General features: G+C 45.2%; 2 protein-coding genes across 8 annotated transcripts in view; one reads left to right on the top strand and one right to left on the bottom strand.

Annotated features, from left to right (window-relative positions):
• Window positions 1–3307: 3307 nt before the first annotated feature.
• SPOP (speckle type BTB/POZ protein) lies at window positions 3308–33051 on the top strand. 7 transcript variants are annotated; one of them, XM_051640416.1, is made up of 11 exons: window positions 3308–3350; window positions 6728–6797; window positions 18564–18706; window positions 19542–19663; window positions 21311–21462; window positions 21563–21690; window positions 25660–25837; window positions 26376–26431; window positions 26857–26979; window positions 30571–30713; window positions 31683–33051. In XM_051640416.1, the coding sequence occupies exons 3-11, from the start codon at window positions 18629–18631 to the stop codon at window positions 31825–31827; spliced, it is 1125 nt and encodes a 374-aa protein (XP_051496376.1). In that variant the 5' UTR covers window positions 3308–3350; window positions 6728–6797; window positions 18564–18628; the 3' UTR covers window positions 31828–33051. The 7 variants fall into 7 exon arrangements, with proteins under 7 accessions (XP_051496376.1, XP_051496373.1, XP_051496375.1 ...); XM_051640413.1 differs by having other exon boundaries at window positions 18560–18706; XM_051640415.1 differs by lacking the exon at window positions 3308–3350 and adding an exon at window positions 3428–3446 and having other exon boundaries at window positions 18560–18706.
• Window positions 33052–48666: 15615 nt separating this feature from the next.
• Window positions 48667–50922, bottom strand: part of NXPH3 (neurexophilin 3) — a 2879-nt gene continuing 623 nt past the window's right edge. The window contains exon 2 of the mRNA XM_051640457.1: window positions 48667–50022. Within this exon, the coding sequence (XP_051496417.1) occupies window positions 49291–50022 (732 nt within the window). The 3' untranslated portion in view covers window positions 48667–49290. The remainder of the gene's footprint in view (window positions 50023–50922) is intronic.

The raw sequence follows: 50922 nt of genomic DNA, 5'->3' as shown, positions 1-50922 counted from the left end.
CTGTTTGTTTTTGTAACAGAGATAGCAAATATGGGAAATAATTTAATAACTGTGCTTTCATACTCTCCCAATCATCAGGAGCCTATATGAGATTTTAATTAGTGCTGCATTTTCAATAACTCTGTATCTGTACGTGTTGCAGATTCTTTCCTGGATAACAGGGAGATAATGATGAGAAGCCTGTTTTTCAGTCTCTCACTAAAGGGATGGCTGATATATTTAATCATGATGTAGAAATGCTGGCAGCTTTCTTGGGCTCAGCCTCTCTCTAATTACATTTCTAGGTTTTTAGAAAATTGAAAGGGAAAAACGTAGGAACAAAATAATTAAAACCAAAGAGGAATATTAAAAAGCAGGAGCTATTTAAAATTCTTGCACGCAGGCCTTTCGTGGAGACCAGTTTAATCAGCTTCACAGAAAAAAAAAAAAAATCAAACTAACTTGAATACAAAAAGTACCAGCTCCAAACCTGTGTGTACATGAGCATTTACTGGTTCTTCTCATCTGTCTGGGGTCATTCAGCTGATACTGAGAATTAAACCCACAAGTGAATGCACTTCAGACTCTGGTGCTCTCCCATGCACACTCCTGTCAAAACACACACACATCAGCTCATCCCAATTTCCAAGGTTCAAGCAGCACCTCAGAATTACCCAGCCCTTTTATTGCAGAATAATTATATCCAAGGCAGAAGGGTGAGGGCTGTGAAGAGAGACACTATTTCACTCCTCTCAACCAGCAGGGAAGGCAGAATTGACCCTAAATAACTTTTCGTAGGAAGGAGAGGTGAAATTCCATCTCTGTTTTCGCAGACACCAGATTTAATTTCCCCCTTCCTGGGAACAGGAGAATTTTTATCAGGAGGATGTAATCAACTGCAGAAGAGGTTGACCTCCCTCCTGCTAAGGGACACGTGGCCAGTGTTGAGTTAGAGAAATTTCTCTTTGTTCAACCTGGAAACCTCTTGGATCATCAAGACTCCACCACCTAAGAGCTCTGATGCAGGAGGAGAGAGGGGCGGGGGGGGGGGGGAAATCTCTTTGTTTCCTCTCAAATTGGTGCTGTAATTTCCTTATTTTACTTCAACTATAAGAGAACAAACAACATCAATAAAAATCCACTGTTTATGTTGGGAAAATAAAATCCAGGATAATGGAGAGGGTATGAAAATACATTTCTAGCCAGAATAGGAATGCTAACACCAGCTCTGTGCTTCCCACGAGGCAGTTTTATGGCATTTCTTCATTACAGTGCAGCATTACCTGCTGTTTTGTCACCATGGGCAGCAGTTTGTGAAATGAAGGGATGGAGCAGGCTCCAAGAATTGGTCATGACTTGGATGAGATCCGTGCCAGGAAAACCCAGGACACTGCAGGAAATGTCAGCAATAAACCCAGGCAATGTTCTCAGAGCCAGTGGTGGACAAATGTGGCAGCCTGGTAGGAGAAGCAGTATTTTTCATCTGAGAAAGGGAGATATGAGATTAAAAGACTTCACTTCTTTCATTTAAATAAGTGTGGCTGTGGTACATATTATGTAACCTGGCTAATTTGGTTTTTGGGGTGCTTTGCATGTAATTGTATTAATTGACTCAACTTCAGACTGAAGCTGGCAAGAAGGAAAGGTTACCTCTGGGTAAGCTTCTCTAGAAACATGTAGGTAATTAAGGACTAATAACAATGAAAATTTTGCTTCCTCTGATTGCAAACCATTACAATGAGAAGACTCAGACAAGATCTTAGGATCACAGGATAATTTGGGTTGAGAGACTTCAGGCCATTACCTGGTCCAACCCACTGCAAGCCAGGGTCACCCATGAGATCTGACAAGGTTGCTCAGGGTTTTATTGAATCAAACCTTGGAAGCCTCCAATACCTGCACAGTCTCTGAGCAACCTGTCCAAATGGTCATCTGTGGTCATGATGAAAATATTCCATATATGCAGTCCCTCTTGGCTTTACTTTTGTCTCTCATCCTCCTGCCACGTGCCACCATGAAGTGCCTGGCTCCATTTGCTTGATAACCCCCTAGCAGATACTAAAAGGTTTATCAGGTCTCCCTTAAACTTTCGATCTTTTTTTTTCTTAAAAGGTTAAAAAGTGCTTTGAGGAAGAACTCGTGCTCAAACTTGACAAGAAATCCTCCTTGTGCACAGTGTGGGGAGATGTTCTTCACAAGGGCTGGTGACCCGTGCAGGGAAGGAGCCCATGACCAAATCTTCTTGATTGTGGTTCTTTATCACCTCCTGCCTTCCTTAGGTCTAATTAACTGTACAGACCTCAAGTCTTCTCTGCCAAGTTGGTGATTTACATAAGACACCCCTTAAAACTCTTGATTAATTGCTTTCCTCAAGGCCTAGTTATCCCAGGATGTCCTTGCTCAGTGGCACTAATTGTGAGCCTCTCTTACTACAATTTTAACTTGTATATATAGAGAGAGCACGTCTTAGACAATCACAGAATCACCAAGGATCACAATGGTTGGAAAAGACCTTCAAGATCACTGAATCCAACCATCAGCCTGCCACTGACAAGTCCTTAACTAAACCGTGTCCCTCAGTGCTGTGTAGGCTCTTCAGTCCCTCCAGGGATGGTGACTCCAGCAGTGCTCTGAGCAGCCTGTTCCGCTGCCTGACAAGCCTTTCAGTGCAGAACTTCTTCCTGACATCCAATCTGAACCTCCCCTGGTGGGACTTGAGGCCGTTCCCTCTTGTCCTGTCGTGTAACTTCCTTGAACAGCCCGATCCCCACCTCTTTACAACCTCCTTGGAGGTAGTTGTGGGGAAGATCCCTTGGTGGGTAGTTGGGGAAGACCCCTTGGGGGGTAGTTGTGGGGAAGATGCCTTGGGGGGGGTAGTTGTGGGGAAGACCCCATGGGGGGTAACTGGGGAAGACCCCATGGTCTTCCCAGTGCACTGGGGGGGACCAGGACAGGCATGAAGCCTCGGTCTTCAGGAGGAGCAGGGGAGCAGGAGAGCCCGTGGTTCGGGATGGACCCTCCCCTCAGCCTCCTCTCCTCCGGGCCGAGCTCCCTCAGCTGCTCCTCAGAAGACAGAACGCTCTAAACTCCGGAGTTATTTTCTCACAACACCAGCACCGAGCAGAGCCCTTCTCCCCCTCACAACGGCAGGAGAAGGAGCCTCAGGCGGTTCCTCACGGCGCTGTGAGGGGAATGGCGGGGGGGGGGGGGGGGCAGCGCCGTCTCCCTCGAAGCCTTTCCCGCCTTTTCTTTCCCCCCTCCCGCGCATGCGCAGCGCGCAGGCCCCGCCCCCTCCCCGGCGTTGCCAGGAGCCCGGATGTATCAGTTCAGGGCAGGGAGGCGAGCGGCAGGGACAGCGGTGTCCTCCTCAGGTGAGGTGGGAGGGGGCTGCGGGGGAGCAGAAGCAGGAAAAAAAAAAAAAAAAGAAGACCAAACACCCCAGAAAACAGGAAAAGAACAAGAGTCGGGTGAGGACTGGAAACCTCCGCAGGGAACGGGGAGGGGGGGGAAAGGTAGCGTCGTTACACCCCCCCCACCCCCCCCCGCCCCGCTTGCCGTGTGTAGGACAGCTCTCCCCTGTTCCTGCGCACGAGGGGGAAGTGAGAGATCCGCAGGGGCCTCCCCCCGCCCCGCTCCCCACTTGTTTCTCTGTTTAAATGGCACTGCGACAGGAGCAGCTTCTTGCCAAATAGTGAGCCCCCAACGTTGGAGCGGTGTGTCCCCCCCACCCGAGGCGCACTGCGCATGCGCCGCCGCGCTGCCAGAAAGTGAGCTGCGCGGGGGGGGGGGGTGTGTGTTTGGAGACGCCGAAGGGTTGTGCGCATGCGCCGTGGCGCTGCGAGGGGAGGGGTCGGGAGCGGTTTTCGTCGGCGCACTGCGCATGCGTGGCCGGGAAGCGTGTGTGACGGGGTGTGGGGGGGGTGGTGGCGGTGCTGGGAACAGCCGTATCCTGGTCGCTCGTCAGCTCGGCGCATGCGCAGAGCGCTGCTGCGGGGACCTGCGGGATAGTGATCCATCGCGGGACGGGCGGGGCGGGCGGACATGCTGCCAAATAGTGATCCCCGGCGGCTGGGGGTGTAGGGGGGGGCTGGCTGCGGAGTTGGGGGGGGGGCAGGGTCCGGGGGCGCCATCCCCTCCCGCCGCACCTGCTCGGGACGGGGCTCCTCGGGTTTGCACAGACCGGCCTGGGAGCAGCGCGGTGCCCAGAGTCACCCCTAGGGCCGGGAGGTAAGAGGTGCGGGGTGGGGAAAAGGGGGGGCAGGAGTTGAGATGTTGTGGGGGGGGGGGAGGTCTGTGGCTGGGCTGGGGGAGGAAGGTGTGAGGGGGGCAGCCTGAGGAGGGGGAGAGGGAGAAGTTGGAGTCAGGCCTGCTGGAGGGTTTCCTACAGCTCCCCAGGCAGGGCTGGAGAGGTTCAGTGGGGTGCCAGGAACTGAGTCAGGAAACACGAGTGGGGGAAAGGGAATCAGGGGTTGGGGTGGAAAAATAAAACAACGGAGGTGACTGTGACTCACGTCGTAACCAAGTAAGGGCTTGACAGGTCGTGGCTTTGCCACTGAGGGCTGTGAGGCGCGTTTCTAAATCGGGAGGGAACTTGGGTCTTCTTGTGAATGAGACCCCGGGGTGTCTGGGATCAGCGCTGGTGTTTCCCAGCGGTGTCTGGGGCCTGTGGTGGTGTTTCAAGGAAATGGTGCATCATCATGCAGTGTGGAAAGGCAAATGAACCCCCTCTCACAGTTAAACGTGTCACTAATTCGACGTGATGGCAGGGTGCTGGTGCTTGCAGCAGCACTGTCTTGATTAGTGATGGTGTTAGAAAGGTAAAATATTCCCATAGTGTTGGGCAGAGCAGCCTGGGAAATGGAACTGGCTTTTTTTAGAGGGGAGAAAAACACGGATGGTAATGTTGTTTGTTGTCTTTTTGTTGTAACTCGGCGTTTTTAAATGGGTTTGTATCTGTGATTGTAGAGCATTATCCTGACATAATGAAAAGGAATACTTTTGTGATTTCCCTTTTTTGTTCGGTTTTTTTTTTTTGCCTTTGGAGTTGTGAGTGGTTATATCTGGCGTGGCTTGGTGTGAAGGCCTGTGAAAGTCTGAAGAATTTCACTGTTAATTGTGCTTTATAAAGCAGAACTCTTCACTTATAAAAAAAAACAAAACTAAATTAAAGTGAAACATCTAACTGGCTTGCTTCGTTTTCAGTGACATTTTCTAGCCAGGTGATTTGGTTTCGTTATGTCACTTGTGTCATTGTGACTGGAAGAAAAAACAGATACTTTTTTATTTTTTTTTCCTTAATGCTACTTTGTTAAGAGATCAAGATAAGGGGATGGCAGAAGTTCATCCAAGTTGTCATCCTGTCACAGGATCAGCAGAGGACAGTAAAACAAAACTGCACCAACCAGAAGAAACTGGTGTCAACTCTGATATTTACTTATAGTAAAGTATAGTTATCACTTTTACAAAACTTACTGTGTTCCCTCTCCCAAACCTCCAGGATATGTGTGTAGATCCAGGATATGTGTATAGATACACATCAGGGAGGGATTTAAAATGGAAGGAGTTTTGGTTTGACACCTGGTCTCAGTGAACAGGACCATCACTGGCTGCACAGGTCACAGTTGGTGCTTAAAAAATACTATTTCTCATGTAATTTGATCTTACAGTTTGCTGCTGTTTTAACATGGAGATGGTACCAGTGCTGATTAGGCCTGATAAATGTTAAAACCAGTTTCCACTGAGCCAGCTTGACCAGTGTGGGGGGAGGTTTAGGGTTAATCTCTGAACTGCAGCTGAGCCTCTCGACAGACCTAGTGTTAGGTATGTACTGTGAACTGAGTGTGTTGCCCTGTGTGATTTTTCTGGATGCCAATCCAGTTTACAATACAAGGGACTTACCAGCTTTATTCTTGGCACACCCTTCTGCCCAGGGTTTTACTCGTGGGACTTGCCATGCCACTGCCTGGCTCACTCTGGACTTGTCAACTTGAAATCATCTGCTTTCATTTCTTCCGGGACATTATTTCTGGAAAACTGAGCGTAGAAAGCTGGGAAAGAAACCCATTTCTTGTAGGATCAGGAGCACTCTCTGTTATTGATTGCATTCATAGTTCCATGCTTGGAAATATCTGCTGTAATGTTGTAAAATTCCTTCTCTCCTCCCAGCTTTGGCTCAGTTTTCTTCCCAATTGGAGCATTATGTAAGATCTTGCTGTGTTTCTCCAAGCTCTGACTGCTGGTGTTTGCTACTCAGCACAGAGAGGAAATACAGCAAATACGTTTAAAAACCCCAAACCAAGCAAAAACCTTTATTGGGAGTGTTGCTTCTTGATTCTCAGATGATAAGCTGCTGCATTCTGTCTTGTGCTTTGCACTTGAGACGCCTCTTAAATAAAGCATGTGTCCCAAGTTCTAGAAACACATGATGGTACAGGAAACTAGTGGGAGAGTAAAGTGTTTGTACCCTTGAGAAGGCAAAGAAGCTGCTGCTTTTCAGAAGATATATCTGAAAATATATTAGGACTTCTTTTCTTGGTGCCATGTGGTAAAGTGTCCCTTTACTGAGCAGTGTTTTGGAAGGAAGGAGTTGAGGGATTCTGGAAGACTCTTCTTTGCTGATCATAGAACCCCAGACTGGTTTGGGTTGGAGAGGACCTTCAAGATCAACAAGTTCCAATCCCCTGCATGGGCATGTGAAATTTAATTTCTGATTTAGTGTTTGTTTGGTTTTTTTTCTCCACGTTTTTAGGACAGAGAAGATGCAGGACCAGTGACTGTAGCAAATGCCCGGAAGAGACTTGGGGATTCATATTTATACTGTGAGTAAATTCTTGGGCTACAGGCAGGAGTCGTTCTGTGAGGTGTAGCTGGTCCCTGGATTTGTAGACATCTGTGGAGTTGATAAAGTCAGGAACATGGGAGGGATTAGACATTCTCAACACTAAATCCATAACTGGAAGGATCTGGTTTGGCCGTTGATATGATAGTGGGACAGTGGTGAGTTTAGATGCACTGATTATAGAAATAGTGTCAACATTTTCATCCTGAGATCCTGGTTCAGCTTTTCTTAGCCTGTATTGTAGGTCTTATTCAATAGGTTGTATTATGTGACTTTAAAAATGGGTTTCATCAGAAATCTAGTCTGTGTGTTGTGCATTTTAAATTGTGTCTAATGTAATGTCTGAACCACTACTTTTTCTCTGGAGTTAACATGCCAACCTTTGACTTAACAGGGGTACAGTTGTACAGAATTACATGCTTTTAACTATGAATATGCAGGAATGGTACTTGTAGAGGTTTTCAGTGTTATTTGTGGGACTTAAACAATGATGTGTAGTTGTTTGGAGGTTTTTTTCTCCTTTCTGTGAAGGCTAGGTCCTCATTTTCCAATAAATAGCTATCTCCAAAATGAATATAGCCTGTGAATATCTCTGCTGGAGCTGTGAGAAGAGCTGATAGTTAAGCAAAATTGCAGGAGCAGAGAAATCTTGTCTAGGAAAACTTACTCATCTTAGAGCCAAACAAGAAGTAGAAGTTTGCTGAAGTCCTGATTGGATGAAGTAGTAATTTAATTTAAAAATATGTGTATTTTTTTTCAAAGTGTGGCTTTAGTTAATGTTCTGCTCATGTTCTTTGGTAATTGCTGCAGAAATTTGTTTCAACCAATCATCAATCATAATTATATGTAGCAGCTTTCCTGGAGCAGCTATGGTTTAGTAGTGGAAAACTTCCCAAGATTATAACATTTTATTTCTTCAGCTTAGATTTTAAAGCTAGCAAGGCCTCACTTCACTTAAAAAAGAAGTCCTTTTCTATTTTTATTTTTCATTTCAAATGGTGGCTTTGCCTTTGTGTCTGAAAGAAAAGCTCAGGTGACAGCTCTGCTTTTAGAGACATGCTTAGAGCAGTGAGACTGGGGAGCAGGTGGAGACAAGTCCACCAAGTCGTCTGGAGCTGCTGTAGAGCAATGCAGAGAAGCTGCCTGGCTGCCTCCCAAGAGCTGCTGCATAAAGAGGCTGCAACAGTTGCTGACTGCATCGAGGGAAAAGTTTTCAGTTCACATGGCTAGAATCGTGCCTACAGATAACCTGTGGTGACAATGTTTTCCTGTCCCACCCTTTCCCCCTCCCTCAGAATCTGTTATCTTAGGGTGAAGACATCCTGCAGTAGCTTCCTCAGGTGCCTGGAAGGTGTAGGCTGGGTATCCTGACCTTACATATGGGCCTTTGACATTTCAAACTCACATTAAATGACACTTCTATCAGGGCCTTCATTTCCTGAGCTGCTTTTTTTTTTGGTACAAGTGTGCAAGCACAACAAGTTATGCTTAAAAACCACACATATCAGTTTGATTAATTTCTTAGAAGCACTTGGGGGCAGTCAGTGAAATTCTGCACTTGAGAGATGGAGGATTTTCTGAAGGTTTCCTGTTGGCTGGTGATGTTGTTCATACTTGTTCTCAGAGAGAGCAGTGTGTCTGTGTAGGTGTTTTGTGTCCAGAAGTTCTGAAAATTGTCCTCACGTGTTATGTTCTGCCTTACAGGCTGCTTTCTAACATGTGAGATGACAGGGAAATGATTGTTGTTTGGATTTGATAGAATTTTCATCAGCAGTAGATTATATTGAGCCAGATCCTGGCAGTGTTCTGCAACATCCTCAGCTCAGGTTGTGCCAACCTCACCAAACCTACCAGTGTGATAGAAGCCCTAATATTACCCTGCAGTAAAGATTTATAACTTGTGTTTTAGACCTGTTTCTTGGCTAGCAGATAATTGATGTTTCTTTTTAGATAATCCTGCCCCATACCATATTGAGTTTTGCTATTGATGGGGAAAATAGCAGGAAGACTTTAAAACTGTTTTTACAAGGACAGGAGGGACTAACAGAAGTAAATGAAAAGCAGCAGAAACGGGTTTCTTCTTTGAGGCTGAGTTCATGGAGATGACTTGTTGGTGTGAAAATGAAAGTAAATGGAGGTATCTTCTGGGAATTTATTTTCATGGACCTCTCCCTCTGTGTTTTGAAGGTTCAATAAATGGCTTATGCCAACACCAGCTTAGAATGTATAATTTAAAGTCAGCAGATCTGCTCCCTGTGTCCAAAATTCCACCTTTGAGATTTTTTTTTTCACTTCTAATACAAGTTACAACATTAATGCTGAAAGCAGTGAAAAGAATGCACCTTGATACCCTGCTTCTGAAGTGTCACTAATACAACCAGACATATAAGGCCTCTGACCCAGCTTATTTTCCTATTGACTAAAAACCTATTAAATGTAGAATATCTAAGCTACCAAAATTTTGATTTTCTTTTTGTCATATTAATTCAATAATCTTGGTCTTGAATGGTTATAACATTCAAATATGTGTGTAGGTGAGAGCCACCATTGTTATTTTTAGAGTCTAATTTATGGTAAGATGTGACTTTTTCATGTTAATGTGAGTAAGATTATTAAAATTATGCTAGGAAAACCACCACACCTCATTGAAGTGGGTGTGACATGTTTTATAGAAAACATGATTTTTGAGGAAAACATGGATGGGCTGGAAATGGAAGTTGGTTGGATTTGATTCCCATCTCCTCCTTATTTCTTCTTATGTTGGTGTCTGATAAGGTCAGAGAAAAGACTGAACAAAGTCACTTTTAAAATTAAGAACTCTTCCTTGGTGGGGAGGCACTTTTTTTTTACCAGGGTGTGGAGTGACAGGATGAGGGAGAATGATTTTAAGCTGGAAGAGGGGAGATTAAGATGAGACATGAGGACAAATTCTTTGCTGTGAGGGTGGTGAGAGCCTGGCCCAGGTTGCCCAGGGAAGCTGTGGCTGCCCCATCCCTGGCAGTGTTGAAGGGCAGGTTGGATGGGGCTTGGAGCAGCCTGGGCTGCTGGGAGGTGTCCCTGCCCATGCAGGGGTTTGGGGCTGATGATCTTGAAGGTCCCTTCCAACCCAAACCATTCCATGATTCCTCTCTATAAAAAAAAAAAGTGCCAGAGAAGCAGTATCTAGTGGGATGGGCTGCAAGCAGGAGTCTTTGTGAGTGCTTGTAATTGCTAGTTATTATATGCTAGAAATAAATCCCTGTGTGAGCTTTCCTTTGGAAGGAAGCAAGCAGTCGATTCCTCTTCATGCTTTTCCAAAAACCTGGCTTTGCACACTGAGTCTAAGAGTGCTTTGATTTGGCAATCATATGATCTTTACATTTAGCAGCTTAAAATAATTATCCTAACCATTTTGAAGTCACACTGCAATTGCGAGTAGGTGAAAGAGTCCAGTAGTTTGAGATTTGTCTAATTTGGGCCTCAAATAATCTCTAAATTGATTATTTGAGAGCTTAAGTTCCAGAATAATAATGGTAGAAGCTGGATTTCAGCTCAGGTTGGTGGTGTTTTATTTTAATAAGCTCTTAGAAATATTAGTGCAAGATGGCAACTGGAAAATGTTGTGTGAAGACTACCAGATGTTTGTATTACTGGAAAGTTGATATAAATAAAAGGCTCCAGAGGGGATTACAGTCTTGGTGGTTTGCTAGAGGTCAGCTCTGCAATCTCATTTGAGTGCTTTAGCCCTCTTTGGTTCCAGGTCTCAGCACAGCAGATAGAAAAATTCAGCCCTGCTTAATTGTCAGTTTTTGCTGGTTCTCTCGTTAGGCATCATAGCACTTAGGCATTTTCTTCCAGTTATTTTCAACTCCCCAGGAATCTGTTGGGATTTTAGAGGTGTGAGGTATTTCTAACGGTGTGTTGCTCTTCCAAGAGATCAACAATCTACAGAGGGGAGAAAAAAAATCCCCTGCTGCAGCTGCCAGCCTGTTTCAGAGAGAGGCTTCCCTGGGATGCTAGGAAGTTTTCTGGGAAGGAGTAGTTTTCATGGCTTTCTTTTCTTCATTTGGAAGATGAATTACCTACTATGAAAGTGCAAATGTTTTACTTAAAAACAAATCATAAATTGCTAAAATGGCAACTGAGTTACTTGCCAGGTGACAGGTGATAATTTACCCTACAAATAAAAACTGAAGCTATAAAATACTTTTTACAGCGTGCCTGTGAGGGAGAAGCTAAAGTAAGAGTTCATGAGCAATACCAAAATCCTTCTTTTGAAAAATAAGATCAGGTTTCTTACTGAAGACAGAAATCTGCTCAGGCTGGTTGTTTCTGTAAGACCTGAGCTGGTGTGTTAAAAGTAACATTTTTCCCTCTGTGAGGAGTGAAACGAGGAGGAAAGAACGGGCAAGAGGGAGAAGAAAAGAGATGAAAAGGGGAGTTGGAAAAAAATTAAGATATTTATTTTTTACATGCTTATGATCTCAATTAAAAATTGACCTTTAACTTCTGAGAAAAAGCAGTTAACAGTAACTCTAAAATAGTTTTGTTTGCTTTAGGAATGTGATTTTTTTAATATTTATTGGTGTGCTCCTAATATACTTCGGGTAATTTATGGTTGGAGTTGGTTGTGATTAAAAGGGATTCAGTTTATGCATCTGTTCAAACACTGGTGTGAAGCAGCCTTAGAAGGATGTCAAAAATACCACTTGATTTAATGACTGAAGAGCAGGAGTTGTCAGTGGAGGATTTGTTTATGAAAGCAGAAGGTTATTTAGAGAGCAGAGAACTTTTACCACTGACTTCCTCTCTCTTTCCTTGGGTTAGTTTTTAGCTGTTTACTATTTTATCTGGTGATGTTTGGGAAGGAGGGGGAAGGGAGGGTGAATTATTTAAAGCTAATGAGTTACAGTGTTTCTAGTCTTACAAAATAGCTGTAAAACTTGTAATTCTCCTCACAGTGCTGACGTTTCACTGCCAATTGTTTTACCCTTTAATAGTTTCATATAAGTTAGGATTTTTGTAGGTGATCATGCCTTTCTTTTTTTCTTGTTTTTTTTCCTCCTGTTTATAATGGACAATTGATCTAAGGGGGGAAAAAAATTAAAAACATTCCAAGAATGGAAAAGAAACACTTCGTTTTGGAGCATTTCTCCAAGTGGAATTTTGGTTGCTGGATTCTAGTGGGCTGCCAATATTCAGTGCATTTTGAGATGACTCCACCACTCTATCTTATTAACTGTGTTGAGCTTTATTTTTATAGGCAACTCCTCTAGTTTTCCATGATCTGTCATCTCAAAAAAAAACCCCAACAAACCAAACCAAAAAACCCCACAGTAGTTCTGGGTGTTCCAACTTGATAATGAGTTTTCTGAACTAAACTGAATTAAGGTGTATGTGTCTGCCTTAATTAACATAATCTCTTTATGCAGTGTCCAGAGGGCCCTGTTGTGATCTCAGGAATTTGGCCTTCTCTAATGTACTTGGCAACTTTGGGGTGTAATAACAAAGGTTTTCCTTCCAAGTTCCTGCATGCTCCTGATGGTATAATGGAGACAACTTAGAAACTGAATTAGGAGTGAGATATATTGCCTTGAAATGGAGCAGAAAGCAGGGGCACTCTCAGCTGTTGGGAGAGATCATTAGTATTTTAAAGAAGCCAGGTTCTCTCTGTGGTTTCTGTCTCCCAGAGGAGAAGCTGTAGGTCCTTTAGCCTGGTGTACATCTTCCACTGGATGCCAGTTAATTCCTTTTATCTCACTGCCATGATTGTGTTGCTTTTCCAGTCTGTTCTCTTATGACTGAAGATTGTAAATGAAGCTCCATGTGTCATTTTGAGCTCAGCAGTTTTTGTGGTGCTCGACAGGGTACAGGTTAAGTAGGATCTGGTTTGAGATTTAAGAGCATAGAAGACAGAGGAAGGTATAATGCTCATGCTCCCAGTTTTTAGAAAATGTTCAAGCTAAATCCACCAGCCTGTTTTTTTGGCTTAGATTATTCTTCCCTCTGATTCAGGTACAGTTAAGTCTGGATATATCCTACTCGTGTTACTCCTTTACAGTTTGCTGTATTTCCAGGCAATGATTTGCTTCTTGTTGTAGAACTGTTCTCATTTCCTTGTTCCAGAAAGATAAGCCTGTTGCTTATGTCAACCAGGCTTCCTTTCAAGACCTGGCTTTTTTGGTATGGGTCACTTTTATCTTTCGTAAGTGTTGGTTTCTGCTCTCAGTCTGTTTTGATTGCTACAATCTGTTTGCTACCTTGGTGCATTCTCTTCCACACTACCATGTTAATAATTAGGCAGCTTGGTGTAACCCCTGGAATTCACTGTGCCTGGATTGCAACCTGCATTTGCAGCTAGACGAGATTTCCTGCCCCACAGGATCACTTGGCAGTGTCAGCACAGGCCATGGGAGTGCTTGGCCCATCATTCCTTCCTTCTTTCCAAGTAGGAAGAGTGCTGTGACACCCTGCTTAATCTATACATTAAAATCTGAAAGCTTACTCATTTTATTAATCCATTAGTGAGCTCCCTTGCATCCCACTTTGCTCTTTCAGTTAACTTTCCTTTTTTTTCCCCCATTTATTTTTCTTTCTTGACTGCAGCAAATTCAGACCTTCCATTGTCCTTTCCAAGGCTTTGAAGAATACAGGAAGATACTGGTCTTTTCCTGTGCTTCCATATCTCATCCCCTTGTTTTATTGCTCCAGTTATCTTTGTCCTGCTCCTTTCTCTGTGCTTTGTGCTGTTCTTGGATAATCTTTGATATGTTGCTGGTCCAAGAAACAATCACCCCAGTTTTGGAAACCCTTAATTAAAAATATACTTCTTTTACAGACTTCTGTAAGTTATCTTTTGCTACATAAAGCTTACTGAAAAGAACTATACTTGGAAATTTCTGGTCTAAACTACTTGTTTCTTTAAAGAGAGCTGGTTTATCTTGAAGAAGCATAAATTGACAGGTTGTTTAGCAGAGATCTTGTAATTTTGAGGCCTCTTTTAGAATTGTTTGTTGAGCTGAGATTCTCTCTCTCTTAGGTCAAGTCTTGGCTGCTCACAGAATAGTTCTGACTTGAATTCCTACGGTAGATGAAGTTTTGAGCTGAGATGTCTTGGTACAGCTGCTAAGTCAGGAGATAATTAGGAGGACAAGGTGGCAAGGGAACATTTCCTGTGCTTTGAAAAGGTCTGATCTGGCTCTGGTTCTTAAGATAAAATGTCTCTTCATCTGGAAGTGGTTGTGAACAAGGTGAAAATTGTTGTTTTTCTTAACTACATCCAGAGACGAGTGCTGGTTGTTACTTATATCCAAGAAGGTGAGAGACTCCCAGGGGGGAGGGCTCATAGGGGTCCATAAGGTAATATTTTATTTCCTGTGACTTGATATTTATCCCTGTCTCTCCTGGCCAGAAAGAATTTTGATTTCCAGACAAAATGTTTGTCAAATATACAAAATGTTTTCCTAAAACTTCTGCTTGCAGGGATTTTAGTTCACTGCTGGTTCAGAAGTGCCAGCTCTGTTGGTGAAGAAGTGTGAACTGGTGAAGTATTAAGTGTTCATCAGCAAATAAACACTGGGAGTGCCCTGCTGATTTTAGAAACTTTCCCTTCAGTCAGCTGTGATTACTTTTTCAAATGCAATTAATACTGGTCCATTTGAAGGTGGAACAGCACATGGCAGTTTCTAAGGCACTTTCCTAAAGATATATTTCAATGACCTGTTATGTGCTTCTCTTGTTTGCTCTCCCTAAGCAGGGCAAGGGGTGCATTTTTCCTTACTGGTAATTTTTCCAAAAGACACTAGTGGATATTACCTGTTTATTCCCATTATCGTAGAATAATGGGCTGAAGAATGGTTTGGGCTGGAAGGGACCTTAAAGCTCATCTCGATCCAACCCCCCCTGCATGGACAGGGACACCTCCCAGCAGCCCAGGTTGCTCCAAGCCCCATCCAACCTGCCCTTCAACACTGCCAGGGATGGGGCAGCCACAGCTTCCCTGGGCAACCTGTTCCAGTGTCTCACCACCCGCACAGGGAAGAATTTCCTTCTCATGTCTCACCTCAATCTCCCTCTTCCAGTTTTCATCCATCCCTCTCATCCCATCCCTCTCTGCCCTTGTCCCAAGTCCCTCCCCAGCTTTCCTGGAGCCCCTTCAGGCACTGGAAGCTGCTCTAAGGTCTCCCTGGAGCCTTCTCTTCTCCAGGCTGAACACCCCAACTCTCCCAGCCTGGCTCCAGAGCAGAGCTGCTCCTCCTTATTATGACATGCTACCACAATCAAAGTCCCAGTGATGTCATTTGATGACAAGCATTTGGTGACTGATTGCTGCATTGAGCTAGGAGTATGTTGAATCTTAACATCTCTCTTTAGCTGTATTTAACAGCCTGGCAAACCAACTGTAGAAAGCTTTGACATACCAGACTGAAAGTATTTTCCAAATAATAGAAAATCTTTAAAATCTAGAACCTTTGTCCCCTTTGGGCCATTTTAGAAGCATCACAAATGACGTGCTGACATGCAGCAATTCTATTAGCACGTTGTCATAACTTTTATTACCACCTGCCTATCCAAACCATCTGGGAGGAAAGAATGTAAAATATAAAAGTGACAGTTACTCAGAGAAAATTAAATAGTCCTGTGTATTTCAAGCTCATAGATGATCTTGCCTTTAGACCGCAGTGGCTTTCTAAAACTTCTTTGCCTGTGTGTTTAGGTACAACTGAAAGTCCTGTTGAAATACAAAAAGTAGCTGTTAAAGTTTCAGGTTTTGAATCATGATGATCTATTTCCTTTCTCATTTATATGGTCGATAGCTACAGTCTTCTGGAGTTTGCTCCTTGGACACACACAGGAATTTAGGATTAACTTAGTCTTCCATCCAGGAAGCCAGCTTCTCCACTTGTTCCAACAGGCTTGATGCATGTGCCATTGTAACATGACAAGTTGTTTTCTCCTCTTTCCCTCCTCGTTAATCCCTCATTTTCATGCCATAAAGGGAGGTTTTACCACTAAATTCACCAATTTGTCTTCAAGAAAGACCCACTGCAGTCTTCTCACTGTATAATTACCTTTGGTGTTAAACCACTTCTCTAATGCACGTGTCCAGATACTTAATTACTCCAGCTTACCTGGAAGGAGAAGTTGTCTTGCAGAGAACTGCTTCTTGTTGATAAATACCTTACAGGGAAGGTGGTTTCTTATCCAAGCTCTTCTGAATTTGTTCCTTGTAATTATTCCAAAGCCAGGCAAGGAGAACTGCATTCTTTGCCACACTCATGGTGTTCACAAGTCCATGGGACCTGGTGGGATTCATCCCAGAGTACTGAAGGAGCTGGTGGATGTTATGGCAGTCTCCCACACTCCTCTCCATCATCTACTATAGGAGGTCCCAGCTGACTGGAAGCTGCCCAGTTATTCCAGTTCATAAGAAGTGTGTAAGAAAGACCCAAGGAGCTTCTAACGTCAGTTCCTGCAAATATTATGGACAAGATGATATTTCCTCTCCTGTCAGGAGTTTATGTCCCTGTCGTTTGTGCTTGTGCTATAAACCAGATCACTAGAATAATGTAGATTTAAAATGGCTGTGAAGAGAACAATGTAAGAGCCTGGGTGGAGCTGAGCAGTGCTGCTGTCAACCCCGAGGGGACAGAAGAAGCTTGGGTCTCTCCTGCCCATAGACCAAAGCCAGTGAAAAGATTATGTTCTCCCAGCTGTGGAGAGGAGGAGGCATTTCTTGTTGCTTTTGTTGGAGTTTCAGGTTTTATCTGTTCCCCCAAAGAGAGTGGAGATGGGGAAGCCATGATGTCCACAGGCAAGACTGAATGTTGCCCATGGAAGGGCAGTTAGCAAAGTATTCAGAAGCAGTGTCTGCTAAAGTAGGATTCATTTGAATGACACAGCGTGGTCGAATTGAATTTCTTTGGAGGAACTGTGGTAATCTAAAGTTTAATGTGATAAAACCTGCAGTAAGTACCTAAAGTGCTTGTTGCTGTCCCTTTTTCTCCCCTGATTCCACATGGCACAGCACAAACTGCAAGAAGTTTGCAAGGCAGTTCCATGGGAGAGCACTCAGTTCTACATCCCCACTAGTTCTCTGCAGTTCAGATATTAGGAAGTTATTTGTTTGCCCCCAAGCTTTGCTCCAGGAAATACATTTCCATCCAGTTAAGTGTGCATCTCTGCAGGGTTCAATTCTTATTTCTTGACTCCTGTTAGCCAGTATTTCTTTTTCAGTGTTTACATGGGCTCACTTGTCCTTTTTTAAAGGAAATTAAACCTGAAATAGCTCACTCTTGGTTTGCTGTTAGCTAATGCTTGTGTAGCAGTATTTCCAGGCACTTTCTGAAGGTGCAGAGGATTCAAACCCGGGTACACAGCCATGAGCTGGAGAGGAGCCTGGTATGAGCCTGGCTTGGGAGAGGCCTGGTTTGCAGCTGGAACCTTCACTCAGATCCAGACCTGCACTGCAGCTGCCCTTAAAGATTACAAATTATGCTCATAGCCTTTTTGGGGGGAGTTACATGCATTTATATTCTTATTCTGAACATTCTGTTGATTTGAGGTGTAGAGATTTTAGGTAAATATTCTCTTTATTTTCCACCATTTCCTTTAAACAACCACTCACTGCCATCCTCAGAAGCCTGTGCTTTACCTTTCTTCTCCAGCAGACCTCCTATCAGCCTTTCTATTTAAATCTATTTGTATTGCAAGATAACAACTTTTTGTCTGTTACTCATTATCCTTTTTTTATCCTTTGGAGGGTAAAATAACAGCAGTGGAGTTCCTGTGGTTCACTGGCTGTCCTGTGCAGATAAATACCACCTACAAATTAGAAAGTGTTTAGCAAAAGCCTAAACTGGAAGGCACATGATGCTTTTTTATCTGCCAGAGTTATGAATCCTGGTTTCCAAACTCATCTTGAAAAACTTTTGTGTCTCTTTCTTAGGGATCAGAACTCAAAAGTCAGAGATGGGTTGAGTATTCTATTTGGTTTTTCAATCTCCCTTCTGGTAGTTGGGTGGTTGTTTTATCAGCTGTGCCTGTGTAATCCTTCGGGTGTGTTGCAGTGGTTTTAACCCCATCTGTTCTTTGCAGGTGACACTTTGACTTGGCACTTAAAAGTTGGGAACCTCACTGGCATGGAAAGGAAATGAGAATTTCCCTTGGCCAAAGCAATTCAGTTTGAAGTAGAGAAATTTTTACCAACACCTTGCCTGATAGGCTGCAGGAGAAGGTTTAAGGATAGGAAATGTTTCCATTGATGTTAGCAGCCTCACTCTGAACCTTTTGTTCAGAGGATTTTGTTTTTCTGTTGAGTTTGGGTTGCATGTCACTACCTGTAGCTCTTTCAGATAGAGAACTTGGTTTGTCACGTCTGATCTGTGATAGTCTGAGACTCTCAAAATGAAAATAGGGAGTTGAAAAGGCGGCCTCAGGGTAAAGCAATAAATCCCAAGTCAAGTGGGTAGTCTCCTATTGGAGTGTTGGACTCCTTAAAAGAAATTATATACTAGGCTTATTCTTATAAAGAGCTGCATAGTAAAAGAATGAATGAAGGTAGTGGAGCCTCTCTTCAAAAGACATATGGTAACACTTTTAAAGGTTGAAATGTAACATCATATTTTGAAGGTGCTAGAGGGGAGGGAGAAAACATTATAGCTTTGTGTCCCATGAGATTTAACAGCACTCCTGATGTTTAGGGGTTTTTTTCCCCTCTATTCTTAGTTTTGTTTCTTTTTTTTCCTCTCGTTTTGGGGACAGCCAGGGTGAAGCTCAGTTATAAGTTTCTTCTGCTGAGTTGTGAAATTCCGTTTAATCTTCAAACTGGCGATGTCAAGGGTGCCGAGTCCTCCTCCCCCGGCAGAAATGTCGAGTGGACCTGTAGCAGAGAGCTGGTGCTACACCCAGGTAACTCCGTGCTGTGCTGGGATCTCCTTGACATAATGCAATCACACCTGTGGTAAGAGATTGATTCAACAGTTGAGAATCTGGGTTTCCAGACTATGTCACGCTTGACAACAAGCATTTGCTGAGGCAAAAGCAGAAGGTTGCCCTCTGCTCTTGGTGGGACTTTCATAGAATCTTAGAATGCCAAGTTGGAAGGGACCTCAAGGATCATCTGGTCCAACCTTTCAAGGTAGTTAATATAGTTGATAGGAGGTGGTTCAGGACCCTGTCAAACTGAGACTTAAAACTGTCCAATAGGGGGGAACCCACCACTTCCCCTGGGAGACTGTTCCAACGTTGGAGTGTCCTCATGGTGACAAATTTACCTCTTGTGTCCAGTCGGAATGTCCCCAGGAGCAACTTGTGCCCATGACCCCTGGTCTTTTTCATGTGACTCCTTGTGAACAGGGAGTCTCCACCTTCTTGAGAGCCACCCTTTAAGTCCTGGAACGTGGTCATAAGGTCTGCCCTGAGTCTTCTCCAAACTGAACAAACCCATTTTTCTCAGCTTCTCCTCACCTGGCAGGTCCTCCAGTCCTCTGATCATCCTTGTGGCCCTTCTCTGGTCCCTCTCCAGCCTGTCCCATCCTTTTTGTAGAGGGGGAACTTTGAAGGAGGAGGCAGTTGGAGTGGTCCAGCTGCCACTTCCAGCCATTTTCAGACTCTGCTGTCTTGTGCTTGGGGGTTATTTGTCAAGCAAGTGACTCAGTAAAACCTCCAGGTTTTCAGTTTTTGCCTTTGAGCTGCTGAGGTGAATGAGCACAACCCTGAACCACCTGTGATTCTCTCTTTTAAGATCAAGGTGGTGAAGTTTTCGTACATGTGGACCATAAACAACTTCAGCTTCTGCCGAGAAGAAATGGGTGAGGTCATCAAGAGCTCAACCTTTTCATCTGGAGCCAATGATAAACTCAAATGGTAAGAAACAGAGCAGAGAGGTTCACCCTGTTTGTACAACTATCTGAAAGAATCTGGGGTTCTGTAACAGAGACTTAAAAAAACCTGAATACTTGTACTGCACACAAGTTCTTTTTTCCTTGGATGTACAACATGTGTAAAGGGAGAAAGTCCTGTTGCTTCAGCACAGTGTTTAGACACAAAAGTGAGGATCTGGCTCTTTGCAATGTTCCTCTGATCATGAAAAACATCACAAGTAATAGCAGCCATTGCTGGAAGGGAGACTACATCCTGCTTTGAAGCAGAGAAGGGCCAGGCAGGATTATTAATGGCTTCAGTTTGGGGATTTTTTTGACTGATGTTTCCCTTAACAAGCTTTTCTAAGCCACTGCGAGCCCACAGCCAGTGTATTTAAGCACTACTTCAGCCTCCTAGCTTCAGTCCCTAATACTCCATGTTGTTAAAATGTTAATTTTTGCCTGCACTCTAAATCCTGCAATTTAAGGCTCTTGCTGCTGTGTTACTTTTCTCTTTATGGCAGCCCTTTGTGGCTTTGGAGATTTAACACAGAGGTGATGGAACTAACAGTCTTCTGTAACTCCTTCTGCCCAGGAGCTTCTGCTGCTTAAAGTTGACACTTTTTTTCCCTTTTCCTTAAGAACCTTTCTTATCTTCCCTGAACTCTCAAGTAATTTCCAGTAACTCAGAGTGGACTTTGGTCAGAATGTGTATCCATTGGGAGTTGTATCTGAGCTAGCAGATCCACAGAAACATTGTTCCTTATTTTATTCCTGATATTAGCTGTTAGCATTTTTCTTTAAACTTCCTTAATATAGATTGGAAAATCAGGCTCTAAATAATTGTGTGTGTGTGGTACAATTTGTGCTCCCTTCCTTTGGGTGGCAGACCTGTGCTTTTCTTGGGCTGCTTTTTGCTATTAAATTACTTACCTTTATAACCTTTGCTGGTCACATCTCATTCTGATGTCTAGATCTTCCTGATTTTTTTTGTGTGTGTCCTCCTGTGTTTGATTTGTTAGTCCTTTGGCCTGGTTGGTGCTTTTTGTTAAGATTCTGTGTCAAGTTTCAGATCATGAAGGTGTTTATGAGTCAGGCTCTTCCTGTCCTTACTACCTTTTCTTCACACAGAAGCAGTTTTCTTTTTTTGCCTTATTTCTTAGCATTATGTTTTTGAGAAACTACCAGCCTTCCAGAAACCCATTTTTCCTTTCAGTTGTTCCTGTGGATTTTTGCCTATTGTTTCTCTGGATTTATTGCACTTCCTTGAATCCATTGCCTCCATTCTACTATTTCTTTCACTTTCCTTGTGTGAAAGGTGACGTCCAGGCTGCTTCGTAGTCATATAAACCACACCCCCTTCTGTTTTTTGGTGTGGTTTTTTTCATTCCCCTGTATTTTTTAATTGGTTTGCCCATAGTTACTGCCTGTATATCCTTCTCTGTCTTGGAGGTGTAGCAGGAGACTTAAGTGCAGTTCCACTCTATTTACCTATCTCTTATTTTCTTGTGGTTCAGTGGCTGCTGAACTGAACTTGTTTGCTGTACATTGTATCGTGAAGGTTCCACAATGCCCTCTCTTTGCAAGCTAGGAATGACCTGCCAAAAAACCCTGTTGCTGACATCTCATTCAGCAGCCTCTGCTTCCACAGGTGTTTACGTGTCAACCCCAAAGGCTTGGATGAAGAAAGTAAAGATTATCTGTCCCTCTACCTGCTGCTGGTGAGCTGTCCAAAAAGTGAAGTTCGAGCCAAGTTCAAATTCTCCATCCTGAATGCAAAAGGAGAAGAAACAAAAGCAATGGGTGTGTAAAAACTCCTGACTGATGGGGTCAGAGGTTTGTCTGTGACTGTTTGACCAGACGAGTCACTCAGCCCGTGCTCAGCTCCACATCTTTCTTGCAGAGAGCCAGAGAGCCTATCGATTCGTGCAAGGCAAGGACTGGGGCTTCAAAAAATTCATTAGAAGAGACTTCCTTTTGGATGAGGCCAATGGACTTCTTCCAGATGACAAACTCACTCTCTTCTGTGAGGTAAGTCTTCCTGTGCAGCTAGAGAATAGCAGTTCCATTAGCTTAAGGGAGATGTGACCTTATTTTTCATCGTTGCTTTTAAGGAGTCAGAGTTGTCAGGAGAAGTACTGGATGTTTATGTGGCACTTAGATTTTATTTGTGTATGTGGCTGGTGGCTTTTTCTGTGTGTGATTCATCAAATTTCACTTCCTCTTATTTTTTGTTACTTTATATTTGTCTTTTACCTGTAATGATGGTAGGAATTAAGCAGGTTTGATTGTCATCTCACTTCTGGTTTAGTATAATTATCCATCTGTGTGTGCTCCTTCATTTGAAACTCACTTGGGATAATAACCACCAGTAGCTCTGCAGTGGAAACTGGCCACCTATTACTTGCCTACTGAATAAAGAAGACTTTTCTTTATCTTCCTAAGTATGTCTATGCAGCCAACAAAACCTAAAATTTAAGATAAAAATATTTAATAGTAACTATACTTTTCTGTTAATTGTGTTTGCATTTTTCTAAACTGCTTTCAGAATTATTATTTCACTAATACTAATTTCAGACAAAGATGCAGTTATTTCTAAAACCAGCTATTTAAGTTTAGAAACCTTAGTGAGCAAATTTAAACTAATTTAGTGTCTTCAGAGCTTCTGCTCTCTTGTTTCCATTGCCTTTTTAACTGGAAAATACCTTCTCTAGCTGTGATTTTTGTGAGAGGAAAGGTAGAACAAGTTATTCTCTCTTTGGCTCCCCTGCAGTTTTTTTTATGGGATTCTTTTCTTTTGCTGTGTTTTCTTTCAGAAATGAAAGAAATGCTTCAGTCCAAGTTGTTAGAAAGCTGTATTTATTGTTTTTTTTTTCCTGTGGTTTTGTTTGAGCAGCATAAACATGCACATACTTGAATTAACAAACATCTAAAGGTTGTGTATTCAAACACAAATGATTGCTGTGGTGGAAGGAGCCCTTCCTTGAACACTTGCAGCAATATGGAGGGAGGAGAGGACAGTGTCTCTGTAGATCTGGTGATCACTCTTTCCTTCGTGAGAAAAGAGCTAGAAAACTTAAACAATTGTGGAGTGAAACTCCAAGTTATTAATGTCTGAGCAGGGAATTTGCGAGGTGTGATGTAGATAAACCTGAGATCCACTGGTAGTCTTGGCAACCAGAACTAATTCAAATTGCTCTGCTTTTAACTGAATTACTCCCTTCAAAAGCTTCATCTCCCTCTTTGTTCTGGATGAAGAGAAAACTTGCTACTGGCTTCACCTGGCCTTGAAGTCTTCTGTTTTCTCTTCCAGTTTGTTCTACAGTCTAGCATGTAAGAAATCTTAAATGTAGTGATACCAGAGGAGAAGGTCTGGAAACAGTTTGGCAAGAACATTCAACAGTTTGGTTTGGCTTTCCCCCCACCCTTCCTTTTTTTCCTTTTTTCTTCCCTGAGCTTCTGAGTCTCTTAGCACATAAACCTCTGTGCCATATGCTCTCCTAATGCTTCCCTGCTGGCCACAGGTGCTGAGTGATGCTGCTCACATCTGTACTTCCAGCCAGCATGTTTTGTATGTAGAAAGTGTCTAAGGAGTTAGTAATACTGGGTGTTGAGCTGCTTGTTAGGTGGGGATATGTAGGATAGACCAGAAGGTCACTGAGTGTCTCTGCTGCACCTTCTCCTTGTTTCATTAAAGTTAAAAGGAAAAAGCTTTTTGCTCTCTGCTCATGTTTGGTGCTGAACACAGATAATATCTTGCTGAAAATGCTCTTAAGACAGAGAATGATGTTCCTGGTCAAGCATTTCAAATCTGACCACCTTTAGTTGTCAGTTTGGTGATTTTTCAGCCTCTGCTTTGTAGCTGGGGTTGATTGTTCATATTCCAACTGCATTGCTTTTGCTGCTTAAATGTTATTCCAGCATCATTATAGGGAAATATAATTGTGGTAAATCTCAAAAAATAATGTTCCCAAAGTTATGGTAATAACTCTCTTCTGAGCTATTGTTCAGCATTTGTTCCTCCTGCTAAGATGCTGAAAACAGCTTAAGTCTATTTTGACCTCTAAGGCTGGTCAACCACTTGGAATCCACCAGTCTAAACTTTTTATGTAAAAAGCCATATAATAGATCTTCATGGCAGTAACTGATACCCTTTCATTTATAAAGAAGGTTTATTTGTTGCTTTGAGAGGCAATTCACAAGTCTCTTTTGGCTGGTCTGTAATCAGTACTGGACTCCAGCAAGGGATCTACATCTTAGATTTCCCTTTTAATCAACCTGATTAGTTTTCATTCTTGCTTGAGTCCATGTTGCTGGTCTAGATGTCACAGGGCAGAAAGATTTTGTGCCTGTCAAATGAATGATGAAGAGTATTAGCTTCCTTATAATTGCTCTGGCTAATCATTAGTGTCCTTTGGCAAGCAGCATCTGGTGGTGGTTTGATTTTTGGATGTTGTACAATGTATACAATATGTGTCTGCCATCAGAAACCCACTGGAGATTTCTCAAGAATTGGGGTCTGTGCTGTCAGCATCATTTTTTTCCTTAGAAGATGCTTCTCTCATCTCTCACTTCATAATTTGCTTCTCCTTTTGCATGACTGTGAAGCTTTCTTTGCTGCCCGTTGTTCTTTTGTGGCCACTGATTATTAACAGAACTGAAATTTAGCTTGAACTTGACAGCAAGTCCAGGAAATAGTCTCACGTGTGCTTCCCTGTCAATCAACTGCTTCCTTTATTATTTGTTACAGCAGGGTAGTGTTAGTCATTTTGTTCTTTCCTAATTGGAGTCTGCTGTAGAAGAGTAGAATCCACTTTGTGTTTAACAATCCTGGTTTGGTGCTGAGGAGGCTCTTGACTGTTCCTTTGTGTAGGTCACTCATCAGCCACTATGGCTGTGGATGGTGTGTGCTTCAGGAGATAAGGAATCTATCTGCCTGCCCCAAATCTTCCTAATTAGTTGACATAAACCTGCTTTTTTTATTTTATAATGTGATGGAAGCATTAAACTCTTAAGGAATGTGGAGCCAAAAGACAGTTTGTGGAGGTCAGACACTGCCCTTGCATCCATGTGTGGGCGCAGTGCTTGGTTATAGAAGCTCTCTGTATATTTCATTCTCATTTGAACCTCTGTCTGTTGCATTATTGATTGGGGAGGGTTTCAGGATGTTGATAGAAGGGAAAAACTAGGTCAGGTACCATGTCTGTAAAAGTAGGAAAAATAAGCTTCCATTTCCTTAGGAAACACTCTTAAGAGAGACAGGGAACTGTGGGAGAGAGTCCAGCAAGGGCAACAAAGATGATTAGGGGATTGGAGCATCTGCCTTATGAGGAAAGGCTGAGGGAGCTGGGGCTGTTCAGCCTGGAGAAGAGAAGGCTGAGGGGAGACCTTATCAGTGCCTGCAAGTATCTCGGGTGGGTGCAGGGAGGATGGAGCCAGACCCTGCTCAGCAGTGCCCAGGGACAGGACGAGGGGCAACGGGCACAAGCTGGAACATGGGAAGTTCCACTGAAATATGAGGAGAAACTTCTTGACTGTGAGGGTGACAGAGCCCTGGGACAGGCTGCCCAGGGAGGGTGTGGAGTCCCCTTCTCTGGAGACGTTCAAGACCCCCCTGGATGCAGCCCTGGGCAATCCTGCTTTAGCAGGGGATTTGGACTAGATGATCTCTAGAGGTCCCTTCCAATTCTGAAAATCCCATGATTCCTTTACAGTTACGATTAAATTGTGTAGAAGTGCTGGTAATTTGGGGTCAAGGAGAAGACCTGTTGGTGTGATTTAGTTAGGAATTGGGACAGACACTGTGGCTGAGCAGAGGGCAGGGCTAAGGCAGGGTAGAAGGATGCCTTAAAAATGTAGACATTTTTAACCATGCAGGGATTCTGCCTGGGAGGTGCAGGGTTTGCTTTGCATTTCCCTTCACCTGCAGAGAAGAACTTCCCGTAGGGAGATGAGTTTTCCAAGCGTGGGTTTTTCAGTTTCTGGTTCTTCTCCCTGCAGGTGAGTGTGGTCCAGGACTCGGTCAATATCTCCGGCCAGAACACGATGAACATGGTGAAGGTCCCTGAGTGTCGCTTGGCGGATGAGCTGGGAGGACTCTGGGAGAACTCGCGCTTCACCGACTGCTGCCTGTGCGTGGCAGGCCAGGAGTTCCAGGGCCACAAAGCCATCCTGGCAGGTCGGTATTGAGTCAGGCCTTAGTGGGATAGGAGACAACACCACGATGGCAACTGGGTTTTTTGGAGTCACTTCATCTTTAGAGGAAACTTCTGCAGCTCTTCTAACTGCAGAGCTGTAGTCAGGGACCATTCTGTGAACTGTTTTGGGTAGAGAAGAAACATCTACTCTATTTTTAATTGCCTATCTCCTCCCCTGGCGAGGAGGATTCTTTTGGGGCTGTGGTGTGCTATCATGTATTCCTGCTGTAAGGAGAAGTTACTGCACTTCCAGAGGAATACTTGTCAAGAAACAGGCATTTACCCCCCTTGTTTTGAAAGGACATAAGAAGTTCTCCCACGCCCAGTTTGAAGCTACATCAGCCACGTTCCGTTCTGTCACAACCCATACAAGCTGGAGTGGTTCTACTGAATTTCTCCTGCCTTAGGAGAATTTTCCCTGCACTAGGTAGCAGGACAGTTGTTGGTGTTGGCTACACTTAGCTCCTCCTGAAGAGAAAGAGCTTCTCTAACTCTCTTTTATTTTCCCCGCTGCCCTAGCGCGTTCCCCGGTTTTCAGCGCCATGTTTGAGCATGAGATGGAAGAGAGTAAAAAGGTGAGTTCCTGAAGGAGGGAGAACTTCTCCGGATGGGTCAATAGCTCTCTAGTCCACTGGTCAGATAACTTTCTTAGGTAGTGACTGTTGTCACCTTTTAACTGCTTTTCTCACATTAGGTGCAGGTCTCTGCTTCAGCTGTCCTGAAGGGAGGAAGAAAGGGATCGAGGAGGCAATTGTTACCTTTGTTACTCTTGGGGAAAGAGTCTGGGGTGGGATAGGGAGAAGCAGAGAATGTGAAATACAACTTGGAATTATTCCATCCACATCTTTTATTTGTTTTCCTTTTTTTTTTTTCCTCTCTTTGCAATTACTACACATTCTAAGTAGTTTGCTACAAATTTCTGCACACTGAAAGAGCTTGGGTAGAAAGAGGCCTTTAGCATCTTGTCAGGATCTTACTAAGCTTCATTTTTCTGATGCAGAATCGGGTCGAAATCAATGATGTGGAGCCTGAAGTCTTTAAGGAAATGATGTGCTTTATTTACACGGGGAAGGCACCAAATCTTGACAAAATGGCTGATGACTTGCTGGCAGCTGCTGACAAGGTACAGTTGGGATTTCTGGGAGTTCAGAGAACCAGGGGTGACCTGCATTGTTGCTTTACACAGTGCTCCTCAGAGCTTGCTGCAGAAAGCTTTTCATCTGATGGCTGTGGTTGGGCAGTTTCTTTGATTTGGTTGTGGCTTATAAGTAAACCCGGATGGAGTTTAGATACAAACAAGGTATCTACAGCTCTGTAGATACAGATCTTAATATATAACAGTCAGGAAGTTTTGACTCTACTGCTCATTTTCAAGCCTTTTCTTAAAATTTCAGAGGACTTCTCTATTCAGCAGAATCCTAGCATAAGAGCTGGGGTTGAGAAGAACATTTCAAGGTGGACCTGGCAATATATATATATTTTTTTTTTTTAGTGTGATGATTGCCACATCTCACAAGTAGTGTTCTGTCTTGGCAGACAGGGCCTGCTTCTCCTTCTGGTCTGGCTGGTGTCAGCAGCTTCAGGAAATGCTCTAACGTGGTGGATAGCCAAGAATGGGGAAGGTCCTGTTGTTTATTTTCTCTTTGCAGCGGCAGTCCTTGCTGTTTGTGGAGAGAAGGGGTGCACTGGAGGATGCCTCACCTGTGGTTTTGCAGGCTCCTTGCCAGGGAGGTGTCGGGGATGGTCTGACTGGGAGGCTGCTGGTTGTCCCCGTGTAGCAGGCGCAGCGTCGTGGCCTCGCCAGCCAGGCAGCCACTGCCTCCTTCCCTTTGCAGCCCCAAGGACAGAAGAGAGTGCTCTGCTGGCCAGTGAGCAACCTTAACCAGTGAAAATTCATCATATATAACCAACATTTTATTTCCTTTTTTTTTTTTTTTTCTCTTAAAAGTGAACTTAGTGCTGGGGAAAGATGCCAGTTTGACAGCACTGGAGACTAAAGTTCTGAATTTATCCATGGAACAGGTTCAGCACGGGTAGAAGCAGTGCAAGATTCTCCACACTGCCCTGCCAATGTGCCTCAACTCTGACCTGGAGGGACCACCTCTAGGGGTGAGAGCGTAGTTCAGTCTCCATGCTTCTTCAGTCCTTGGATTCTCTTGGGGGTGCCAGTTAGGGTGGTGGATTTTAAGATGTGGATGCATGTAACCTTGTTCCACACAACCACCACAGGGCCATCAAATCCCCTGTCACTGCCAACCTGGGCTTCATCAAAACTGCTGATTTCAGAGGTGAAATGCTCCATATGCCATTGTTGGGCCACTGCAGCTGGAATTAAAATGGGAAATAATGCAAGGAGGTTCTTGGCCTGATTATAATCATTGCCACATTTTACTCAATATTTAAAGAGTATTGATTGAGAGCTCACATACCATCTTTAACTGAGACAAGTGGAAGTAAGAAGCAGTACATTAAGGACAGAGCAGGCTTTAACTTTTTAGTTTCCTGGCTTTTAATGTAGCTTTTTCCTTTTAAACTCATTGTGTGACTTTTAAAAACCCGAAATAAAAAAATCTTTCATGAAAGCACATAAAACATCTAATATTTACTCCAGAGACTGAAACAGCTTCTTCTGAGTTCCTCCTGTCTCTTGGGGAAAATATGTAATTAGACCAAAACCAAAACAAAGCACGTCTTCTCAACCCAAGAGATACCATTTCAGCCTCTTGGGTAAGTATGCTATTAGGTTGGGTGGTTTTTTTAAGTGTAATTAAGAAAGGGGGGAAAGGGAAATCTTGGTACCTGAGAGACCAGAATGGCTACTTTTTTGCCCATCTGTCTAATTACAAGCTGAGCTGTTTGTAACAAATATCCAAATAAAAATTGTACGTGCGTGGAGGAGAAGATTCAATTTACAAAAAGAAGAATTTTAAGCTTCATTTGCTGCATTTTAAGCTACTGACAGACAATAATAGTAACTAATGGATTGCCCTTTGTTTGAAACTGTTTTAGTTACTGCTACAACTTAAGGATGTAAATTTGATTTGCCTTCTCAGATATTCTGGTGGGAGAAAACTGTCCTGGTTATGAGTGCCATGCCTCAATTGGAGTAATGATTATTGCCAAGTCTTAAGTGAAACAATGTTTTGATGATCTACAGTTATTCATTGAAATTTAATCATAAGGGGGTGAAAATCTCAATATCAAATCAATTTATAGTAATAGTGCTTATCACATGGCAAGTGCTCCTGTCGTTATGCAAATGAGCTTGTTACCAGCTCTTAGTTCAGGTTGACAGAGCAGCCCTTACAATCTGGTGTCTTTCCCAAGTGTGGCCTCACATGCTGAAGAACTTGCATCTCATGTCATCTCTGAGCTGTCCAAAAAAGCCTTATAAACAAGATGAAGGATACTCTCAAATGCAGTTATCTGTCAGATAAAAAAAAATTACCAATCTTAAAGGATTTTTTGTTATTGTTAGAAATGTCACTCAGGTTGAAGTCATGACATGAGGAGACTTAACTGTGTTTAATCTTGAGGACAATTTATTTAGTACCAATGTTATTACTCATATAAGAACTGCATTAGAATTGACCACTCTCCTAATCCTGAAATGGACTCATGGTATCTGGAATATTCAAAAATTCTGTTTGTTTCATCCAAAGAGCCACAAACCCCATAATTAGAACATGCATACCAAGGTTTTCAGAGGTATCTCTGTTCCCAGCTGTGGTACTCCAGAAGACTTGAGGTTTGGGTTTCATTTCTTGATAACAAGTGGCTTAAAAGTTTGCAGAGAACTGACCTTTTTGAAGTCTGCCCGAGAGCACCGAGTTGCTTTTGAAAATCTTGGCTGTGTCTGCGTTCTTCAGTGCTGACTGAAGTGCTGCAGGAAGGAGAGTGTGAAATGTATTAGCCAGCACTCTTCTTCTCAGCTTATCCTTTGAATGTCTCAAACGATTGACATGGCCTAACCCTTGGAGCTAAAAAATGTTGAGGCAAATTCACAATGGAACGGTAGAAACTCGGAGGCTGAGGACATGAAATCAGAATAGAGCCTTTGCCAGGGCGTTACAGACACGCTGTGATGTTTTGTTTCCAGCTGGATAGCCACAAGAAATCGGGGTCACTTGTTTCACATTTTACTATTAAACTAGTAACACATACTTGAGCAAAGCTGATCTTAGTGTGCAGGTCATTCATGGCAAAGAAATGGAGTGAAAGCTGCCTAAACGTAACTGGAACACCTGTGGAACATTCCCTGGCAGACAGATCTTCCCCCTGAACCCAGGAACACTTGTCATGCAGTAATAGAGGGAGAATAAAGATCTGCCTTTAGCATTCTGTGCCTTGAAGTAACTGAGCTAGGAAGTATTCTGGGTGACCTGAAATTCTCATTTCAAAGCATGAACACAGCACCACTAAGCCTGTCACACAGGAAGGCCAGGATGAGTGCTCTGGTGGGTATGTTTCCTCTCCATTGCTTTTTCTCAGGGTGGGTGCATCATGATTCTCCTTGGTTTGTTTTTTTTTACGTTTGTTTGTTTGTTTTGCTGGTCACTACTTCTCTGAGTGGAGTTCAGATGCATATAGCAAAGCAGAGCCATCTGTTCTGCATCCTAGAGTAGTTTGGAGAGTGAAGAAGCACAAGTGAGGCTTCATGTCAGGCCTGGTTGGGTGTTCTCTGGGTGACCAAACCTTGGGTTGTCTCTTGCAGTATGCCCTGGAGCGGCTGAAGGTGATGTGTGAGGATGCACTCTGCAGTAACCTGTCTGTGGAAAATGCAGCTGAAATCCTCATTCTGGCTGACCTACATAGTGCTGATCAACTGAAAACTCAAGCAGTGGACTTCATTAACTAGTAAGTTTGCTTTGGGTTGTTTTTTTTTTCTTTCAGGGTGCAACAAATCCCAAGGAAAGTTGGTTATTAGCAATAGGGTTCACAGCTTGTGAGCTGTCAAATACAGGGGAGATTCTTGTAATATAACAAGACTTTTTGGTAGATGTAAAATGACTGCCAACTATTTTGATGCCTGGAAACATTTTTAGTCCCATTTGTCAATTAATACAGTGTTTCTCTACTTCTTGTATTGATTTAAAGTACTTCAGTGCCAAGTAGTCAGGGTGGATAAGCACTGTGTTCCTCTTGTCCTCCCCTGGGATGATAGAATCAGAAGAGAAGGCTCTGGGGAGACCTTGGAGCACCTTCCAGTGCCTGAAGGGGCTCCAGAAAAGCTGGGGAGGGACTTTGGACAAGGGCAGAGAGTGAGAGAACAAGGGGGAATGGATTAAAACTGGAAGAGGGAGATTGAGGTGAGACATCAGGAAGAAATTAATCACCGTGAGGGTAGTGAGGCACTGAACAGGTTGCCCAGAGAAGCTGTGGCTGCCCCATCCCTGGCAGTGTTGAAGGGCAGGTTGGATGGGGCTTGGAGCAACTTGGGCTGGTGGGAGGTGTCCCTGCTTTTATAGCAGGGAGGTTGGAACCTGATGATCTTTTAAGGTCCCTTCCAACCTTCACCATTCTATGAAAAGACCTGTAAGATCATCCAGTCCAACCTTTAACCTAACTTTACCAACTTACCTTTACCAACCCACTACTAAACTATGTCTCATGTATAAGCTTTCCATCCTTAAGTTGAAGGACTGTGCAGCACAGAGTTGTGCCAGCAGAGCCAAAATCCCAGTCTTCACCAAAGATCCCCAACAAACATCCAGAGTGCTCCTGAAACAGTGCGCTGTGTTTCTCAGGCACGTGGAAAGTATCTCGTTAGTTAGTCCTTTTTATCCCCAGTTGATAAACTTCCCTTTTATTCTCTTTTATTTCTAGTCATGCTTCTGATGTGATGGAGACCTCAGGCTGGAAGTCCATGGTGGTGTCACATCCCCACTTGGTGGCCGAGGCGTATCGCTCTCTGGCCTCTGCACAGTGTCCCTTTCTGGGACCCCCACGGAAGCGACTGAAGCAATCCTAAAGTCCTGCCTGTCACACCACCCCATGTTTTTCTGGAAGCAGCATCAACTGTTGCTGCTATAACCTTGACCACCAGGTAGACAGCGAAATCTGTGGAGCTTTTACTCTGTTGTTGGGGGGAAGAGACTGCTTCATGACACCCAGACTTTTTAAAACAGCACCAAGTAACTTGGGGAGAGGGGGGAGGGTGGGCCTGGGGCTCTGGGGCTGTTCAACCTAATGAATCCCTGTCGCTGCATCGTCTGTGTGTTCCCTTCGACTTGGCTGAGTCAATTAAGTACAGGGTTTGGTTTAGGCACCAACCCAAGTGGGAATATCCCAGCACTGGTACTGGGGGAAACAACGTCTCTGCGTCTGGCAGCACAGAACAAATCGTCAGATGCCTGGAGCAAGAGGACATTTTAGCTTTGGAGAGCATTGAGGGGTTAAAAAGAATTTTCAGTTAAATCCTGAAAAGTACCTGATGGGAGCTCCAGTAGTATTTATATTAAAAAACAAACAAACAAACAAAAACAAACAAAAAAAAGAGAATTTAAGTCCTTCCAGCTGAGCTAAAAAACTGGACGTTTGTGTAACTCCTTTTTGCCATCCAGCAACAAGATGATCAGTTTCTCTGTTAGTAGCACTTGTATGTTAATTGCTAAAAAAAAAAAAAAGGAAAAAAAAAAAAAAGAAGGAAAATAACAAACCCCACCTTTTATAAAAAAGATGACAGGTTGAAGTGAAATGGGACAGTGAAATGCTCAGTGTTCTGGAGGGTGTGAATAGGCTGGAGGCATCGCTTGGCAAGTCTGTGTTGGTTTTGAGAGGGCTAGAAAAGCCTTGATCTGGAGCCTGTGCTGTCTGACAGGAGCAACGGTTACTGTTTTTAGATATTGTGGGAAATGTTTTTGGCATTTTTCCCTGCTTTATTTCCCTCCTCCCTCTTTTCTAAGAAAAAAAAAACAAAAAAAAAACAACAAAAAAGCACCAAAACAAACAAAAAAACCCACCCAAAAAAATAATACCAACAAGAAATTTTATTGTTCATGAACGTTGCGTCAAACGTCCCTGTCCTGAGTTGCTAAATGATTCTTAACAACTGTTTGTACCTGACTTGCTGACTGTATAGGAGCCAGTCCTGTTCCTTTCTATTAGTCACTCTTCTTACAGGGAAGAAGTTTCAAAATAGCTGGTAACTTTTTTTTTTTTTCTTTTGGAAAATATAAATAATTACTATTTTGTACTGTGTGGTATCTGTTGTCTGGTTTTTCTTTTTGGTTCGTTTTTACAACTTCCCAGTTTAAAACTGGCTCCCCAAAGGTTCAGTTTCAGCCTGCTGCCATGTACTGATAATGACATGCTGTTCCTGGAGCTCAGATGGGATTTATTTAGGAATGTTGCCTGCAGAATTGCCATCCAAACCTGTGCTATTCCTCATAACAGGTATTACCAAAATACTAGAGAGCATTGGCTTTAAGAATTTTATAATTGCTGTGTGAAGCTGACCCATGGTCCTTTCCTTTACCTGTAGCTTTCTAGATGTGGGAGGGGAGAGAAGTGTAAGCTGCTGGTTTATCACATTAAGGTGCAAGGCAGGATGTCTGGGCAGGACAGACACCATCCATTTGTGTCACCATTAGCCCCAAATCTCTGAGGAGGTTGGATTGAAATACGCAGCGCTGGGGCAGTGGCAAATGGATCTGACCCTAAGATGGTCAGGTAGGGCATGTAATGGATTGCAGAGAATAACTCTGTTTTGTCTAGAAAATAGATTACCTATCTGTTGTCTGATTTTTCATGCTGTTGTCATACTTCCACTCACAGCCTCTTGTCCCTTGTGTGAAGAATTCCCTTCATACCCTCATGTGTTTAATCCAGCTGCTATTTTTATCAAGTGGTGATTCATGAGAGGGTCCCTGCCCCTTTTTGTGTCCCCCCACTGAAGCTCTCATCATAAGCACAAAACCAGCTGTATAGTAAAGCCTTCCTTTTACGTGATTCACAAATTCCCATCTTGCATCTATTGCCTGAATGCTACTAATTCCTTTTATATTGGATTTAAAGTGTGTTTCCTTTTAGGTAAGCAAAGCATTTAGTCTTAACGAGATTCTCCCCACTACCCTGTCAGAACTCAAACCCAGCATTTCCAGCTTATGATTGCATGCAGGCATGAAAAGTTCATTGCCAGGTAATTGCAGAAGTTGTCTGAGTGGCACAAAGATGTCTAATTATGCTGCAGTAACTTCATTGTTTACTGAAATATTCAAACCTGAAGGAGGCCTTTTATCCTTGTCACCTTAGAGTGATCAACTGTTCCAGGAGTGTCCCCAGCTCAGCCTGGCTCTGGGAAGCAGACAAGCCTAGAGGAAAGTAAAAAGGGTGTTCACATGTCCTCAGCCTTTTTTTGAGGAGGTGTTTACAGGAAAGCAACACAAATTTGGCAGCCTCCTTTCCCTGAGGATGGGGAGATACCTGCAGGAAAAGAATCTGTTCTGGGGCTTATCTGTCCCAGCCCTTCCTGCAGAGCCAGGTGAGGCTGCAGCAAACACTGTCCTGGAAGGTCTGGAACGGGATCCACAAAGGAGGCAACTTACTCAGATTGTTCCAGTTGCAGGTGAATTAATGGTTTATTTGTCAACTTCACTTTATTTTTTGGGGGGGTTGTTTGTTTTTTTTATTGTAAATGATACAGCTGAAGCCATCTGGTTCTAACAACATCAGAGCGAGAGCATACTGTTCATAAACCTCCCACTGACATCCTCCCCTCCCCAGATCTGAAATGTAATTCAAGTTAACTCACAATCTGTGGCATGTGTTGTTACTGCAGGGATGTCCATGCCAGTTGAACAGTTGGAGATTTGAATTCCACGAGGAGATAGCATATTTATCAAAACAAGATTTCAGAGAGACATTTTTTTATTACTGGATCTTCTCAACTGCAGTGTAGCTACCACAGGCCCAGGTCCAGGACCCAGGTTGGACCCTACGCTCGTGCTTTTAATTCCATCTCTTTCCCCTTCTTCAGGGTATTACAGGGAGACATTTCATCCCTGTGTGCAATCTTTCATGTGCTTCCTTCTCCCTATTATTTCCTTGCTCCTGCTTCCTCTGCCTGCTTTTGTGCTGACCTAGGAGGGTTGCAGCCTTCATCTGGATGAGGGGAGGGGAGAGGGGAAGGAGAAACACCTCAATGGATCCGACCTCTCCAGCAGCAGGAGGATGTACGAGTGCCCTTCAGCCAGAAGCAATCAGCTCTCTCTGAGGATCCAAACACCAAATGTTTTTTACTGGCCAAAAGATTCCTTGCTGGCTGCCCCCTTGGGCTTTGTTATGACAGACTCGGATTCTATTGAGGTATTTTTTGTATTGTGTGAGTTTTTCCAGATGAAAGGAAACAGCTTGTCTGCTTGTGAGCAGAACAAACAGCAGAGTGGGGAGAGCTGCTGTGCTTTGAAACTCTCTGGGTCTTTGTTCTGGTTTTCAAACTGCAGTTAAGGACACAATACCATATCTCTCTTTTTTTTTTCTTTCTTTTTTTTTTTTTTCCTCTTTTATTTCTCCTCCACTTCCTTGAAGGAGCCAGATATATTAAAACAAAAAAACCAAAACCAAACTTCATTGCAGGTTTCTCAAATTCTGTGCAATTAATTTGCAGAAGGCTTTGCTAAAATAATTACCCTGTTCAGTCAACTTGGGCCATGCAGTTTTTCTTTCTCTCTTGACTTCCATTTAACTTGTGTTGCAGAATTACTTACCTCACTTATTTCTAATGACTTTTTTTTTTTGCTAATATAAAGATATTTAATTATAAAGGGTGCATTTATTATTTATTTTTGCCTGCTGCCCAGTTGGATCTTTGGCTGCAATTCCAGGCACATGCTGCAGCAAATTTGGCCTTGGCAATTCTGGTTTCTTGTCTTATGTTACATTTAAAGTTTACTTTAAATTAAAGTTAACTTTAAAGCTGCCAGAGGTGGTGCTGAAGGGTGCACAGCAAAAGGGGAGTATGGCTGGGAAGTGCCAGCTTGAACTGCACAAGGAAACAATGAGTAAAAGAAACTGTGAGACAGATGGAATTAAAAAGAGCCCATTAAATAGTTGGATAAATAATTTGCTGTTGATCTGGAAGGTTTTTGGAAAATAAATATGATAAAGGAGTGGTTCAGTGTAGGAGGTGGCCTTTGAATCCAGTTGGAATTTGGGCAGAGCAGAGGCAAGAAAATTCAGCTGAGTTTTGTGTTAGGTTTGGGCTTGGATTTTACATCTTGTTCCTACTTGATACATTAGACTTTGTCTCTGAGACTGAATTATTAAAATCACTTGAGGAAATGTGTTAATTGGTGGAGTAAGTTGGGAAGGGATTGAGAGAGAATTGCAATTATTCCTTCAAATGATGAAAAATCACAGGCAGGAGAGGTATAAAATATAGGGCTCCTCTTTGAATAATTGAAAAGCATCAATGGCTCCCTCCAAAAAAGTAGTAGTTAATTGAGATGGTGGATGATAAACTGGGTGGGAACTGGAACACTTCTCCCTGCCCTCCAGAAAAGAAATGATGGGCTGTTATGCTGGAGTATTTTTCTCCAATCCAAATGCAGGAATGTTACTTTGAGCTCTGCTGTTGGGTGATGGAGCAGGAATTGAAGAGCAAATCGTTGATTCTTGCCACTGGGGAGCAGTGTTGAGGACAAGAACTCTTCAGATGTTGGTACCGAGCTGCCAGTGAAGCTTTCTGAGCCCTGGCGTAGCCAGAGGTTTTGCATCTGGGAGAAATGGGATGAAAATGAACAAATGAAAACCGTTTTCCAACTGTCATTCCACTTCTGGAAGGCTCCTGGCAGGCAGAGGTCGTCCCTGGGCATCTCTGAGTCATTCAAAGCCTACTAGAGAACACTTCATCAAGCAGGGATCTGGTTCTGATACAGGGAGAGGTGGGTGTGTTGGTCCTTGGTATTTAATCCCTGGCATTCCAGAGGGTGACATCCTTGCCTGGATGTCTGCTCAGCTGCTCCTCCCTGGAGTGCTTATTTATCTTAGCATAATAAGATGAAGCAGGACAGGTATTAACTCTTCAGATTGTTGCATCCCATAGCTGGGGTGGGTCCTTTTTCCCTGTTCACATCCACTTCTACTTCAGTTTTGTGTTAGAACTCTAAGGTTTTGGTGCCTTTTTTATTTTGGGTGAGGAGAGTTTCCCACTGTCGATTCCTGTTGTTGCTGCATTGCAGTTTGTCCACACTTCCTTTCTTTCCCACTAACTTTGTCCACTCCTCTAAGCAGGTGGCGTTTGCAAAAATTACTGCTTATTACTGAATTTTGGCCAGACAACAATTAGACTCCACAAAAATAGCTAAACAGGATGTTGAGTTTTCAGTCTGTGGCCGTGCTGCAGCTCACAGCCAGCTCTGGTGGTTGTTGGAGGCTTGTCAGGGTTTCACCCTCGCTGCAAGGACAACTGGCCAGTGCTTTTTGTGGCCAGAGAGTTGGCAGATTGGATGGTTTCTCTTTTTATTGTCAGTGTTAGTGGATTTTGGGGGAGGTTGGCTTCTGTCCTGTGTGCTGGACAGCAAGGAGACAGCAAGCTCAGGGGAGATGATGATCAGGCCTTGCTATCCTGGGGTGATGAGTGGAATAACAGTGTCCTGTGATGGTGTGTCCACCCAGTGGCAGCCTCCAGGTTGGTCTGTCTTTAGAACAGAATATTTGCAGTTGGGAGGGACCTGCACCCATCACCCAGTCCAACTGCCTGGATCTGTGCAGCTGGGTGAGGAATCTTTTGTTGCATGTTTCTATGTACACGGGAATTCTCTTCACTCACTGGACGTGCCCTTTGTGAGGGTTTTGCTGAGGACAGGCAGGAGCTCCATCCCTTGCAGTCACTGCCTGCAACTGGAAAACATGTAGACAGAAACAACCAGGACCTACCCTGATGGGTTGTAATCATTTCTCTCTCTAGAGGATGTGAAATTAAAACGCCTTCTCTTTATTCTCCTCGGCTCAGCGTGGTTTCACTCCTGACTCAGATTCTTCTGAACCTAAAAAAAAATCCCCAACAACAAACAAAACAACAAAAAAGAAATAATAAAAATAAACCACCTTGCAGATTTGATTTCTACTGTGATGTGCCAGATGGTAAAACCTGAGTTAGGCAGCAGGCATTACTTTGCTGGGGCCTGTAAACAAACCTGAGCTCCAAAATACTCTTTAATGAGCTGGATTTATTTCTTGGTGCTGAAGCCTCAAAAGGCAAGGGGAAAAGAGAGGTTTGCACATACAGTAAACGTTTAAATAAGCCTTTCACTTCCTTTCAGCACCACAGCAATAACCCCATCCCATTCCAGGGCTTCTGGGACTTCTAAAACACATAATTCTGTGAGGTTATAATTACTGTGGGTGCCTTAGCGTGGCGTGGGGCTGGGCTGTAGGACATGAGTGGTGTTTTTGTTACATTGATGAGTGGTTGGCTTTTTAAATCTTGTCTGTATCTTCTTTGACAGCTCCATTCTCCAGAATTAAATGGAACAAATGCCTTTTTACCTGCTGCCGTGCAGCAGCTCTGCTCTTTTTTGGATCTGCTTTACTGGCTGTGATGGTGCAGAGTGGTTGATAGGTACAGGTAGATATTTGCGGTGTCAGTTCAGCAGAGTGGAGATGAAACACTGGGTTTAAAAGCTGCAGGTGGTTTGAGTAGTAGCTCCATTTGTGTTCCCTCTCCTAGCCCAGGCACCTCGTGCTGCTCAGTGTTCTTTGCCTGTAGCATGTGGAGAGAAACTTCTCAGGGTTCTGATGTAAGCAGGGTCACCAGGTATTTAAAATACGTTATTACCTTCCTCTTAATATTTCAAACCTTTGGCTCTAGATTCATGTCATACACCCACAGGCTTTTTGTGTGCTCTGTAAAGTGGCAATATAAAGAGGAGAGAACAGGCTCTAGAAGTGGTGAGGAGAGCTGGATGCAGCAGAAAATAGGTAGGCTGTGTTTTAAGTATAGCTGATGTGTACAATACGACTTTCTTTTTCAGAGCTCTTTAGTTGTTTTAAAAACAAACAACAACAAGCCAGCCCCAAACTTCAAACCTTTGCAATCTTCTGGCTCTCAGCATCCTACTAGAAAAGCTTTTCTTGAATAGACAGAGGTCTGGTAGAGACAAGAGTCTCAGAACATGATCAGTTTTGACACTCCCAGGTCCCACCATTGGCAGCCTTAGCAGAAAGCTCTGCCTGGACTGGATCTTCATGTTTATTCCCCATTTGTTAACACAGGAGATTTGGGGATGCTTGCATTGCCACTCCCCTTGCTCATGCTGTTCTTGGCAATGCCTGCATGGCTAGAGAGCTGCCAAGACAAAAAATGGGCCAGTACCTTGTTTCCAAAGGTTTCTTGGACATTGCAAGCATGCTGGAATGTCCCATCTTGTGTTCAAAGAGTTTGAAGCAATTTTAAGCTCAAGTTTCACCTGTTTTCCAAGCTTCATTCCCAAAATAGAAATAAAATCAGGAGAATGCCAAGCCCACCCTTTGGATCATAAAAATATAAATGGGAAGTTGTGTCCTCTGAGACCTCCTTGTGCTCTTTTGGTGCTTTGGGGATGGAATAGCTCTCCTCCAACTGGCTGGAGAGGGATGTTTTTCCAACATTCAGCTCCCTCCCTAGACACAAACAACCCTGTGTAGCTGAAACAGACCTCAAAATGAGGAGTTTCTGTAAAATAGTAACTGTGGGGAGATTTCTTCCATCAGCACCTATTAACCAAGAGGTTGTCCCTGTTGTCTCTCAGATCAGGCACAGAAATAGATCCCAGCTGTGATTTCTTGAAGTAGGGCTTCAAGAATAATTTGAAAAGGAACCAGAAGACATAATCTGCCACATCCTTCTGTCCCAAGACAAGGTAGTTTTTAAATCTGGTTCAGACCTCTTCATTGGCAAGAACTTCTCCACAGATCACAATCTGTGGAAGCAAAAGTAGGTGGATCTTCTTCAGGTTAATTGCTGTAGCTTAAGATGCTGAGAGGACATGGATTAAGACACAGGAGTCCTATTCTCCAGCTGACTTGCTCCTGTGTGCTGTCACCTCAGAACTTGCTTCTGGTTGCTTTCAAGGTATAAGGAGAGACAAGGCAAAAGTTCCAAAACTGCAGATAAAATTCAACTGGTTTTAGGGGTGAAGAAGAGGAGAAAGAAACCACTGAGCAGCATTTACTGCCTATCATTGATAAGGATATGACAGGACTGATGGCTACTCAGAAAACCTTCACTTGTGTCCATTTTTTTTTTAAAGTCCTACTATAATAGGTAATTAAAGTGTACTAATTGAATTAAGATCCCATCTGTCTGAGTTCAGCAAGCCAACGAGTCCCATAATTAAGATACCATGTTTGCTGTAACAGAGGCTGCAAACACAAGAGCTGGCCACCACCAGCATTAGCAAATATCTGCCTTCCATGACAAAGTGCCAGAGGATCCAGTGGGCTGAGGAGATGAAAATCATGTCTGCAAGGTAAGGAGCAGCTCCTGGGATAACAGGAATGCAAGAACAGTTGTGCTGCTTCTGGTAGAGGAGAAAAAAATGCCAAGTTGAGCTGGGTGCAAACATTTTGAAGCACTGGAGGGTGGCAGCAGTGGTGATTGAAAGACTCTGTGCTGGGTATCTCAGGGTCTGATCACCATGTCAGGGTCTGATCACTTTCTTGGTGAGATGAGGTCTGATAGTGAAGGCAAGGAGAAAGAACATAGTGGTTAAAATTGGTGTCTTCAGGCTGCAGTTCTGAAAGGTTTATAAAGCACCAGTGTGTCTTCAAACTGATCTGTAGGTTCCTGGGCTGCTCCAGCATGGACTGGCATCACTTCTGTATTTAACCATCAGCCCCACATGCATGTGTAGAGTCCACTGAGGAATCTGGTGTATCTTCACTGGTTTTGTGGTTGGGATTGTAGTTTTCTGAACAAGACTTGAACGTTTCAGAGCCCCTGAGCCTGAGACTTGAAGAATTCCCTTCTAGTTTGGGCTGCTGTGCCCATAGCACTGAACAGGCCCCTTCCCAGGAGCTTGTTTCAGCCAAAGAACCTGCTGAAATTCTCATGGAGTTTCTCAAAGTCTCAGTTTCCTCTTCAGTCTTGTGAAACTGTCTTGGGATGCTTTAAAATTTTGGAGGAAAAGTGGGTACATGCTTCTTTGCAGTTGGGAAAAGCACCCAAAAAGAAGGTACCCAAGATGTGTCGTTGGGATTAAGACATGAGGAGGAGGAGGGTGGCTGTGAGGGGTGATGGCAGTGGCCAAACCAGCTCCCTCCCACCCACAGCAACTTTTTCCAATTTGTCCATTTCCCCCTAATTCATTTTGGAGTGAGAAAACCCGATTTTTTTCCCCCCCTGCTTATAAAGGAGTTTTCCTTGCTGGAGGGCTTGGGAGGCAGTGTGTGTCCCTGTTGAGTGAGGGGGGACATTTCAGGAGGAGCAGACCCTGCTGGGCATCACCCACAGAGGTACCTTGGTTGGAAAAGACCTTCAAGATCATCAAGTCCAACTGTCGATGCCGACAAGTCCTTAACTAAACCGCGTCCCTCAGTGCTGTGTAGACTCTTCAGTCCCTCCAGGGATGGTGACTCCAGCAGTGCTCTGAGCAGCCTGTTCCGCTGCCTGACCAGCCTTTCAGTGCAGAACTTCTTCCTAACATCCAATCTGAACCTCCCCTGGTGGGACTTGAGGCTGTTCCCTCTTGTCCTGTCACGTGTAACTTCATTGAACAGCCCGATCCCCACCTCTTTACAACCTCCTTGGAGGTAGTTGTGGGGAAGATCCCTTGGGGGGTAGTTGGGGAAGACCCCATGGTGGGTAGTTGTGGGGAAGATCCCTTGGGAGGTAGTTGGGGAAGATCCCATGGGGGGTAACTGGGGAAGACCCCATGGTCTTCCCAGTGCACTGGGGGGGACCAGGACAGGCATGGAGCAGTCAGTCTTCCAGGCGGATTGGGGGAGCAGGAGAGCCAGTGGTCCAGGATGAAGTCCTCCAGCCACGTCCTGAAGCTGCAGACGTGTGTCCTTGCTGGTGCCAATGCTTTGAGCAGACCACAGCAGCTCATTTATTTTTTTTTTTCCTCCCCCTGATGGGGAAAATTTCCCGACGAGGAGGCGAAATGAAAGCGGCCGCTTCTCGGCGCGGTGTGAAAGCGGAGAGACATCTGCCGTGGATCAGAGAAGCCTGGCAGGTGGAGAACACTCCAGCCCTCCCTTCTCCTTGCCTTCACCCCATGTGTGACACGTCTCCCTTCCCTGTGTGCCACGTCTCCCTTCCCCATGTGCCACATCCCCCCCAGACACTGGCTCCACAAGGAGCAGCAGCACCTGGGCCCACCAGTCCTGCTGTCCCAGAAGGTGGTGGTGGGGTGACACACCGACCTCCCCTCCCTCAATCCCAGCTGCTTTGTACCTTCTCCCCCCTCCTAAAATACCACTCAAAGCTACAGGAGCCGGGAGGATTCTACAGTTCAGGAGCACACAAGTAAAAACTGAATTATTTAGCATATTTTTTAGTGCAAGCAGGTGTGGGGTTTGAAGCAGTTTGAGTTGGGAATTCTCTGCAGAGGAGTTAGGGTCTGGTGGGATTTGCAAGAGCTGGACAAGTTTTCCATTCCTGTCCTCCTCTTGCTGCTGCTTGACAGCTTTTCCCTTTTGGTGTTTTTTTTTTTCTATAAGCTCTGAATTCTCTTTCTGGTGTTCTCCATCCCCTGCAACTTCCCCCTCTCCCTTTATTTCCCCCCTTCACCTCCCGAAGCACCCGTGGCTGCTCCTGTAACAATCTGGTGAGCACTGACAGGGGGTGTGTGTGTGTGAGGGGATGTGTCCCCTTGTCCCCAGGGACTTTGCAGTCTCCTGCAGACACTGACAGTGCAGGTCAGGCTGTCACCACCAGCAGATGCTACTTCAGCTGGAAACGGACCCACCCAGGCTGGCCCTGGAGGTGGTTTTGGGAGGGGCTGAGGGGGGTTGCTTTGTGCCTGGGTGGGTTTTGGTGCCTTGATTTCAGGTTTTTAAATTGAATTTTACTGATTTTTCAAAGGGGAGGGGTGGTTTGCAAAGCTGTGTGAGCACTGAAGCAGTGTGGCCTTTGTCCTGAAGGGAGAGGACAGGGATGGACACAGAGGTGGCTTGGGCAGCTCCCCTGGGAGCCCCATTTGAGAGGCTTTGGGTCAGTGTTCCCCTAAAATCTCACCTTGCCTCTAAAATCTCTTCCACCTCCCCATCCATCTTGTTCATTTTGGGATGGGGGGGGGTATGTGTGTGTGTGTGTGTGTGTGAGCATCAGACAGACCCTCTTCTCCATGATCTGCTCAACTCCATCTCACCCAGATTTTTCCTACAGCCTCTGGTGCTGGTGAATCCCTGAATCTGTTTGTAGGGAGTGGACTCAGGGCTGTGACCCCAGCTGTCCCTGTCCCCAGAGACACAGGGAAGGGCTGTTGGGGCAACAAGCAGTAACTCAGCCCTGCTCCTGTGGAAGGAGAGCTGGGAATTGCAGCCACCTTCACACCCCAATGCTCTGGAATAATTCTGTGCAACCCAAGTAAGTCTGAATTATCCGTACAGCACTAAAATGGGAATATTTCTCTCTCTCTTTTCCCACTCCCCCCCCCAAAAAAAATATCATTATTCTTGTACTCTGCTGCTCTTGTCTGTTTGTTTGCAATCTAACAAGACTGGAGAGGAAACCCTCACCAGGATCTCCAGCACAGCAACTGGCAAACCACACCGTGAGTGGTGACTGCAGAGGACGAGAGGAGAAGAAGGGGTTACTGCATCACATCTCCCTCCTCTTTGGGCACCAGCCTTTAGGAAACCAGCCATTTGGGTAACAGATGGGTGCTCTGGTAGGTCTGGAAACCTCTCAGGCAAAAGTAAATCTTCCCTTCCCACCAGGAGGTTCAGGCCTTGTTCTGCAGAACAGCGTGTACGAGCTGAGCTCCCCTACGGGAGCAGATTGCCCTGTTCCTCCAGGCTTGGCTGGGTGCACTGAACAGCCCTGTTGCTTAACCCTCAAGCCCTGTCCCTTCAGCTTAAGCTGTGTTTGATGCTCAGGTAGGCAAGGGTTTTCTTTTGGGGGGTGCCAAGGGATGCACTTCTCACCCACCCCCTTGGCACAGCTCCCTCTCGGGCAGGTAAAAAGGTGCCGATGGGCGAGCGGCTGTTGCGGTGATGATGTGACATTACACGTTTCAGCTTCTTTCTGGGAGAGCAGTGCACTGTGCCATTAATTGGAGGGAAAACAATCAGAGACCTGCTGCTTTTGGAGTTTGTTGAAAGCACAGGAAGATGGGGAAATGTTGGTGTTTATGAAACAGCAGCTGGTGCTCAGCTCTGGCAGGGGAGCGGGAGGAGGAGGGAAGCGGTTGTATTTGGGTTCTGGGTCTAATTGGCAAAACTGTAATAATTCTTAGATCAAATACATGATGCATTCAGCCCACTTGCTTTTTTTTTTTTATTATTATTATTATTATTCTGCTGCGTGTAATAACAAGTCATAACACTGGGGATTTCATGAATAATCATTTCTGCTTGCCTCCCTTTTCAGTGGAGGATTTCCAGAGTGCTTGATGATCGTGCAGTCTCACTCCATCCCCAGAAGGCAAATGAATATTATCTTTATAAAGGGAGATAAGGCAGACTAGACAAAGGCCTGGAATAACTTGGTTAAGTTTATCAGAAAAGCCAATAGAACAATCAGGATTTATGCCCAGGAATTAAGATTCTTGAACCATTTGGAGAGCAAGAAGTCGGTCCTGAGCACAGCCTGGGCGCTGCGAAACGTCTGCAAGGGAGAGAAACTCTTCCCTTAGCAAAGGAAAAACGACACAGAGCAGCAGCAAAGAGGCTTCAAGAGGACTTGTAAGGAATGTGGACTCTCTGGGGCAGGCAGGGGGGGCTGTGGGCTGGAGTAGGACCCCAGGCACCCACCCTGCCCCTGCTTGACCCTTCCCAAGCTTCATGTTCAGCGTCATCCCGACCAGCACAACAAAACAGGACCCTGAAGGGCAGGAGAACGAGTGCATCCAGGAGCTACCTATGGCTATTGAAATGGGGGATTACAGGCAGAAAGGCTTGAATGTCTCACTAGACCTCATTAAAGTCTAATTATCTCCATAAAGATGGAGTGCTGCACAGCACTCCATACACAGCAGGCCTGGTCTGACTGAGCTACAGCTCAGCGGAGGCTCTACCAGCCACTTGATGGTTGGAGCATGAAACTAAAACGTGGTTATTTGGGTTGTGAAAGCACTTAGGTTGGGATTCCCTCCGTGAGGCTCAACCTCAGCACTTTGGTTTAGGAACAGCAGGGCCAGGTTTGTCCTGAGCAAGTGATGTGATGGAAGCTGTGCTGGAGACTTGGGGAGATGCAAAAAACCAGGTGCAACAAAAATGTAAATGCTTGGAGCTTCCAGTGCCCTCCAAGCAACACATGACAGGCTCACCCAGCTGCAGGAACTTCAACATCAGCAGCCTAAAAACTTCATAAAAGAAAGCCTGAGATGGACCATAAAGTTAAATGGATGTAGAAATCATGAGGTCTGACACCAATTGAGCTTTATTGTTCTGTTTTGACATCTAAGCCTCTAGAAATCCCATTTTCTTGTTGGGTGTTTTGTTTGTGTGTGATTAAGCCAATTGTTTTTATGGAAGCTGAAGTTTTGGAGTAACCAAGTGGCTGTGATAGCCACCACCTGGGGAACTCCTCCAGATATTGCCAAATTCTGCTGAAAACCTCAGAGTTTGGCAACTCCACAAGAAGTTCTCACCTCAAGGAAGGGCTCTTGTGCCAAATACCTTTTGTTGCTCATGAATTTGTGCTGAAGCTTTTCAGGACCAAACTTCCTTCATCTTTGAGATCTTGGCATCTGACTGGAACCTGCTAAAAATGTTTGTTTGGAAAGAAAAACAAAAAACCAAAACCTGCCTGACCCTGAGTTGAGAGAAGTTGGTGCCTTGAAGCTGTTGTAGTGGTGAGAAGGGTCTGGTTGTGCCATCTTTGCATTAAATTGTACCTTCCTGTGAGATTTGTTCTTTCCAAAATCCTGGAGTTATGCATTAGCACATTTTGGAGGTGATAGCTGAGTCTCATTTGAATCTGTTTTGGGGTTTTCTTTGATATGGTAAATAGGAAATGGTAGGAAAAAAAAACAACAAACCCAGTGTCTGATTGACTGGAAGATGATGAAGGGAGAGGAGAGGTTCCAGGGACCTCCAGAGAGATGGATTTGGCTTGATTTGGGGTCGATTATTTTTTAGAACACAGGGCAAAATTAACAAAGGAGCACTTGGGCTGTGCAGAGTTAATTGCTCAAATATTAATCAGCGTTTTAAAGCAGATGGTGGAGGTCTCATCATTTTGGTCCTTAAAGCCAGAGGAGGCAGAAGTGATGGGAGCCACCACCCCAGGCCAGGGGAGATGTGTTGGGGTGGCTGGATTCCTGCAGCAAATCCGTCTGCTCCTGGTTATTTTATTTTTGTCCTGACTCTTTTTCTAGTGCTGGAGAACCCAGACCGACGGGTCCTCACCAGCCCTAATGAGTGCAATTAGTGGCTGGGGGCTGCTGATTGACTTGGGGAGGGTGGAGCGAGCTGTTCTGGGAAGGCAGTTTCTAAATGTGCAGAAGCCCAGGTTAGCTCGGCTGGGAGACTCATGAAATTTAAATTAGGAGGATTTTGTGGGGAAGAGGAAGAAGTATTAACAAACTAAAGAGAGCTAATTACTGGAGATGGAGAACATTGACTGTGCAGTTGGAGATGACAGTCGGTAAGTAGTTCCCATCGGGGGCTTTTCCTGCTTTGGAGACAAAAGAGGTTGGCTGTCCAGTGGGTTATCAGAGATGAGAAGGGGCTGCATTTTAGAAATGGAGAGAGGCTCTAATTGCAGAAATGCCTGCGAATATTTCTGTGGCACTTTGCTGAACCCTGGTGTCACGCAGGACTTTTGAAGCCTCCTTTCCACAGTCATTACACGCTGCTTCCTTTGTAATGAAGTTTGCGACTCGTGGAACTTCGTTTGGATGTGGTTTAGCTCCCTCCCTCCACCCCCGAATACATTTTATGTCCGTCTGCTAATGGGGAAAGAAATTAAACCTTGTGGAATGGTGCAGCAGAGGCAGTCACAGGGGTTTAAGAAGCAGGAGAAACCCCGTGGCCAAGCTCTCCTGCACAGCACAGCTTGAGCAACACCCCAAGAAGCAAATCATCACAAGGGACCCAAGCTCACCTTGACTTGGCCTCTAACGAGGGGAACGTCACCCCAAGAACCCCAAGGGCTCTCCCTTCATCTTGTAGCAGGGGGTGAGCAGCGGGCACATTGAGGGGGGGATTTTTTCCCCTCTTGTATTGTTTGCCCTCCAGCTCAGCGAAATCCTCCTTTTCTCAGCTGGGGTTGTGACTCCTCTGGCAGGAATTCTCTTCTCCCAAGCCCCAATAATGGCCCATCCTGGTCTCCTAGTAACTGCTGCTGCCACATCCCTTTTGACAATGGAGCATCCTTTGTCGCCTGGTTTGTTTCTTCGACGGGCAATTGTCTGAAATGTCTCCAAATGAGCAACTTTTGTGTGTGGTGGTTTTTGTTTGGTTTGTCTGTGCTGGCAGAGGGGGGTTGGACTTGTCTTCTTGTGTTCCTTCCTTCAAGCAGGGCCAGTCTTGTTCCTTGGGGAACAGACTTTTGTGAGACAGCTCCTGGTAGGGTTTGTTCCTCCCCCTCCTCCCACCCAGGACCTCCTGTTCTTTTCTGAACCCAACCTCTCAAAGCATTTTCAACTTTCTGTCCTCGGAGTAAAAAATCTTCTCATTGATTATTGCACTAAAAGGCTTTCTTTGCTCGATGTATTTTGGACCTGGCCTCTGCATCGAGATGTAAAAGTGCCTGTGTTGAAGCTTTGCCAGCAGCCAGCACATCTCTCTCCGAGCTGGGGAGAAGGAATTTGACCTGTGGAGGCTGAAGGGTAAAACCTGTTCTGGTGGTGACACCAGCCTTGGAACTGGGCTGGGGTTTGGTTGGTCTGAGGGGAGTTTTGGAGCTGCCCTGGTGCTCTGTATATGGGGGGGATTGGGGTTTTTTTTGGGAAAAGAGTGGAGGGGCAGGGGGGTGGGGAGAGGTTGGGAAGCTCTTTTTTTGGGGTCTTCTCTGTAGGAGGGAATATCCCCATTGAAGTGGGAGCCCAAAGTCTGGATGGATGGGGAAAGGGAGGAGGGTGGGAATCCCCATCAGTGGTGCAGGTGCACAAGCAGTAGGGGAAAATCTGGGTCCTGCCAGACCCCAAAGCTGGACCCAATGGCTGATGAGTAGAAGACAAGTTCAGCTGCATCTGGATGGAGCCACATGTGGTGGTGATGCCCTGTGCCTCCCTCCCAACCCCACCACTTTGTTGTCCTTCTCCCCCAAGGGAGGCTGCAATTGCTCCCAGGAAAACCACTCGACCTGCCTGGATGCCACTGTGAAAACTTTATTGTCTCTCTGGAAGGACAACGTTGTTGGGTTGTGGGGTTGTTTGGTTTTTTTGGTGTTGTTTTTCTTCTTCAAGTAAAATGCTACAGTCAGAGCTCCACACACACGTGGGCACCTTTGCACCGAGGAGCAGGAGCTGGATGTGGCTGGATGAGGGTGGGAATGGGTGCTGGGGAGCCAGCAGTGCCAGGGAGCAGGGATGAGATGAAGGGGAAAGGCATGAATCACGGCGTGTCAGGGGAACACATGAATCACACATTGTGGCAGCAGGTTGGACAGATCCACCAGGATTTCTCTACCTCCTGAGCCAGAGCTTCAAGTCCCCAAACCCCCTCCCAGGGCCTGGTGTGAGCTATGGTGGGGTGGCACCCCGGGAAGGTCCCTCCCTGCCCTCCCAACTGTCCCACCTCCCCTTTTCCAGCCCTTTGCATCCCAAGGTGGGAAAGCTCAGCTCCAGCTCCCACCAAACTCGGCTCCAGCTCCCACTGCTGCAGAGCTTGGATGTGGGGGAGATGTTGCAGTTTCCCCTGGATGTTCTGCAGTCATGGAGAGCATCAGGTGCCTGCCTCCCCACCACCTCCCCACCCCGAGGTCTTCCCCTGGCTCCAGGCTGTGTGAACCTGCTTCTGGAGCCCTCTGTGCCTGCTCACCAACCTTTGTGGCCTAAACCCAGGCCAGTCCATTCTTGCAAGGAGGAACACGAGTCCTGATGGTGGTTTTACATCCTGTTTTCTGGATCCCAGATTCACACCCTGCCTCCTCACACCAGTCTCTAAAGACCACGGATCCAGGCCGGGTTTAGTGGTGCTGGTCCCCCAAAGCCTGAAGTTCCTCCTCTTGACTTTGGAGTTTTGGGGGAAAACGGAAAAAATCACCCTTTTCCTTCCTTAGCTCCTGGTTTCTAGGGACGGCTGCTCCCCACCCCTGCTTACAAAATTGTCCCTGTCACCCCCCCTCCCTGCCCTCCCAGTGCCCTCTTGTCACCGGGGTCCTCCTGAGATGAGATCTTCATCCTGAGGGGTAGTAGGGTACGTCGCTGTGGTAGTTGTAGTCGGGACACACCTTCTGCACCAGCCTGTAGTCTATGCTGTAGAAGGTGATGTAGATGCAGATGACTTTGAAGGGCTTGGAGCAGACCCAGGAGACGTGGCTTTGGGTGTGCTCGTGGTAGCAGGTCTTGGATGGGTCGTAAGTGCAGAGCGTGGTCTTCTTGGCACGATCCACCTTCTCGTACTCCACCCGGCAGTTGAAGATCTTGGATTCTTTGGCCTCAATGAAGATCTGTTGCTCCAGGTCGAACTCCACTGCCTTGGTGGGAGGGACGAGGCTGACAGAGATGTTCCCTTGCCCAGTAGAGTTGTGTCTGAAGAAGACGTTGACTGTGCCGTTGCCGTGGTCAACCACCTTTCCGGTGATCAAGAGGTTCAGCTTCACTGTCTTGATGTTGGAATAGAAATCTCCCCAGCCAAAAATTTTTTTAAGCTTGCCTGGAGCTGACCCCAGGTCCCTCTGTCCTCTGGAATGTGGAGCCTGGTCCTGCTTGGGGAGGTTGTCCAGGATATCCCATAACTCCCATGAGCTGCTCACCAGCTCCAAGAGGGTCATGTTCTGCAGTAAGGTTGGAGTTAACAGGGGTTTTGGAGAGAGCAGCTCACGGGTCTTCTGCACCTGAGCTCCCTCCTGGGTCTTGGGTTCACGTTGCTCTGCACCTTGCCCTGCTTCTTCTTGGCCACAGATCACCTGAAAAGAGTGATGGTGGGGAGTGAGAGGTGGGTGAGTGGTGCCTTTCCCCTGTGTCTAGTTTTGTTCTCCAGAGTGACCCCACTTCTCTGGACGTGACCTGGCCATCCTCTCATTTCCCTTGTCTCTTGCCTTTCCTCTCTCCTTCTCCCTGTAGTCCACATTTCCCTTCTGCTGGCAGCTTCCCCCTGTTCTCACCCTCCACACGGGGTTGCTCAGGGAACGGGTGAAAGGAGCCAGGACGGGTCGTTTGGCCACTGAGGGTGCCCCTTGGAGGTGGCTCCTGGGTCAGAGCAGGGCACTTGCACCCAGGGGAGCTCTGCAGATGCTGGGGAGAAGGTGCTATGGGGGAGGATGCCCACCTGTGACAAGGGTGCCCACCTTCTGGCCTTGACACAGCGGGCCTCACTGCTGCCTCCTCACCCCAAGGACCCCTCTTCTGACCTCCAGACTGTACCCCAGGGTACGAGGGATGGAGCTGGGAGCAGGTTGGCAGCACGAGGCTCAGCAAAGCACAGAGGTGAGTTCTCACCCCGGGGGGGGGGGGAGATGCTCTTGGTCTCCAACAGCCCCTCATGGGCTCCTGCCCAAATCCTGCTGGCACTGGGGGGCTCTGCCTGCCCACCAGCCGTGCACCCCAACATCAGCACAGGTGGGGGGGCTTGCCAGGCTGTGGGTACCCTGCGAGCTGGGAAGATGCCTGGCTGGGAGGTGGACGTTGGAGCCTTGGGTGCTGCCCACTGTGACCCCTGGGGGGTGCCAAGGACTCACCTGGCACCTGGGGGGCTGTGGGGGAGCCCGGGGGTCTGGCCCCCAGCAGCTCCACCGGGACTGCTCTGCCTTAAGGTGGGGGGGGGGGGGGGGTGTGTGGGATTTTTAGGGTGCTCAGGACGGACCTTT

The sequence above is a fragment of the Apus apus genome, chromosome 25 (genome assembly GCF_020740795.1).
Source record: "Apus apus isolate bApuApu2 chromosome 25, bApuApu2.pri.cur, whole genome shotgun sequence".
In the NCBI taxonomy this organism is placed as follows: domain Eukaryota; kingdom Metazoa; phylum Chordata; class Aves; order Apodiformes; family Apodidae; genus Apus; species Apus apus.
This window is presented reverse-complemented; position numbering and strand designations above follow the sequence as displayed.

Excerpts from the sequence above, each read along its gene's own strand:
- SPOP (XM_051640416.1), top strand. The coding sequence starts at position 18,629 with ATGTCAAGGGTGCCGAGTCCTCCTCCCCCGGCAGAAATGTCGAGTGGA. Across the intron at positions 18,707-19,541 it reads AGAGCTGGTGCTACACCCAG|ATCAAGGTGGTGAAGTTTTC; the intron begins GTAACTCCGTGC and ends CTCTCTTTTAAG. Across the intron at positions 30,714-31,682 it reads GCAGTGGACTTCATTAACTA|TCATGCTTCTGATGTGATGG; the intron begins GTAAGTTTGCTT and ends TTTTATTTCTAG.